This window comes from Labrus mixtus, chromosome 23, assembly GCF_963584025.1.
Source record: "Labrus mixtus chromosome 23, fLabMix1.1, whole genome shotgun sequence".
NCBI classification, from domain to species: domain Eukaryota; kingdom Metazoa; phylum Chordata; class Actinopteri; order Labriformes; family Labridae; genus Labrus; species Labrus mixtus.
The window spans coordinates 7,306,788-7,367,735 of NC_083634.1; the positions used below are offsets into that span (position 1 = coordinate 7,306,788).

Consider the following 60,948-nt stretch of genomic DNA (forward strand, 5'->3'; position numbering starts at 1 on the left):
GAACCTGTGGTCCACAGTGATGCAGGGCTCTCAGGTCCTGGAGAGACCGTCGTGGTGGAAAGAGTTCTGCTCAGACAAACCTGTCGTCGGCTCTCTGCGTCCCAAACTGTGAAGAAGAAACATCCAGAACCAGGTCCCCTGTCTGTGACGTCCTGTCCCCTGTCTGTGACGTCCTGCCCCCCGTCTGTGACGTCCTGTCCCCCGTCTGTGACATCCTGTTCCCCTTTAGAATCACTAACGAACAGGACTCTGCAGATACTTCAAGCTGTTTGTTTGTTTGTTTGTCTCTCCAGAAGGAGAAATCTGTGCCAATCAAATCCATTCATTGTGACCTGTATGAACAGACAGACTTGTAGCTGCTAACGCTAACATCTAGAGCGTGGCCTTAAGACAACACGAAGAAGAAGAGCACATCAGCTGTTCGTGTCATCGTCTTAAACTCTGCCTCTCTCCTTTCCACGCTCTGACCTCGAGGTGTCGCTTAGGAGTCAAACAGACAGCTGACTGAAATGCATTATGGGTTGTAATATCTGATTAACTGATGATGATCTGTTGTTGATGTACAGAGACATATGTGCCTTAAAGCTGCAGGCGCGCTCTAAAGTCATGAGAACGCACTGACTGATGATGTTTCCACACTCTGACATCATCGGGCTGCTCTCTGCTCGGACGTCTCTTTAATGACTCTGTGTCGTTTAGTGTGTGTGTGTCCTGGAGGCGCTCGGCTTTTATCAGAAACAATCATCAATTCACATTAAATGACTTTACTAATTTAAATTATTGTCGTTGAGTCTTTGTGTTTCACACCCAGGTGTGAGCTCACCTGGAGCTTCAGGAGCGTTTTTCTAAGATGGTTTGTTTTCCTGTCTTTAGGGGACGAGAGGATTGTGGGGAAAAAAAAGTACATTTTCAGAGTTCTTCTGAAGCAGCAACCTGTTAAAAAATGTAAAATCCTGCAGTTCTTCGAGTGTCCACTAGAGGCTGGCTGCAGAAGCACAGGAAGTCACATACACACCCATTCTAAAAAGCCTGTTTTTACAGCAGAGATTAACATGTTTACAGCCTGGTTCAAAAAACCAAATAGGTCTGATTAGCTCATGTCTTGAGGCGTCATCATCAGTTTTGATTTGATGAAGGATAAGAGTTATTCACAATAAGGCGTGTAGCTGACCTGATTGACAGGTGGGCGCGGTGTAACGGTTTGTCAGGAGGTTTAAAACCCGCCTCAGCTCCAGCTCTCAGCCTGTCGTTAGGTTGACTGAAAGTTAGACTGAGACAGCATTTCCAGCATGGAGACCGCCATCGATGGGACTCCAGCGCCCCCTGCAGCAACAGACGGGTGACCTCACTCAGACTTCAATCAAATTTACAGTCTGTGGTCTCTCTCTGTGCTGACTCATTATCTCACCTGCACAGGTAGTGAGAGCATCATTCTGCGTGCGTGTGTGCATGCGTGTGTGTGTGCACCTCTGAGGGTTTCTGCGTTGTCTTCGTGTTCAGGTTTGAGTCTGACGTTTGAATATGAGCAGAGTCAGCTGTTCTTTAAACACAAATATAAACGTGCAGCCCGTCATCATGAAGGAGCACCCATTCATTTCATGCTACGTGACATTCATAGGCTCAGAGTCCGCACACACACACACACATATATATATATATATATATTTATATATATATATTCAGTTTGACGTGACCACAGAGAGGCTGAGCTCTCTTACTGGTCCAATCGGACTCTTTAGACCCAAACCCGATCTTCTCTCTGTAATTACAGACGCTCTTCACAAAGTCTTTCACATCTGTTATTACTCTTTTTTCTTTAAACTCAACAGAACTTCTGGAAAGTCCTCTGCACAGATCGCTGCTCTCCTTCTTATTAATAATATCATTCTGACCTGTTCACCGAGTCATTGGATGACAAGGCCATCGATGGTATATTCGATTTCCATATTTTCCCGCCTTGTGTGTCAGCCCCACCCTCACCTGCGTCTCCTTATCTCCTGAGTATCCTCACCTGCGTCTCCTTATCCCCTGTGTCCTCACCTGCGTCTCCTTATTCCCTGTGTCCTCACCTGTGTCTCGTTATCCCCTGAGTGTCCTCACCTGCGTCTCGCTATCCCCTGTGTCCTCACCTGCGTCTCCTTATCCCCTGAGTGTCCTCACCTGCGTCTCCTTATCCCCTGAGTATCCTCACCTGCGTCCCTTATCCCCTGAGTGTCCTCACCTGTGTCTCGTTATCCCTTGAGTGTCCTCACCTGCGTCTCCTTACCCCCTGAGTGTCACTCGCGTTAAGTCTCTGTGTGTCCTCCCTCTTGTTGTCAGTTCGTTGTGTTCACTACAGTCGCTCCGTCCTCACGTTCTCACTGGTTTTCTGGTGTTTGACTCTGCCTGCCGTTGTCTTCTCCTTTTAGTGTATCAAACCCGGACTGTCAAACCTGCGCTTGTATCCCCATTGGGTTAGGGTTGGGGTTAGTCTGTCTTTGAATCCTACCCTATCAAATGAAGGTTTCTGACTTTCCAGAAGAGTCTTTTTAAATTCTCTTGTTTCCAGAGCTGTTTCTGAGCCTGATGGGTGAATGGTTATTAAATTCATGTAGAATAAAGAGGTGTGTTTGTTCATATCAGAGCAGGGATCTTTAACACACAGTTAACAGACTGAATCCATTTCTCAAAATGTTCTTGCTCTCTCTCTCTCTGGCTTTGTTCCTGTTTCCTCTTGACACTTTACGTTTCATTCATGTCGTGGTGATCTGTGTCTCAAGATGTTTTTACAGCCGAGTAGTCATGACAACAGAATCTTAACCTTCAGCGTGAAACTGGTTCAAATCAGCTGATATCAATATCTCTGTGTGGATACCATGGCATCAAACAAACAGAAGTCATAGGCACCCAATGTTGGATCAGTTCTGTTTTTAATTTTCTAAAATATCCGACACTCCGTCTAAATCGCACAAACACACAGGAAACATTTACCGTGTACCTTAACATTGCCCATATTTTTATGTGATCTACACGGTGTGCGGGAGTTTGTCTGCAGTGTTTGAAGTTATCATCGCTCTCCTACACACCTGTTTCATGAAATAGTTTTTAAAGCGTCAGTATTTTATGTTTCTATCAGTCATTAAAATAACAGACTGTCTCTTTAAATCACCAGGAATAAAAAATGTTTAAGTTAAAGTATACTTCAGACACAGAGGGAAAAAAGGGACAAAATTATGATGGAGTCAGTCCACCTGCTTGCTCCACTTATTCCAATCTTTATGCTAAGCTAGGCTAACTTTAGCTAAATACACATTCATGATTAAGATGTCACAGGTCAAACATGGTCACAGGGAGCGGGTTCACAGCTTTACTTTACCAAAGGTCGACCTACTCCTTTAAAGGAAAACCTTGAGGGTATGTAAATGTGAAGCCTAGCTTAGCACAAAGACAGGGAGACAGCTGACCTGTGAGATCACTGAGGTGTGTTCTGATACTTTTATCCACCTGATTCATTGAGCAGCTTTTGAACCTGAAAATGAATCATAAAGTCACTAAACACACCCAAAGGGTTAAATGTTCCTCTAACTGCGCTGTAGAGCAAACTGCGTCTCTGAGCGTCGCTGCTGTTTGTATTTCAATGATCCATTATTCAGTCATTGAGGAACAATCGTGTCTATCTCTGTAGATCGGCCTCATTGTAAAAAGAGTCTAACTCACCAACAGGGGGCGCTAACAGCCAGTTAGAGTGAAGAAATGAGCGTCTGCTGAGAGTTGGTGGAAACAGCGCTGCAGTATTTAGAAGAGTCTGCAGGTCGCTCGGTCTGCAGGTCGCTCGATCTGCAGATCACTCGGTCTGCAGGTCCCTGAGTCTGCAGGTCACTCGGTCTGCAGGTCGCTCGGTCTGCAGGTCCCTGAGTCTGCAGGTCCCTCGGACTGCAGGTCCCTGAGTCCGCAGGTCCCTCGGACTGCAGGTCCCTGAGTCCGCAGGTCCCTCGGACTGCAGGTCCCTGAGTTTGCAGGTTGCTCGGTCTTGATTGACTTGAAATTGTGAGCAGATTTCTTAGATCTGAGGTGATAACTAAATTTGTGGTGGAAACAGGTAAAGCAGCGTAGACAGACGTCTCTCTCTCCTCCGTCCAAACCAAGAACAGACGGTTTACATAATCCCTCTTTAGAGGTCTGGGTCTTCCTATTGGTCTCCTACCGGCTGGATGGGCCATAAAATCTCCAAAGACAGCTCCTTAGACACCCAAACTATCATGTAAGGCTTCAACAAAGTCAGAGCCAGACCCTGACCAGGTCTTCAGCCGAGGTCAGCTGATTATTTAAACAGACCTACCAACCCACCGGATGAGCTGGTTTAACATTAGCCTCTGATGCTAGTAACTAGCTCTAAAATCAAATGTTTATACGACTGAAAGCACAAATGAAGATTGGACCTTTAAAGACTGAAAGATCAGGAGGCCTCTGTCCTGCAGCGATAGTTATCTGAAGGGGTTTAAAACTCTTTAAGGTGTTTCTGTGCTCCTTTATAATTCAGTGATCTTTACATCGAAGGATCCAAAAACAAATGACCCTGACACTCCAATGTTTCCACGCCAACAGGACTTCAGACCCGTCACTGACCTGAGTCTGAACGGACCGTCGTTGCTCCGTTCTTTCTCTCGCTGCAGGGTTAAAAATAAAGAGCTGATTCTATCGCTTATTAAAAACAGAGATGATCTCGTTTTAAAACACGTGGTATCAGAGAGTATCAAAGTATGAGACATATTGACGACCTTATGTCAAAGGTGTTAGGTCATCTCTATCATGAGGAGCCACATGACTGAACTCTGATGATTATAACTCTTATTTTTCAGCCTGCATGGTGAGTATGTGTCACTGATTGGAGCCTGCTGCTGCCCCCTGCAGGACTGAGTCATCATGGGTTTGATCTGTCAGGTAGACGTCCAGGTGTAACTGTTCATCATGATGTTGTTCCTTCACTGATTGTTGCTGCAGCGTTGTTGTGGTTAAATCTGTGTATGTGAGTGATGTGATTTCCTGCTGACACACCTGAACACCTGTCAGTCCCAGGACCAGAGACTCTCCTGTTCTCACCTGTTAGGTTAACAGCATCAGGGCTAAGTGACGCCTCTCAGAGACGGGATTAGAAAGCAGGATGAAATATTCCAGTTGATCATTCGTTCATATTTAAAGTCTGAATTTACTGTGTGAACATGAAATAATAAAGATGTAAGAAAAGCTTTGGATTGTTGTCTTCACTAACTGAATGAATGTTTTTAACAAACGTCACACAGAAATCATTGACAGGACCAGTGGTGACCAGCAGTGTGCGATTCAATCCTTCCGTTTGTTAAGTTTTAAACCAACTCAGATTGTTTTGTTTTTAAACTGGTGGAGAAGTTTTTCACCATCTTCACCTTGACACCTCAGACACCTGAAGGCTCTGCAGACACTAACTGTGTTTCAGTAATCAGAGGCAGCGCTGTCACTTTAACCTGAACCGATCTCTGATTGGACGTGTTCCTCTCTCTCCTTTGATCAGTCATTCATTGTATCAAACTGTTTAAATATGATTTATTATTTATTCATTTTTTAAAATAAAAGTTCTCATGTTTTTATTTTGATGTCATGATGTTTGTTAAGAAGTTTTGTGGTAGGTTTGTGATATTCTATCTGATGTACTGGGTGTACCTGTGCCATGCTCTCCCGCTCTGCTGCTCCTGAATGATACAACCTCATTAAAATTAACATGTATAAATACACGTATTCTTTTAACAGGCATCACTACAGCCAAAAAGATGTTGGCTTTAAGCTGGAAAGCCCCACACGCAGTCACAAAAAACCAGTGGATTAACACATATATTGATATTATTGGTGTGGAGCTGTCAGTGGCAAGAGTGCATGGTGCTGCAGCTGTCAACATCTCGGCATGGGAATCGATGCTAAAAAGAATTAACAAACTGCTGTAAGCGCTATATTATTATTTTATTTTTTATCTATGTTCTGGAATCTGTTTCCCCTGCACACAGTATTTATTTATAATAGAGACCTATGGGGTGGGGAGGGAGGGAACGCCACAGGGTTTATGTTTCACTTTTTTGTCTTCTTACTTTTTGTCTGTATTTTTGTCTGTATTTTTATGATTGTTGTAACTCTGTCTGTTATAAAAGGAAATTAAAAAGTTGATCAAAAAAAAAAGAAGTTTATTTCCATGAAAATTTTAACTTTTATAAAGATGACTCAGACCGGAAGCTGCCCAGTCTTCACCCAGACCTTCAGAATAAAACCACCGTAGTGAACAATGTTTTTAAAAATTTAATTTCTGCTATATATCTGCACATATTATTGATTTCTACCGTAAAAAATAATATAGATATTCATTATATGTTATTTTATTTTACGACTTTGTTTTTTCCGAGGGTGAAAATCTGCCTGGAATTAGATTTATTTGGTGATGATGCTTTTATTCTGAAGGGTACGGACAGGAAGAATTGTTGTTGTTGTTGCAGATCCCGGAAGGAAAAAAAAACCTTTTGAAGGACTGAACAGAGGTCCGGAGGTCCACAGGGCCATGTAAAGCCCACTGCAGGACACCTGAGAGAGAGAGAGAGAGAAAGAGAGATGATACTTACCTGTCAGGTGAGATGACGTTGTTGTTCTTAATGAGAAACCTCTGAGGGTGAGAACTGTGTTCGTCCTGTTCAGGAGGGAACGTGACAATCATTTAATGATTCAATATTAAAGTTTAAGTTCTTCCTCCATGTGCAGAGGGATCAAAGAATCACAGTCATTACGTCATATACCACGGAGGAAACCTCAGATATACAAACAGTTTAAAATGTGAAATAGTCATCCATTATTTTATTAAAGTTAAATTGCAACAGCTTCATGTGAGCAGTGTAACTCTGTTTACTTTTTAGCCAAGTGCCAAAATCTGCAGTTCCTCCAGTGTCCAAGTAATATTAGTTTCCTTACTTAACAAGGATGTTGCCCCGAGTTATATATATATAAATATTAAAAGTAGATACGCTACATATTGGTGCCCCGTGTGAGGCCAAGTTAATGTAAAATAATTAATATTTACACAGACAAAATAGTTCACAATACCAATAAACCCTTCCCCTTTACCAGTTAATCCTATCTACCCCGCTATCCAATCTGCTATATTGATGTTCAATACTTCTATCTATCTGTTTATTCAAGCAATGTGGTTTTGTAAGTTTGCAAGTTGTGTGTGAGAGAAGAACTGTGAGCATTCATTTGCGCGTCGCCGTACGATGAATAATTAAGCAGCCATTCTCGCAACACCGCTGTATGTTGTTTATTGATATCACGTGTTCACGTATGGTTCATGCTTATGACCCGTACATCAGCTGTGACAATTCCTTACGTCACGGCACGCCGATCAGCTGAGCTGTGTAAACAAACAGCTGACCAGCTGAATTGCTCTCGCTGTCAGAAGTGAGTGTGTGAGTTTCTGTGAATGCCGCCGAGGCGCTCAGGAAACAGTTTGAATCCGTCTCCAACGGACATTATTTAACGCCGCCAAGGCGCTCAGGTAACAGTTTGAATCCGTCTCCAACGGACATTATTTAACGCCGCCGGGGCGCTCAGGTAACAGTTTGAATCGCCGCCGAGGCACTCAGGTAACAGTTTGAATCCGTCTCCAACGGACATTATTCAGCGCCGATTGATCGAGTAAAGGCCTAATCTAAACCACATTCTTTCGCGAGATTCAGAATTAAAGTCAGTTTAGCCGTGCAGGACAGAGATATCTACAAGCTTCTCGTATCTTCTCGAACCCACAGGACCCCATTATTAGTGAACGAATTAGCTACTTGTAAACTTTTAAACAGAACTTGTTGTGGGGGATTTTCACATTCTGCTATAAAGAGCAGAATCGCTGATGTTGAAACAGCTGTTTATTTATACCTCCTCCTCTGTCAAAGGAGAGAGACGATAGCATTTACCTTAGCAAGAAAGCTAAGCTAGTGTATTTTTAGCAACAAAGCTAAAGGTTCGAGGACACTTCAGGTGTTCTTCTTCGTGTAGCATTAGAGGTTGAAATTGAGCTACACCGCCCCTGGTGGCGGCTAAAGAGGGCGCCGACCCCTCAGCTGGGCCAGCTGATATGAGAGCTCCATCTCGTAGCTGTCTTAAGCAACTGAGCTTTAACACTAGGAACCCCCTGGTGGCTGTCTTTAGTAAATAGATTCTTGGGTGCCTTTGTCCCCATCGGGTGGTCGTTTGAGCAACTGAGCTTTAGCACCAGGCCTGCCCTGGTGACTGTCTTTAGTAAACAGATTGTTGGGCGTTTCTGTCTCCATCTATTGGTTGTTTTGGTTAACTGAGCTGATATTGTTTTTTTTATTTTTTTTTAATATATATATATATTTTGTGTTTGTTTTGGTTTACATCCTACAAATAACTGACACAGCTTCCTGATCACAGAAAGATTCCAGGATAAATTTCAGAGAGATTCGCTAAGTAAATTAGTCAGGCCTTTCTCCAAAATAGGATTGATTTATTTGAGGAACTCCTAACTTTAAACTTCAGGTAACACAAATAAGACTCATTTGAGTAAAATTCTATTCTCCTCAAACAGTTTCAATAAAACTTGAATTTAAACATTTAGTTTCCTTCAGATTAAAAACTAGTCATTGTCAACTAAAAGTTATCCTCACCCATTTTTCTCTGCTAACCATCACTACTGATAAGTGTTAACTTCTTATTTTTAATTTTGCTTTCTAGGACCCAAACTTTAATTCAAACACGTTTAGTTTTCAACTTTGATCTGAACTTTGATTTCCAGTTAAGATCCAAATCTTACCAGGTTAATGGTTAATTTAAATTTAATTTTGGATTTTGGATTTTAAATTTTGGATTTTAAATTTAAATTTAAATTTAAATTTTGATTTTGATATTAAGTTTAATTTTGATCTTAAATTTCAGTTTTAATTAATTCTAATTTTGATTTTGATTTTAATTTTGAACTTAATCTTAAATTTAATTTTGATCTTGATCTTAAATTTAATTTTGATCTTAAATTTTAATTTTGATTAATTTTAATCTTAAATTTTAAGTTTAATCTTAAATCCTAAATTTTAATTTTGATCTTGATTTTGAATTTGGATTTTTATTTTTCATTTTGATCTGAGTTTGATTTCAAGTTTAAATTTGACGTTGATTTGAAATTTTAGTTTAAACTTTGGGTTGTGGAACTTCAAAATTTTAATTGTGATTTTCAATTAAAAGAAAATAAACAAAAGAAAAGTGTTTTTATTTTTATTTTTATCATTAAACATTTTCTTTTTGTTTTCTCTTATTTTTCTTTTGTTCACCCTCATCTTTTGCTTAGTTTGCTCAGTCGTTAAGTGTTAGATATGGAGACCCCCGGTGGCGCTGGCCAGGTTGCCTTGGATGACCCCATGGAACACTTAGGGTCTGTTCTGGCGGATATGACTAAATCATTGATTCCTGGTTTTGTGGATGAAGTGGAAAACACTAACCCTTCTCTCCTTCGTGACATGATGTCAGAACTGGTTCTAACAAATCTAGTTAATCCTCTGAAAGATAAGGAATTAGCTAAGGTGCTAGCAAAGATGGCCGTAATTAGGACTGCCCAAGAAAGTTATGTCCACAAAATGCTAGATCGAATGGCAGATGGGCATACACATCTGCAACGAAACTATGACACTCTCCAGCTACAGCTTATAGAGAAAGATGAAGCCTTAAGCAAGGCCGAGAGAATCATCTCAGAACTACAGGATGCTGGCCCTCACTCACCTGAAGAAGAGGAGGACAGTGAGGAAGGGCACAATGAGCTCAAAACGGCTCTTGAGAGGAAAGAACACGAGTTAGAGACAATCAATGAACAACTCACAGCGACGGTCACACAACTCGACCGATCAGACGTCCTTCTCGAAAAGGCTCAGGAGAGAATCAAAGACTTGTCAACTCAGGTCAAGGCTCAAAACCGAGCTCTGGATACGGAGGTGCAGCAAGCACGCCACCTCCAAACCAGACTAAGCGACGCCTTGCATCAGGTAAGTCATGCTCAGCAACAGCAAAGGCTGAAGGATGATGAACTAGGGAGAATCCAAGGGCAACTCCAATTTGCGCTCGAGCTAGAGCAAAGTCGACGGCAACGAGGTGAGGAGTCACCCTCTGACAGGAAGAAAGACATCCTCCCTCCAAGGGATAGAACCCCTCCAACGGGCTTCATGACCGCAACAAATGATCCTCTTTGGACTCGATCAAACCTTGATCCCTCCGCACGCATCTTGAGAGGGGCCACTCCGGCCTCAAGGTCCCCTGTACCCGACCATCGTCACTCTTTATCACGTCCCTCCGATTGAGACTTGGACAAAATAGCTCGTAACATCACCCGTTTCGAGCCGGGTAATAGAGGCAGTCTTGACCCAAGTGTATATCTAAAAGACATTGAATACCACCTGCGAAGATTCCCAGGTGCAACGGTTGACGACAAAACCTACCTAATCAGGGTAACTTCCAACCGAGACATCAGCAGCTTCATCGAGCGCCAGCCCAATCATGTCAGGGATAATTATGACTTGCTTTCTCAAGCTATGATGGTTGAATTCTCTGATTACGATCATCCTACAGGGCTTGCCGCTGCCCTGGCAGTTAAACAGGAAAGGAATGAGTCCCCTCAACAGTACTATAACCGCCTACGACGAGCTTACTTCGGTTCTAAAAATGAACCAGGGATGGAGGAAGAGTTGGATTTCAAAGTTCTTTTCACTCAGAATCTCCATCCCACCACTAGCCATCATCTTGGCGTTTCTGCTTGCCCACGCACCCTCTCCAGTTGTCAACTACGAGAACTGGCTCTAAGAGGTTTCACAAAGCAAAAACAAATCTCTGCCAAAAAGGCAGAGCCCAACAACGTCCTGAGTATCGACACAAAGGACATGCCCCTCGAACTTGAAGGAGCTTCCAAGGGTGTTCACCAAAAGGAGTGGCCAGCCAAAGTCCACAAACCCTTTCAACCCACACCAACTGGTGAAAGTCGCAACTTTCAACCACCTTCCCGGTCTCATGGCTACCACCGTCAACCAGAGTCAAACCGAAACTTCCAAGACTATCGCCGAACCAGGTTTCCACCTCAACAGTGGTATGACCGGGACAATAGAGACAATAGAGACAATAGGGGATTTGGCATCAAAACTACCACTCCCGCCCAAGGGACCAACAGCTTCACCAAACTGCGCGACACGACTTCACCAACAATCTCCCTCGGGGAAGTGACAAGTCAAATCCTATGGATAGACGGGAGAAGACTGAGAATAAGTCAGACACTTTCCCTCTGTCAAAGGAAGAACTAGAAGCTATCAAGCAACTCCTTAAGGAACGCACGCTCTAAAGGTAACAAGAAAGCCGATCTCTTCACAGTCACCTCAGTAAACACAGACATATCTCCTCTAGACCAAACCAACATAGAGGATGAAGATTTTTACCGTGACACAACTGACAACCCGGGTCAAGAAGTTACTTCAAACAAGCTTCAAGCAATCCCAAGAACTTGAGAAACCTGCCAGTGCAGTGATGGTTGTCAGTGCTCACCCCACCATAGCATCTCACAACAAAGAGTGTGCCAACCACCCTCGAAAATGTGCTTGAACATGAAGCCCTCCTTGACACGGCAGCCGACATCACCTTGATGTCATCGAAACTTTTCAAAAAACTACGTAGGCTAGCTCATCAATCCAATAGGGATTTAAAGCTCCAACCATGTGCACTGGAGATCCAACCATACTCCAAATCAGGCACAACGATCAAACGGTTGGCATGGATACAACTTACCATTGGAACAATGACCGTTGTCCATCCTGTGTACGTGTCTCCCCTGAACTCCATACCTCTGCTTATGGGCAAGGATCTGCTCAACCGTGTCGAGCCCCTGATCGATTTCAAACGCTTGAATATCTGGGCTCAGGTTCGCAGTCCCTCACCCTTCTCTCTTCCGGGCACAAACACGACTCAGTGCTTCGTACTAGAAAATAAGGGCTTGTCGCTTGAAAAGCAACCAACACAGTCGACGACTGTGGAGACGGACGACGACCTTGGTGCAACATATATATATATAAGCCCTCCGGTTGGACTTGTCCATTGTACAGACAGACAATTAGACAATTAGCCTGATTAGCCAGACAACACACACACACACACACACACACACACACACACTTTGACCACAATGGGACTGAAACACAAGGCTATCCACGCGATGTTGGCGAACCCTCACCTGGCCCCGTTTGAATTAATCAACAGGCCGCCTCAGCAGCAGGACTGGACTCTGATAGATCATCTCATGGTGATCCACAGAGTCAAGGAAAGCGACTACGTCGAGGGCGATCCGCGGGCGTCCATAGCGAGCATGGCCAGAACACTCGCGCGTGTCTACGCCTCGGAGAACGCGGACAGCCGATGCGTAGTGCTCGTAAAGGATGGCGCGGGAGCTCAGAAGCCGGCCGTGAGGGACGTCAGACTGAGCCGCTCCCCTCCGCCTCACATAGAGTTTTGTAAGCGTAACCTGTGCGCCGTGGAGTACGCCACGATGAACATGCTGGCCGACATGGGCATGAAAAACAAGTTGTTTCTAGTGACCGGCGCCAAGGGAGACTCCTCGGAGGCCGAGCTCCTGGAGGGATCTTCGGTCGATAACCTGGTCTCGTTTCACCGCGAGTACCGGGAGTACGGGGACGAGAGCGGGCTCGCGGCCATGATCAAGATGTGAAACCTCGCAAGGGCGATCTGTCCCACGTGGATCCCGGTTACGTGGACGGCACGATAGACAGGCCCCCGGGACTCGAGGGCGTCTTCATCGCGACCTTCGCGGACCCTGACACTGCACCGCAAGCATCTACGTTGCGGGATGCATGTCTCCGGTGTATGAGCACGGAGTTCAACAAAGTCCGGTTCCGGTTCCCTCCACCAACGCCGCCTCCACCACCAACGCCAACGCCGCTGCGGCGAAACATTCCCGCCGCCGCCGCCTTCCCCCCTACCCCCTCTCCTACCCCTGCCATCTCTCCTCCTCCCCCTCCCTCCCTCACGCCAGCCAATCGGGGTGCGTCTCTCGCCATATCACAAAGGCGTTGTAGGCGGACACGTCGACGATGTTGTGGAACACGACCATGTGGCCGCGCGGTCATCCTCCTGCAGCTGTAGGTGCCGACCAGCTTGTCCAGGTTGTCGACGCCGCCCTTGGCGCGGTTGTAGTCCAGCACGATGGCCGGCTTCCTGTCCCGGCGATCAGCACGTTCCTGCGCCTCCTGGCCAGGTAGGACACCAGGACGGCGGCGGGCGTGAACGCGAACCTGGACAACAGCATGGCCCTGTCCTCGGTCTGGAGCAGCGCGGGCGGCAGCTCGGGCTTGTTCTTGCGCACCGTCCCCACCGCGGTGATGTTCCTGTCCTCAAGGAGCCGCAGCGCCAGGTCGTAGGAGGTGAAGAAATTGTCGAACGTCACAACGTGACCCCCGCTCAGTCCCTCCGTCACGTCGAACACGACCCGTGCGCCCTGGTTCTTCTCGGGGCCGCCTTCCGCCCGTTTTCCAGTGTACACTTGCATTTTCCAGGCGTAGCTGGATTTGCCGTCGCAGGCCACCCACGACTTGATCCCGTATTTGGCCGGTTTGTTAGGCATATACTGCCGGAAGGGACAACGGCCTTGTTTTTTTTTTTGTTTTTTTTTAAAGTTTTTTAAATGTTTTTTTTTTGTGCACACACATGCAAAAAGGTCCAGGGGGGCGGGGGGGGGAGAGAGTGGGGGAGAGCATTATTACACTAGAAACACATGAGTGGATACATCACGAGACATTAAAGGAGACGTGTAAAATAAAAAATAATTTTTTTTAAAAATTTACTCCACCTCTGAATGGATTTGGCCCGTGTGTTAGGCATGTACTGCCGGAAGGGATAACAGCCTTGTTTTTTTTTTCCAATATTTTGTTCATTTATTAGTTATGTATTTTTAAAGAACAAAAATGTTAAAAAATGTTTTTTAAATGTTTTTGGTGGGCTCTGTATTTCTCGGTGTTTGGAGAAATACACTTTAGTAATTTATTACCTTTCTTATATTTTTTTTATTGCTGTTTCGTATATTCTTATTCTTTCCTTTTTCACATCGCCGGACCGGCGGCGGGCCGGGAAGCGGAGGACAGCGGGAGGGTTAACCAACATAATCCATTTCTGTTATAATAGAATTTCGGTTCAATCCCCGAATCGGATATATGTATCCATGACATCAAGACTAACACTTTCATGCAAGTTAGATCCTGCTACGATCATCTATGACGAACTTAGATATTGAGAAACTAAATCACATTACCTGATGAATTCTACTTGAGTCTTACGTGGAGCACTACTGCCCCCTAGTGGCAAGAGCGCTGTACCGACCTGAGTTTTAGGACGGAGGAAGTACAATAGTTACTATGTGATTTCGTCCTAGTTATAAATTTTGTATTTTAAGATATGATGCTATACCCTTCATACTATATTAATGTTGTTTTTTTTAATGTTGAATGGTATAATGCTGACTCATTCCCATACAGGCAGAAATCGTCTAACTTTCTTCAGGTTTCATTGCATAATTGTCTGAAATGTTTACTGCCGGAAATAATCCTACATACGAATATTGACATGGTGATGTTCATATGATCAAAGTTCTTATTTATGCTCTTAATAAGTAAAGAACTCGGAGTGGATTCAAATTAAAAAGTAAACATCAGAGGTGGGTTAGATATTAGGCCCCGCCCCCTCGTAAAGTCATCCCCTGGATAAAGTAGCTCGCCTCTCTGGAGCGCACTTTTTTTCTCGTTTTTTTTTTGTAAATTTTCCTCGTAACTTCTTCCTCTAAACTCTCTTAGACGTCTCTTGTTAAATCCTTGTTCCAAACCACTTTGTTTCTTCAAGTTTTGCCAACACGAAACTCTTTGAATTTAAGTCCGGATTCGCAGGACCTGCAGAACTCGAATCCAACTTAAACCAACCCTGATTCTTCATGCCCGCATTCTAAGGTTTTTTCTTACAGCCTAAGATTGAGCGCCTCTGTCTTTTCCCCCTTTTTCCAAGTATTGATCATTCGTCTTCCAGAACATTATTTTTTTCTATCCTCACATTTCACTACAAGTGACCATTCAAGTCAAGTGAGGATCAACGAGCGTCAATCCTGACGAACGTTAATTGAGACTCTTTGAGCCGCTGAGAGAAGGACCCACGGACAACTGCTTGGACCGCTGTGTTTTTCTTCAAACCCATCTCATTGTCGACTCCGACCAGACCTGCTACGGCGGTTATTGTGGGCCACCGGCATTCCTGATCCGAAAGAACTCGACGGGAAGTCTTGGTACCATTCGGCGGAGTTCAGTTGAACACTACATCTCAGTAAGGAAGCGTTCTGATTATGAGATTGGGGTGTTGAGTCAAGCTTGTGGTATCCGAATCAAAGCCTCAGAGTCAACTTTCACCAAATTTATTAAGTTCCCTTTTTATTTTTATTTCTCAAAATCCCACTTCGTTAAATCCCTCAAACAATATAGTTAAACTCCAAACTTGACATAAGGATCTCACCATGGCAACTTAAACAATTCAATATTATTATTCAAGTTATATCACTGTCGTAATTATACTGATATTACTTATGCATTTCCTTTAAATTCTTTTGTTCATCATTTTTCTGTATTAAACTTTCATATAAACTTTCAATACTTTGTCTGTGTAATTTTATGGTTTTTACTGCTTGAGAATTCATCCCAATGATATGAGACCGATTTATAGATTCATTAATTATTACAAGTAATATTAGTTTCCTTACTTAACAAGGATGGTGCCCCGAGTTATATATATATATAAATATTAAAAGTAGATACGCTACACAGCTACATTGATCTCCACAGTGTCAGTTTAGTTTCTAGTGAGAACCTTTTAGTCTCCCCTGAGAACCTGTCAGTCTCTCCTGAGAACCTTTTAGTCACTCCTGAGAACCTTTTAGTCACTCCTGAGAACCTTTCAGTCTCTCCTGAGAACCTTTTAGTCACTCCTATGAACCTTTCAGTCTCTCCTGAGAACCTTTTAGTCTCCCCTGAGAACCTTTTAGTCTCCCCTGAGAACCTTTCAGTCTCTCCTGAGAACCTTTTAGTCACTCCTGAGAACCTTTCAGTCTCTCCTGAGAACCTTTTAGTCTCTCCTGAGAACCTTTCAGTCTATCCTAAGAACCATTTTCTCTCTCCTGAGAACCTTTCAATATCTACTGAGAACCTTTTAGTCCCCTGAGAACCTTTCAGTCTCTCCTGAGAACCTTTTAGTCACTCCTATGAACCTTTCAGTCTCTCCTGAGAACCTTTTAGTCTCCCCTGAGAACCTTTTAGTCTCCCCTGAGAACCTTTTAGTCTCTACTGAGAACCTTTCAGTCTCTCCTATGAACCTTTCAGTCTCTCCTGAGAACATTTTAGTCTCTCCTGAGAACCTTTCAGTCACTCCTGAGAACCTTTCAGTCACCCCTGAGAATCTTTCAGTCACTCCTGAGAACCTTTCAGTCATTCCTGAGAACCTTTCAGTCTCTCCTGAGAACCCTTTAGTCTCTCCTGAGAACCTTACAGTATCACCTGGGAACCCTTTTCTCTCTCCTGAGAACCTTTCAGTCTCTACTGAGAACCTTTTAGTCTCTACTGAGAACTTTTTAGTCTCTCCTGAAAACCTTACAATATCACCTGGGAACCATTTTCTCTCTCCTGAGAACCTTTCAATATCTACTGAGAACCTTTTAGTCCCCTGAGAACCTTTCAGTCTCTCCTGAGAACCTTTTAGTCTTTCCTGAGAACCTTTCAGTTTCATAAGAACATTCCTGTATTGATTGTTTGTGTTCTTGTTCGTCAGTGAGAACAGAAAAGATGGACTCTTTGGTTCCTGACCTCCCCAGCGGCCCACTGGACGTCTACAGGAAGAACGCTTCTTTTAACTGGAAGGAGATGCTGCTGTTCATCGAAGGAGAGGAGATCATCGCTTACAAGGTAAGAGAACCCGAACAAAATGCACAGAACCCTGGTTCTGTTTAATTCTTATCTCTGTCATCTTCTGCCTGTCTGTTGTCTCCACACATTCTCTGCATGTTCCACACATGTATGTTCTCCTCATGTTCTCGACATGTTCCACACATGTATGTTCTCCACATGTTCTCTACATGTTCTCTATATGCTCCACACATGTATGTTCTCCTCATGTTCTCTACATGTTCTCTACAAGTATGTTCTCCTCATGTTCTCTACATGTTCTCCACATGTTCTCCTCATGTTTTCCTCATGTTCTCTACATGTTCTCCTCATGTTCTCCTCATGTTCTCTATATGTTCTCCACATGTATGTTCTCCTCTTGTTCTCTACATGTTTTCCTCATGTTCTCCTCATGTTCTCCACATGTTCTCCACATGTATGTTCTCCTCATGTTCTCTACATGTTCTCCACATATTCTCCTCATGTTTTCCTCATGTTCTCTACATGTTCTCCTCATATTCTCCTCATGTTTTCTACATGTTCTCCACATGTATGTTCTCCTCATGTTCTCTACATGTTCTCCACATGTATGTTCTCCTCATGTTCTCTACATGTTCTCCTCATGTTCTCCTCATGTTCTCTACATGTTCTCCACATGTATGTTCTCCTCATGTTCTCTACATGTTCTCCTCATGTTCTCCTCATGTTCTCTACATGTTCTCCACATGTATGTTCTCCTCATGTTCTCTACATGTTCTCCTCATGTATGTTCTCCTCATTTTGTGTTGTTCTCTGCTCTACAGAAACTTGTGTTCCAGACTCTGGAGAACGACCCTCTGTTCGCCCGGCGGCCTGGTGAGGACATTCCTCTGGAGAAGATGAGAGAGCTCACCTTCCTCAGGTAACAACAGTACAGAGATTACTTCCTGTATCACCTGTCATTATTCTCTGATCTTTACTTCCTGTATCACCTGTCATTATTCTCTGATCTTTACTTCCTGTATCACCTGTCATTATTCTTTGATCTTTACTTCCTGTATTACCTGTCTTTAATCCTTCTCAGGGTGAAGAAGCTGTTCTCCTATGACTTCCTACCAGATGAAGAAGTTATGGCTAATCCCTGGAAGGTCTCTGTCCTCAGTAACTGTCTGGGCATGTACGACTGGTCCTGTAATGCTAAATACATCCTCAACAGACTGGTGAGTGTGTGTGTGTGTGTGTGTGTGTGTGTGTGTGTGTGTGCGCGCATGTGTGTGTGTGTGTGTGTCTCTCTGTGTGTGTGACAGTGAAAGATTGATGTCAACCATCAATAAAAGTACAGCACAGCTGCAGTTACAGTTTATCACCACTGGAGACATCGAAGAGAACACACTGACAGACTTCGCTATTCTTTTATTTCCTGTGTAAAGATTCTCACTTCCTGTCGTGTCTCGTGGTGTGTGTTTCAGATGTTTGGAGTGACTGTGGCGAGCTCTGGCTCAGCGAGGCACAGTGAATTTGTTAAAAACATCAAAGCCATGAAGGTAAGACTTGAACTCACCTGCAGCCTGCAGACACAAACTAATGGTTCTCAGCTGCTGACATGTCCTCTAACTCCGGACGCTCCTGCATGGACCCCCTGCATAAACCCATTTAACATGTCTAATATGTTGACTCTGCCGTTTCAATTGAACTGCTGCCTATGACTCTGTCCATCACATGATCCTGTGGTCACGTTTCAATGATGGTGTCTGACAGAGTAGAGAGACTATTCCTCTGAGGTGGCTGTACTTACATGTGGCGTCCCACAAGGCTCTGTCTCGGGCCCCATCCTGGTCTCTACATGTATTTTGCTCCAGGGGTCTACTTAAAAACTATCACGTCAATTCACTGTTTGCAGACCATGTGCATTTTATTTATATTATTTATAACTGATATGCCCCTGAAATCAGTGTGAATCTCGTCAACGAAATAAATGACGAAACAATTTGTTGACAAAGGTCTTTTTAAATTAGTCAACTATGACGATGACGAGATGAAACTCCACTATTTGACGATTTGATAAATAATATTTCTTCATCATCTAATTGACGAAAATGTGACGAAACGAAAATTACATTACAAGTGACTATTATCACGTCCCCCCTCAGCTGTTCTAAAATCTTTGTAAACCAGGTGTGCGTGTGTGGTGAGTGCAACAATGTGCAGCCTGGAGCCTCTCGCCTGTAGGTCTGTGAAGCCCCGCCCCCTGGAGCTTCTGATAATAAAAGTAAAAGCTCGCGTCTGATTTTGTTGACTTCTATTTTTGTCAACTAAAATGATTATTATTAAAATGATAATTTTAGTCAGTGACTAATTGACTAAATTAAATCAATAACAAATGACTAATATTTGACTAAATATAAAGGACATTTTCGTCTGACTAAATTCGAAAATTGTGTGAAGATTAACACTGCCTGAAATGAAGGTAATAGTGTGTGTGTGTGTGTGTGTGTAGATTTTTGGATGCTTTGCTCTCACTGAGCTGAGTCACGGCAGCAACACCAGAGCCATGAGGACGACAGCGACCTATGACCCCAAGACACAGGTAAACAACACGACACACACGCACAGACACAGACACACACACACACACAGACACACATACACAGACACACAGACACACAGACATACACAGACACACATACACACACACACACACATACACACACATACACAGACACACAGACACACATACACAGACACACATACACAGACACAGACACTGACACACACACACGCAGACACACACACACACTGACACACACACATGCAGACACACACACACACACACACACACACAGACACACACACACTTTTTTCATCATCACAAACTCCGTCTCCTCCCCTTCAGGAGTTTGTCATCAACTCTCCGGACTTCGAGGCGGCGAAGTTCTGGGTGGGGAATCTGGGGAAGAACGCCACTCATGCCGTGGTGTTTGCTCAGCTCTACACATCTGACCAGGTGTGCCACGGCCTGCACTCCTTCATCGTCCCGGTGAGAGACGGCGAGCAGACGAGGAGACATGGTTTAAAATGTGCAGAATCACGTTTGACAACAAACAGTTCAGATCCGACCGTGTGCAGGAGATTAGCTGCACGTTACGCTCATTATGGAGCGTGGAGAACGTGTGCGTGTTGTCGTGGTAACCAACAGGTGTTAATAGAGGCTGAGGAGCACTGAACACCTTCAGAGTAACCTAGATGAAGTTCATTTAGTCCCACCTGAATGTCCCTGTTGTCCTCCAGGTGAGAGACCCTCACACGCTGCTCGCTCTGCCCGGCGTCCTGGTGGGAGACATGGGGAAGAAGCTGGGTCACAACGGCCTCGATAACGGGTACGTTAAGTTTTTATCAGACAAAGATCAATGCACAGGGGTTGATGCACTTTGAAGTTTTGCCCACTAGGGGGAGCTGCAGTTCTTATTCTTAGTGCAAAACACTTTATGGCGTGGTCTCTCTCTTCAGGTTCGCTCTGTTTCACAACGTGAGGATCCCTCGAGAGAATCTGCTGAATAAGACAGGAGACGTGACGCCTGACGGACACTATGTCACCCCGTTTAAAGTCAGTAAGATGTCTGCCTGTCTGTCTGTCTTACGTCCTCTCGTCTGTCTGTCTGTCTTTCTGTCTGTCTGTCTGTCTTCCTGTCTGCCTGTCTTACGTCCTCTCGTCTGTCTGTCTGTCTGTCTTACGTCCTCTCGTCTGTCTGTCTGTCTGTCTTCCTGCCTGTCTGTCTATCTTCCTGTCTTCCTGTCTGCCTGTCTTACGTCCTCTCGTCTGTCTGTCTGTCTGTCTGTCTGTCTGTCTTTCTGTCTGTCTGTCTTCCTGTCTGCCTGTCTCAAGTCTTCTCGTCTGTCTGTCTTCCAGGACTCTAAGAAGCGTTTCGGGGCGTCCTTGGGCGCGCTGTCGCCGGGCCGGATGTCCATCAGCAGGGTGGCTCTGACCAACCTGAAGCTGGCTCTGACCGTGGCGGTCAGGTACTCGGCCACCAGGAGGCAGTTTGGCCCCCTTGACGCCGAGGAGATCCCCGTCCTGGAGTACCAGCTGCAGGTCTCTGAAGATACCGCCCCCTTTATGTTCCTCATGGTCACGTCTCCATTTGACTCCTAACATCAAATATTCTTTATAGCAATGGCGTCTGATCCCCTACCTGGCCGCAGCGTACGCTCTGGAATATTTCACCAAAACAATCTTCATGAACTACGTGGAGTTTCAGATGGGACAGGTGATGGGCAACAAGAGCGACCACCAGGTGAGTCAGAGCAAGCACCATGTGAGTCAGAGCGGGCGCCAGGTGAGTCAGAGTGAGCGCCATGTGAGTCAGAGTGAGCGCCAAGCGAGTCAGAGAGCGAGCAGCATGTGAGTCAGAGAGCGAGCGCTATGCAAGTCAGAGCGAGCGCCATGCAGGTCAGAGCGAGCGCCATGCAGGTCAGAGCGAGCGCCATGTGAGTCAGAGCGAGCGCCATGCAGGTCAGAGCGAGCGCCATGTGAGTCAGAGCGAGCCAATGTGAAAAAACAAAGAGAACCCAATTTCAGGACCGAACTGAAAACTGAGAGATGTTTCTGCAGTGAACTTCAAACGTTTTCTCCAAATGTAGCGACACACACGTCTGTTTACTACAAGAACAACTTCTACCATCACAGGTGCTGCAGAAATACCTTCATCTGTGTGTGTGTGTGTGTGTCTATGTGTGTATTTGTGTGTGTGTGTGTGTGTGTGTGTGTGTGTGTGTGTGTGTGTGTGTGTGTGTGTGTGTGTGTGTGTGTGTGTAGGCGGACCTGGGCAGAGAGATCCATGCCATCTCCTGCTCCAGTAAATCTCTGGGCTCGTGGATGGCTCAGCGTGGGATACAGGAGTGCAGAGAGGCGTGCGGGGGGCATGGATACCTGGCCAGTCAGTCTCACACACACACGCACACACACACACACACACACACACACACACACACACCTGATTCCTCTCTCTCTCTCCGTAGTGAACCGTCTGGGTGAACTGAGGGACAACAACGATCCAAACTGCACTTATGAAGGAGACAACAACGTGTTGCTGCAACAAACCAGTAACTACCTGCTCAGCCTGCTGCACGCCAAGCAACACGGTGAGTCTGCACACACACACACACACACACACACACACACACACACACACACACACACACACACACACACACACACACACACTAAATGAATCTCTGCTCTCATCTCTCAGACGGAGTAAAGATCGAGTCTCCTCTTCACTCCGTCGACTTCCTGGACGGGTACCAAACCATCCTTCAGAATAAATTCACAGCAACGACCCTGGAGGAGTGCATGGAGCCTGCAGGTAAGCATCACGTCAGCTCACCTGGATGAATCAGTCAGAGTGATGAGTTAATGTCTGTTCTATACAGGAAGTCTTTTATTCTCTAAACTCTGCTCGCTCCTTTAACAGCGTCTACAGCTCTTTATTATAAACCAAACAGATGACATCATCTTTTATTTTCAAGGTCCTCTGCACAGGAAGTTTAAGATCTGTAAAAATGAGACACCGTCTGTGTGTGTGAATGAAGCTGATTCTGTTTGTCAGAGCTTTGTGACCCGCTGACCACCGATTGTTGTCCTTGTGTTGTGTCCTGTCCTGTGTCCTGTGTCCTTTGTCCTGTCCTGTCCTGTGTCCTGTGTCCTGTGTCCTGTCCTGTCCTGTCCTGTGTCCTGTGTCCTTTGTCCTGTGTCCTGTGTCCTGTGTCCTGTGTCCTGTGTCCTTTGTCCTGTCCTGTCCTGTGTCCTGTGTCCTGTGTCCTGTGTCCTGTGTCCTGTGTCCTGTTGTGTGTCATGCTGTCCTGTGTCAGTGTGTGTGTCTGCGTTTCAGTGGTTGGTGTGTTTCCTGTTGGAGGAGAGTCAGAGGAGGCTGCAGCAGCAGAGAGACGCAGGACTGGAAGACTTCGAGGCTCGAAACAACAGCCAGGTGAGTGATATCTGAAAAAACACGGGGAACACACGTTCAGAGGGAGGTCATGGACAGGGTCAGAGGGCGGTCATGGACAGGTTCAGAGGGAGGTCATGGACAGGGTCAGAGGGAGGTCATGGACAGGGTCAGAGGGAGGTCATGGACAGGGTCAGAGGGCGGTCATGGACAGGGTCAGAGGGAGGTCATGGACAGGGTCAGAGGGAGGTTCTTTATTCCAGATTAGTTTGAGTGTGAAACTGCTGAGTCATCCTCCGTCACCCCGTCCGACTTGGAGCTGTGTTTGGATTAGAGACGATCATGAGCTGAGGTTCTTCTTGTGATGATAATCCTTCATCCTGTTTTTGGACTTCAGATGAGAAACAAACTGGAACAGTGTTATCAGATCACACACGCGTCCTGCGTCATGTTTGTAACATCAGATCAGCTGGTTAGAAACATAAACACATGATGTTTGTTTCCCTGACGGCTGATCTGTCATCTGCTTTGTGTTACATACTGACGGGTGGGTGTGTGCTGTAGTTCTGGGAAACCTGTGTGTCACTGAGCCTGTTTTTGAGTGTGTCTATGATGTCATCATGTTTAAATCTCTGCAGAGACTCAAACATTCAGTGAGTTTGTCTGAGAGTCTGCACATGTGCAGTGTGACGTTTCAATGTAGGAGGAGCTAAAGCTTTATAGCGGCGGATTGTGGTTTGATAAACACGCATTGTGTGTGTGTGTGTGTGTGTGTGTTTGTGTGTTTGCAGGTGTATTTCTGCCGCTCTCTGGCGATCGCCTACATTGACCAGAACTGTCTGAAGAGGTTTTATGATGTGACCTTTGACCCTGACACTCCGGCTGCTCTAAGACCTGTTCTGAAGAAACTCTGCGCTCTGTATGGACTATGGAGCCTTAGCAACCACACGGCAACGCTGTACCAGGGTCAGTATTTCACACCTGTACCCACACCTGTACACACATCTGTACTCACACCTGTACACACACCTGTACTACACACCTATACACACACCTGTACACACACCTGTACGCACATCTGTACTCACACCTGTACACACACCTGTACTACACACCTGTACACACATCTGTACTCACACCTGTACACACACCTGTACACACATCTGTACTCACACCTGTACACACACCTGTACTACACATCTGTACTCACACTTGGACACACACCTGTACACACATCTGTACTCACACCTGTACACACACCTGTACTACACACCTGTACACACACCTGTACTACACATCTGTTCTCACACCTGGACACACACCTGTACACACATCTGTCCACACACCTGTACTACACACCTATACACAAACCTGTACACACACCTGTACTACACACCTATACACACACCTGTACACACACCTGTACATACATCTGTACACACACCTGTACATACATCTGTACTCACACCTGTACACACACCTCTACTACACACCTGTACACACACCTGTACACACATCTGTACTCACACCTGTACACACACCTGTACACACATCTGTACTCACACCTGTACACACCTGTACTACACACCTGTACTACACACCTGTACTACACACCTGTACACACACCTGTACACACACCTGTACTACACACCTGTACACACACCTGTACACACATCTGTACTCACACCTGTACACACACCTGTGCTACACACCTGTACTACACACCTGTACACACATTTGTACTCACACCTGTACACACCTGTACTACACACCTGTACACACACCTGTACACACATCTGTACTCACACCTGTACTACACACCTGTACACACACCTGTACTCACACCTGTACACACACCTGTACACACATCTGTACTACACACCTGTTTGACTCTGTGCAGGTAACTACCTGAGTGGAGGGAAACCTGCAGAACTGATCCAGATGAGCATCCTCACTCTCTGCTCACAGGTACACACACACCTTTCCTTCTACCTGTTTGACTACCTGTCTGTCTACCTGTCTGACTACCTGTCTGTCTACCTGTCTGTGTACCTGTCTGTGTACCTGTCTGTGTACCTGTCTGACTACCTGTCTGTGTACCTGTCTGACTACCTGTCTGTAGCCTTCAAAGACCCTGGGGATGTTGGTCGTCGTTTTAATAACTGGGAGATAAATGAGACTCCAGTCGTCCTGTCGCTCATTGATTACCAACAGACACTGTAACATAAAGAGATCCTGTAATTCCTCACTCTGACATTCTTTATCGTTTCTAATATCTGACAGGAGACTTCGACTGGGGGAAGACCCTGACCCCCCTAACCCAGCTGACCCCCTGACTCCCCCCAACCCCCTTTAATTCACCCTACCCTCTTTATTTATGCTCCTGCCGCCCTCGCCCTGTGTCTAATCTCAAATCTGTGTGTGTGTGCAGCTGAAGGATGATGCTGTAGCGTTGGTCGATGTTTTGGCTCCTCCTGATTTCATACTGAACTCACCCGCAGGAAACGCTGACGGACAGGTAAACACACACACACACACTTTAAACATTAATAAAAAGATTTAACAAGAAAATAATCAGACAGCTTGACAGTTCATGAATGTTCTCAATAACTTCTTAAAAAAAAAAAAAAACTTAATCAACACCCGTGTGTGTGTGTGTGTGTGTGTGTGTGTGTGTGTGTGTGTGTGTGTCTCTCAGCTGTACAAGAACCTGTGGTCCACAGTGATGCAGGGCTCTCAGGTCCTGGAGAGACCGTCGTGGTGGAAAGAGTTCTGCTCAGACAAACCTGTCGTCGGCTCTCTGCGTCCCAAACTGTGAAGAAGAAACATCCAGAACCAGGTCACCCGTCTGTGACGTCCTGTCCCCTGTCTGTGACGTCCTGCCCCCCATCTGTGACGTCCTGTCCCCCGTCTGTGACATCCTGTTCCCCTTTAGAATCACTAACGAACAGGACTCTGCAGATACTTCAAGCTGTTTGTTTGTTTGTTTGTCTCTCCAGAAGGAGAAATCTGTGCCAATCAAATCCATTCATTGTGACCTGTATGAACAGACAGACTTGTAGCTGCTAACGCTAACATCTAGAGCGTGGCCTTAAGACAGCACGAAGAAGAAGAGCACATCAGCTGTTCATGGTATCGTCTTAAACTCTGCCTCTCTCCTTTTCACGCTCTGACTGTGGATTAACATTACTTTTACCAAGGAACAAAGGAACTGATCAATGGCTTAAGTCTCCCTCTCAGACAGGATATTATGAACTTTTACAACACCTTGAATAAACAACCGAGCAGAGACAGAACACTCTGCTATCTACGAATTGACCCCAAAGACATGAACTGTGACTGAAACCAGTCTCTGCAAAGTCATAAAATTGACCATCTGTTGAAGGACTGCTGAAGAAGTGAATTAAACCACAGCTTTCAATTCTGCATCAAATGAACATTTATGTCTTTCTTCATCTAGATATTTGTAATTGTCACATTGAATGTTTTATAATCATCTTTTTAAACTCTGAATCTGATCTTCAGAATAGGAATAAGAGTTATATTATGTTTAATAGGAATTTGACGTGGAGCGCTATTGCCATCTAGTGTTAGAATATCCATGAATATGTAACCTTCATAATTATACATTTAGACGTGTTATAAAGCATACTCTTTGATATTAGCTATAGAAGGTGTTATTTAAAGACACCAATTTCTTTTCCTACTTTATTAATATGTCTTATTAAGAATGTTGACTGTATAACATGTTTTTGTTCACCTACAGACTGGGATTAACTGAGGATGTTCCCAGATGGTGTGATTTTCATCTCAACATGAATCTGATAGAAATGTTTGTCTAAATATATGACGTGAACGTACATCAACGTGGATCTGATAGAAATAATATTGAAATGAATGTATGGTGACGTATATATGTTTAGATTCTTATTCTTAATCTTATTGAGTAAACTCGGTTTAGTTTAAACAATTGTCCTCCAGTCAGAATGGGAGTCACCCGTGGGCGGCACCCCTCTTTGCCTGCAGACCCCCCTCCTCTCATCCAGGTGATAAGACCTCACACTGAGCTCAGATTTTTGGTTCTTCTTAGTTTTGGTTTCTTGAAGTTTAGAGCTTCAGCTCTTGCTCTCTTCTCTTCGGACTTCGGTCCGAATCACTTCTTTTAAGTTTGTGCCGTAGAGACGATTCTCTGCCGAAATTTATTTTCACGCACAATTTTTGGAACATCAATTCTTTCTGGCTCAAGCAAGGTTTTTGAACTTTCTTCTCCAAAGTCTTTGCTCTTCAATTTTGAACGCCAATTACTTAGTTTGGATTCATTAAGATGGCCATCAGGTTAATCTGAATTGGAAATCGACGTATCAAAAGACTCTTTAATACTTTTCCTGTTGGATCCTCTTAGAGCTTCTGAGACGACGGCTGAACCGACGTACAATCTCCATCCCAGCTGCATACTCCGACCAAGGTGTCAAGGCATCTAATCTGGCCCGTGGACCTCTCTGGGCCTGAAAAGAACCGCTTGCCAGAGACTGAAACGTGGGACCAGCCGGCGGAGTTCAATTGAACACATCTCACAGTAAGACTGCTGGTGGCAAGGGGTGTTGGAAGATTGAGTCTTGAGTCGTGTCTATTCAGAGCCCTCCTTTAAATCCAAATAGAATCCCAAAATTCCTTTATCAACTTTTTCTTTTTGACCATTTTCTGATCAAGTCATTCAAACAATACCGCGTCTTATCTCATTACTAAATATATAATGTCACCATACATTATAATTGCATTATCCTAATCATAATAATCATATTCTTTATCTGTTTCATCTATACATTATTGTTTACCCCTTTTTATATTAAATTTTACACATAAAATTCAGGACTTTGTCTGTGTGTTTTCTTGTTTAACATTTCCAGAACTTACTTCTTTCAAGATATGAAACTGACTGATTAATTAATTAACTTATACCATTAAAGTTATTTTCTTCCATTAACAGGAAGTGGTGCCCCTTCTTAAATATGAGGTTAAATAAAGATATAACATCTTAATAATTTAATTACGCTACAACATCAATTCACATTAAATGACTTTACTAATTTAAATTATTGTCGTTGAGTCTTTGTGTTTCACACCCAGGTGTGAGCTCACCTGGAGCTTCAGGAGCATTTTTATAAGATGGTTTGTTTTCCTGTCTTTAGGGGACGAGAGGATTGTGGGTAAAAAAAATACATTTTCACAGTTTGTCTGAAGCAGCAACCTGTTAAAAAATGTAAAATCCTGCAGTTCTTCGAGTGTCCACTAGAGGCTGGCTGCAGAAGCACAGGAAGTCACATACACACCCATTCAGAAAGCCTGTTTGTACAGCAGAGATTAACATGTTTACAGCCTGGTTCAAAAAAACAAATAGGTCTGATTAGCTCATGTCTCGATCGACACACACTGTACGGGGGGTGAATGTTTTGATGACTCACCAGTTTTGATTTGATGAAGGATAAGAGTTATTCACAATAAGGCGTGTAGCTGACCTGATTGACAGGCGGGCGCGGTGTAACGGTTTGTCAGGAGGTTTAAAACCGGCCTCACCCGCCTCAGACTTCAATCAAATTTACAGTCTGTGGTCTCTCTCTGTGCTGACTCATTATCTCACCTGCACAGGTAGTGAGAGCATCATTATGCGTGCGTGTGTGCATGCGTGTGTGTGTGCACCTCTGAGGGTTTCTGCGTTGGCTTCGTGTTCAGGTTTGAGTCTGACGTTTGAATATGAGCGGAGTCAGCTGTTCTTTAAACACAAATATAAACGTGCAGCCTGTCATCATGAAGGAGCACCCATTCATTTCATGCTACGTGACATTCATAGGCTCAGAGTCCGCACACACACATATATATATATATATTTATATATATATATACAGTTTGACGTGACCACAGAGAGGCTGAGCTCTCTTACTGGTCCAATCGGACTCTTTAGACCCAAACCCGATCTTCTCTCTGTAATTACAGACGCTCTTCACGGAGTCTTTCACATCTGTTATTACTCTTTTTTCTTTAAACTCAACAGAACTTCTGGAAAGTCCTCTGCACAGATCGCTGCTCTCCTTCTTATTAATAATATCATTCTGACCTGTTCACCGATTCATTGGATGACAAGGCCATCGATGGTATATTCGATTTCCATATTTTCCCGCCTTGTGTGTCAGCCCCACCCTCACCTGTGTCTCCTTATCCCCTGTGTCCTCACCTGTGTCTCGTTATCCCCTGAGTGTCCTCACCTGCGTCTCGTTATCCCCTGTGTCCTCACCTGCGTCTCCTTATCCCTTGAGTATCCTCACCTGTGTCTCCTTATCCCCTGAGTATCCTGACCTGCGTCTCATTATCCCCTGCGTCCTCACCTGCGTCTCGTTATCCCCTGAGTGTCCTCACCTGCGTCTCGTTATCCCCTGTGTCCTCACCTGCGTCTCCTTATCCCTTGAGTATCCTCACCTGTGTCTCCTTATTCCCTGAGTGTCCACACCTGCGTCTCGTTATCCCTTGAGTATCCTCACCTGCGTCTCCTTATCCCTTGTGTCCTCACCTGTGTCTCGTTATCCCGAGTGTCCTCACCTGCGTCTCCTTATCCCGTGTCCTCACCTGCGTCTCCTTATCCCTTGTGTCCTCACCTGTGTCTCGTTATCCCCTGAGTGTCCTCACCTGCGTCTCCTTATCCCGTGTCCTCACCTGCGTCTCCTTATCCCCTGTGTCCTCACCTGCGTCTCCTTATCCCTTGAGTATCCTCACCTGTGTCTCCTTATCCCCTGAGTATCCTGACCTGCGTCTCATTATCCCCTGCGTCCTCACCTGCGTCTCGTTATCCCCTGAGTGTCCTCACCTGCGTCTCGTTATCCCCTGTGTCCTCACCTGCGTCTCCTTATCCCTTGAGTATCCTCACCTGTGTCTCCTTATTCCCTGAGTGTCCACACCTGCGTCTCGTTATCCCTTGAGTATCCTCACCTGCGTCTCCTTATCCCTTGTGTCCTCACCTGTGTCTCGTTATCCCGAGTGTCCTCACCTGCGTCTCCTTATCCCGTGTCCTCACCTGCGTCTCCTTATCCCTTGTGTCCTCACCTGTGTCTCGTTATCCCCTGAGTGTCCTCACCTGCGTCTCGTTATCCCGTGTCCTCACCTGCGTCTCCTTATCCCCTGAGTGTCCTCACCTGCGTCTCCTTATCCCGAGTGTCCTCACCTGCGTCTCGTTACCCCCTGTGTCCTCACCTGCGTCTCATTATCCCGAGTGTCCTCACCTGCGTCTCGTTACCCCGAGTGTCCTCACCTGCGTCTCCTTATCCCGAGTGTCCTCACCTGCGTCTCGTTACCCTGAGTGTCCTCACCTGCGTCTCCTTATCCCCTGAGTGTCCTCACCTGCGTCTCGTTACCCCCTGTGTCCTCACCTGCGTCTCATTATCCCCTGAGTGTCCTCACCTGCGTCTCGTTACCCCCTGTGTCCTCACCTGCGTCTCATTATCCCGAGTGTCCTCACCTGCGTCTCCTTATCCCGAGTGTCCTCACCTGTGTCTCGTTACCCTGAGTGTCCTCACCTGCGTCTCCTTACCCCCTGAGTGTCACTCGCGTTAAGTCTCTGTGTGTCCTCCCTCTTGTTGTCAGTTCGTTGTGTTCACTACAGTCGCTCCGTCCTCACGTTCTCACTGGTTTTCTGGTGTTTGACTCTGCCTGCTGTCGTCTTCTCCTTTCAGTGTATCAAACCCGGACTGTCAAACCTGCGCTTGTATCCCCATTGGGTTAGGGTTGGGGTTAGTCTGTCTTTGAATCCTACCCTATCGAATGAAGGTTTCTGACTTTCCAGAAGAGTCTTTTTGAATTCTCTTGTTTCCAGAGCTGTTTCTGAGCCTGATGGGTGAATGGTTATTAAATTCATGTAGAATAAAGAGGTGTGTTTGTTCATATCAGAGCAGGGATCTTTAACACACAGTTAACAGACTGAATCCATTTCTCAAAATGTTCCTGCTCTCTCTCTCTCTGGCTTTGTTCCTGTTTCCTCCATGAGTCTGTGCAGAATATAGGTCAGTCATAAATCTGTGTGTGTGTGTGTGTGTGTGTGTGTGTGTGTGTGTGTGTGTGTGTGTGTGTGTGTGTGTGTGTGTGTGTGTGTGTATCAGTGTGAACACAAACGCCCAAAAAGAAAAAAAACACAACAATGAATAATTTTGTCATCAGGACAAAGCTAACGGGCTACAGGTGAGAGAACAAACCTGAAGAGAAGACGAGCCAGTGAGAGTCCAGAGTCGTTCTGAGCAGGATCAAATTATAAGATTACAGACAGCTGTTTCTTGTAAAAAGTAGTTTTTTGGACTGTTTGTTGAATAAGTGAATTTTATTTTCTGCACGTGGGTCCTTGTGATGGTTTTTCACTAACATGATCCTGGGTGTAGATTTATAAACAGTGTGAGAACCACAGAGAATATTTCTGTTTCAGACTAAACAGTGAAAGCTTTCAAATAAACTGTTGACCTGTGAAGAGCTGAAGGAAAGAAAGCGTCAGCGTCTGTCTGCGGCCACTTTCTCACTGAACCTCAAACTGTTTCCTGTGTGTGTGTGTGTGTGTATGCGTGTGTGTGTGTGTGTGTGTGTGTGTGTGTGTGTGTGTGTGTGTGTGTGTGTGTGTGTGTGTGTGTGTGTGTGTGTGTGTGTGTGTGTGTGTGTGTGTGTTTCCCTCCACATTCCTGCTCGGAGACTTGTTTCCACTCAGGACTGTTTATGAGGAGAGCTGGCCCAGTTTCCACACTCTCAGGTATTATTCTGCTGTTTCCCATGAGCCTTTGCCTGTGACCTACATTTAAAGGGGAGCGAATGTGGCACATCGGTGAATCCTTTTATTCCAGAACAGCTGCAATCAATCAAAGTTTATTTGGTGTAAAAGGTTTTTGTCCACAGGCTGCTGCAGAGGTGCTTCCATGTAAACAAGTCTGTTCACTTTAAAGCTCCAACAGTTAGAAAGCAAAGCAGCAGGAAAAACACTCTTACAGCACACATGTGGTTCACGATGAGTTCTAGAAAAACATCTTGTAACACTAAAGAGTCACATTGAGCATTAACCACAGACAGCAGGAGGATGAGCAGGACATTACAAAGATCCTCCTTAGAGTCAGTAACAGAGAACAGACATGAAGAAACAAACTCAGTCATTATCAGTTTTTATGACGACAGATCGTCCAATGAGAGCAGAGAGAGCTTGTAATGAAAAACAGCAAACTTATCTCTGTGTGTATTATAATGTTCACTGAGTCCAAGAGCCAATCAGTGTCCACAAATCAGCAATCATGAACAAATACAGCATGACATGTGGATAATACACACAGAAAAATATCAAGAGCTTCATATAAATATGAACCTACAACAAGTTCACACATGCTGGACATGTCCCTCCACATCATGATGTAAAACCACGGAGCAGACTCAAGCTGTGGACATGAAGGACCATCCATCAGTCCGTCTCTGACAGGCTGGACATCGCTCACACGGTGAGTCAGTATTAACTCATCCATTCACACACTGATGGTAGAGGCTGCTGAGTAAAGAGTCCATCAGTATTAACTCATCCATTCATACACATTCACACACTGATGGTAGAGGCTGCTGTGTAAAGAGTCCATCAGTATTAATTCATCCATTCATACACATTCACACACTGATGGTAGAGGCTGCTGTGTAAAGAGTCCATCAGTATTAACTCATCCACAGTTATACACATTCACACACTGATGGCTGCATCAGCTGGGGATCGAATCCCCGATATTCTGGTTGAGAAACGACCAACTCTACCACTGAGTCACAACTGTCCCTCAAAGGGAATTTATCATCGCCATGTGTAATAAAAAGGCGTCATATTCAGATCATGAACGTGTTTAGTGAACGTGTCTACAGGAGAAAAATATATTTCAAGTCAAACAGTCACTGACAGGCTTTGGATTCAAGGTGAGGTCCATGTGAGGGATTGTTCCAGCGTTGACCTGGTCAGAGACATATACAGGTAACAGCCAGGTGCACGGTGTCTGGAGCTGTGTGCACTGTTCGAACACTACTTCACACCAGTGTAATGTTTCCACTCTGTGACGTGTTTAAATAGTGTTTAGTGGTTTAGGAACAGTCTGGGACGTTCTCCGTGCCCTGCAGGTGAACCGCCATCTTTACTGCATTATGACGTCAGGCTCTATGTTAAATAGGAGATCATCGTTGCCCCTCCTGACCTCCAGCAGCAGGGCAGACTCCTCCTGCAGCGCCCCCTGCAGGTCGGCTGTGGTCATCATAGGTTTGCCGTTCAGTTTCACAATGATGTCACTGTCTTTGATTCCACCTCTGGGGACAAAGAGAGAGGGTCTGATATGGGAACATGATAGTCTTTATTTAAAAAGACAGTGACAGAACTGTATTTGGCTGTTTGTGAAGGAATGAATGAAGCTTACTTGTCTGCAGGTGAGTGAGGAACAACTTCATGGACGTAGATCCCGCTGGTCACATTAGGAAAGTCTGAGTTCTGCTGTTTGAGCTCCTCAATTAACCTGTAAAATACAAAGTAATTTCTTTGTTTTCAGTGAATGCCTCGCACCTCAGCACCTGTCCTCTTTGATCTGGACCTGAATGTTTCTTCATTGCTGTATAGCTTTCTTAAAGCTTTCTTAAAACATAAAAACTTTTGGAAATTTTCCCAAAAGTTTGAGATGTGAGAGCAAGCGGAAAGACGCCCTAGGCATCAATATTTTCTCAAAATGTCAACTTATTTCTAAGCTGGTCGATACTACCAGAGACTGTAGCTGTTTTTTTCTGGTGATGAAGGGTTACTCTGTATCTCAGGGGAACTGGGTAGTTTTATTTGTATGGATGCATGTCTAATTAAGGCTTTCATTCAGGAAAAATAAATTAATGTTTGGTGCCGACACAATGTGAAAAGAAGAGGATCCAACATAGATCCCTGTGGGACTCCTCTTACACCTTAAATAGCCTTTAAACAGGATACATGGTTTAAATAAACTCTGAAGAGCTTGTTCAATACTTAAAACAGCTTATTATAAAATAACAGACGTCAGATTAATCATTCTCTATTTTCTACCAAACACGAGTTCAGACTTACGCTGGTGTGATGGTCAGCATCCGGATTCCAACGAAGCGCTTCTTTACCGACCTCACATCTGAAACAGAGTTCAAGGTTCGTCACAGATGTGATGTTACAGATGTGAAGTCACAGATGTGATGTTACAGATGTGATGTTACAGATGTGATGTTACAGTCAGACTCACCTTTGTTGGGTTTGTCCACTGATTCGTTGAGGAAACGGGTGATCCTGTCTGAGGGGATGGCAAAAGAGATCCCTGCTGCCACCTTCAGGGTGTTGATGCCGATCACCTCCCCATCCTCAAACACAGACGGGGTTAGGGAGAAGGGTTAACAACACCAGCAGAAAGAGATAGTTTACAGAAGTCACAGAAACTACAGCGCAGGGAAATAAAAGTTCTTACCAAGTTGACGAGAGGTCCTCCTGAGTTCCCGTACTGCAAAGAACACAAAGATACAAACACTCATTCGTTTGATGTCCTCACAGTTTAAACTGAGTAAAACCTATTTCTCTGGTTGTTTCAACTCGACATAAAGCTTCATTCTCACATTGATGATGGCGTCGGTCTGGATGTAGTCCATATCCGAGTCCCTGAGGCCCAGCTCCTTCCCGTCCCTCTGAGCCGTGCTGACGATGCCTGTGGTGACGGTGTTCTGCAGGGCGAATGGGCTGCCAATGGCAACCACGAACTCCCCCGGCCTCAGGTCTGCACTGTGACCCAGGAGCAGGACAGGCAGCTTGTTCTGAGGAGGACAAGAGGACAGAACGTTGGAGGAGGATGTTTGAGAAACCATTAAGGCTGGAAAGCTTCTATTCGACTACTTCCTGTTTACACTACAGCATCAGTGACTTGCTCATCTTTGAGCATTTAAAGCCAAAGTGAAGAAATATTAGCAGTTAAAACAATGGTTTCATTTCTGTGCAGCTGTTGCTACGCCCGAGTATCTGACCCACACCCAAAGTGAAGTAAGCCAGAGGTTCAGACGTTTACAAAGTGCTCTAAATAACAGTGACCTCTGCAGAAACGGTTTCATCCATGAGCTCAGTGTGTGACACACAAAAGCCATCAAAGTGCTACAAAGAGGCGTATGAGTGGAGCAAAGAGAGGGATTCAAAACCTCTTCCTTCAACACAAAGAACCCAGCAGGATGATAGTGATGTCAACCACTGCAGAACAAACAAACCAAATATTAGGATCCAGCAACAGCTTCCAAAACTACAGAGAGAGAGAGAGAGAGAGAGCGAGAGAGAGAGAGTCCACACAGTCGGACTGAGGGAGTTTAGGAGGGGCTGAGCAGAAACACATGTTGATGGACTGATGGGGTGACGCTGACACCAGGAATGAGCTCAAAATGCTGTGTTCACGTTTTCTTTAAGGAGGAGTGATCTGGATCTGCTCTCTCTCCTCCCTGTCCTGGTCCTGGTCCTGGTCCAGCTGTGATGTGGAGACGTCAGCCTGCGGTCACTCTGAGCTCCAGCTCGTATTATTACTTTAACATGTTATTAAAGGATCCGCCCTGTGCCGTCCTTATCTCTACAAAAACACCAGTCTGTTTCCACAGAAAGTCCCCAGGTCGGCCTCTCGGGCGACATTAGAAGAAATATAAGAAAATGCACGAGAGGCCGGAATATTCCGTCTAATGAAATCATCAAATAAACCCGACTCTGTAACACAGCCTCCAGTACAGACGAGGAGTGTCACTGACGGCCTCAGTGCAGACACAGGTACACAAACAGGAACACCTGGAGGAGGAACACCTGGAACACCTGGAGGAGGAACACCTGGAACATCTGGAGGAGGAACACCGGGAGGAGGAACACCCGAACACCTTAACCAGTAAGGCCTGGTTAACAGACTGGGTCCAGTACCAGTCAGTAAGTCAACAGGCCGTCAGAGCAGCACATGAGTAATTGTCCTCTGGACCCTGAGAGGGGGTCGGCTGTGGACCAATGAGGAAGTATTTGGTGTTCCCCCCCGGGGGGGTTTGGACTCCCTCACACTGGGAGCACATCAGTGAACCATCAGTTCCTGCACGTTGTCTAACTTGTACAAATATGTTGTCAACATTTGTGTACTGAAAGTTAACCCTCATCAGACCAACATGTTTCACACACATGGACGAGCAGCACGTTAGCTATGCACACTGTTAGCATGAAGCACACACACCATGAAGAGGAGCACGCCATCCCCCGGGGAGCGGTTCAAAGATGGACGCTTTAACAGCAGAACCATGAATATGAGGTCAATGACCTCCATGAGCCTCGAACTCTTGTGACAGGAACGCAGCGAGGTGTGGAAAAACTAAAAGATGATTCACAACATAAACATTAGGATGTGAGTCTGAGCCTGCCTCGGCTCACTGGGACAACAAAGACCTGGTTTTGGGGTTTCACTGTACAGTACTGTTTGGTTTCTCACACCAGATGTTGGTCTCATGCACATCTGTTCTAGGTTTGCAGCTGCATGCCATGAAACAGTTCTCCCTCTCTGTTTGTTTACTTTCACATCGCCTGTGGATGGACGAGCGAGAACTTATCTGACCCGTCACACCAAGACCGAGTCCACACCGCCATGTTTTCACTTTCAACAGTGCTAAAGCCCCAGAGTTTGATACTGGACAGGGTTCAAGACCAGAGATTTATCCTGGACAGGGTTCAAGACCAGAGTTTCATCCTGGACAGGGTTCAAGACCAGAGTTTGATACTGGACAGGGTTCAATACCAGAGTTTCACCCTGGACCGGGTAAACTATGCAGAACATGAAGAATAAAATGTCTGTGGGACGAGATCATACTCTTTGTAATTTACTGAGACCAACCTGAATCCCCCCTGAGACAGAACTTCAGGCAGACTCCACATGTACTCACATGTTCTACGGTCCTCTGCAGGACTGCAGAGGTTCTCATGTTCTACCGTCCTCTGCAGGACTGAACAGGTTCTCACATGTTCTACGGCCCTCTACAGGACTACACATGTACTCACATGTTCTACGGTCCTCTACAGGACTACACATGTACTCACATGTTCTACGGCCCTCTACAGGACTACACATGTACTCACATGTTCTACGGTCCTCTACAGGACTACACAGGTTCTCACATGTTCTACGGTCCTCTACAGGACTACACATGTACTCACATGTTCTACGGTCCTCTACAGGACTGCACAGGTTCTCACATGTTCTAAGGTCCTCTGCAGGACTACACATGTACTCACATGTTCTACGGTCCTCTACAGGACTACACATGTACTCACATGTTCTACGGTCCTCTGCAGGACTACACATGTACTCACATGTTCTACGGTCCTCTACAGGACTGCACAGGTTCTCACATGTTCTACGGTCCTCTACAGGACTGCACAGGTTCTCACATGTTCTACGGTCCTCTACAGGACTACACATGTACTCACATGTTCTACGGCCCTCTACAGGACTACACAGGTTCTCACATGTTCTACGGTCCTCTGCAGGACTACACATGTACTCACATGTTCTACGGTCCTCTACAGGACTGCACATGTACTCACATGTTCTACGGTCCTCTGCAGGACTACACATGTACTCACATGTTCTACGGTCCTCTGCAGGACTGCACATGTACTCACATGTTCAGGTGACCTGGACAGACCTGAGGACTCACCTGAGAGTTGACCTTGATTGTAGCGATGTCTGACTTTTTGTCGATGTCTTTGATGTTGGCTTCGTATACGTCTCCGTTGTGCATCTGGACCTTCAGTTCAGAGATGGATCAAAGATGAGAGGATGATACAACATTTAATTTGAATATTAAAAAGTAAAGGACTAACGGTGAGTGTACCTTCAGGTGCTGCTGACCGGACACAGGTGATGTGCTGGAGACGACGTGAGCATTGGTCACGATCAGTCCGTTCTCCGACATCACAAAGCCTGAACCGCTGGACAGAGGGATGGTCCTCCCAAAGAGAGGGTGTCTGAAAACATCAAGAGAGGAATGACGATCACAGGCAGCACACACACACACACACACACACAGACACACTAACACACACACACACACACACACACACACACACAGACACACAGACACACACACACACACACACACACACACACACACACACACACACACACACACACACACACACACTCTGTGTACCTGAGGAAGAGTTCGATGTGGACCACAGCAGGAGCGATTTTTTCCACCACGTCTGCGATGAAGTTGAACTTGTATCTTGGACTGGAAGAGTGTGGAGGACCTGGAACAGATAACACGAGTCTGGTGTTCGATCTGAAGGATTCACCTTCACTCATTAAAACATTTACAGATGATTTATTACTGATCAAGTCATTTCAACCATCTTTCTCTGTGAATCAGCCTCATTGTAAAACGAGTCTAACTCACAGACAGGGGGCGCTAACAGCCACGCACAGTTAGAGTGAAGAAACAAGTGTCTGCTGAGAGTTGGCGGTAACTGCGACGCATGATTTATGAGAGATGTGACGCTCAAACTTTCCAGTGATCAGGAAAACACTTCCACCTCTGTGGGCCTTCAAAATAAAAGCTCTGTAAATAAAGTCTGTAAATATGACTCTGACATGATTATTATTAATATAACCAGGGGTTAAATCAGTCTGTCGGCTTGAGAGTGCAGCTCCATCAGTGTGAGAATGCAGCTCCATCAGTGTGAGAGTGCAGCTCTGTCAGTGTGAGAGTACAGCTCTGTCAGTGTGAGAGTGCAGCTCTGTCAGTGTGAGAGTGCAGCTCCGTCAGTGTGAGAGTGCAGCTCTGTGCAGAGTAAAGCTGCAGATAGCTTCTCTCCACATTCACACACTAAACAAGAGCTAACTGTGTTTGTGTCTGAAGATCATCAGAGCTTTGAGAGTTAGACTCAGAGACGAGCAGAAAGAGGGAGAACAGGATGGAGATATGAACTTATTCTAATTACTGAACTTTTTTCTTTGAGTGTACTTTTCCTGGAAAACTCTAAACTCTAATTTTTCAGTCCAAACCTTCAGAGGTGGACGATGACCTTTAACAGATGATGGAGTTTAAACTTTCTGCTCAGTCAGCCGTTTATCTATAACTGAGACCACGCCTGTGAGGATGTTTGCTCCACTGACCAAGTGTGTGTGTGTGTGTGTGTGTGTGTGTGTGTGTGTGTGTGTTTGTGTACACCCAGACTAAATAATGGGTTAAAGATCAAAGGAGATGTAAATAGTGTGTGGTGTTGTAGGGACTTCCTGTTTCCTCTCTAGAGATCTGTCTTAGGGATGTGTGTGTGTCTGTGCGTGTGTCTGTGCGTGTGTGTGTCTGTCTGTGTGTATATTAAGATACTTTTTATTTATTCATGTTTAGCTCAAATATAACTTGTAACAGAAAGATTCAGAGGATGAACTGAGCATGTGCAGAGCTGAATGAACACCTGATACAGCACATCTGCAGCTCAGCATGAAGGTTAGTAACATAAATAATCTGACAGCTTCTCTCTCTCTCTCACACACACACACACACACACACACATACACAGAGGCTGAACCTGCTTTTACATCTGGAACCTTCATGCTTCATAAAATCCTCTTAATTGCTTTACACTCGAGTCAACCTGAGATCTGCAGGAAACACACACACACAGACACACACACACACACACACACACACACACTGATTCAAATGTTTATATTTCAGTCTGATGATTATTAAAGTTCAGGTTCATGTAACTATTATTATTGTTGTGAACTGACAAAGACTGTGACTGACATGATCCAGTTTCAGGTTCTGACCACAGACCCTGTCAGCTGTGACGTCATGCATCTGTCAATAAAAATAAATAAATACACACACGTCTCATATTCTTACTGTGTGAACCTTCCACACATGTTTTATGACCTTCCTGAGACTCCATAGACCAGACCAGGTATCCTGCTCACCTTGTTTACAAAGAAATAAACCTGTGTGTGATCATACCTGTGCTGCTCTCACATGGACCCTTGTGGCTCTGGGAGACCCCGTGCAGACCCTGCTGCTGGTTCTTCCTGCTGGTGGCCTTCAGATGACACACGTTCCTGTAAGTGATGCCGTCACTGCCGCACACCTGGCTGCTGTACCTGCACTGACAGAAGCCTTTCCCGATCCGTTTCCCCGCCGGGTGTTTGCACTCCAGACCGTCCCCGCACGGCAGTTCCTCCTTGCGGCCGCACGGCTCGCCCTCCGCCCGCGCGCACACCACGCAACAGTTACACCTGTCCGGCACGTAGCCGCTGGGGCAGCTGGGACTCGGACAGGTGCTGACGTCACAGCGGGTCGGACATTTGGGTTTGGGCTCAGCGCGTGCGGATTGTGTGAGGAAGAGGAGCGCGGAGGTGAAGAGGAGGATGAGGAGCTGCATGTTCACAGGAAGCGAGAAGCTCAGATCATTTCATGGGAATCCTCCTGATCAACGGGGTTTGCTGGCTGCACGTCACACACACCTGTGATACACGTCAGGTGAGACACGTCAGTGAGACAGGCAGGTGAGACAGGCAGGTGAGACAGGACTGTCCTTCATCACACAAAGAAGACGAAAAAAGATCCAAACGTCCGAACACGAACAGAGAACCTCTCAGCTCAGAGTCTGAGAATCACTGAATAAAGAGGAGGAGAGAGAGAAGAGAAAGGGTAAGAGGAAGGGAGGGGGTAGGAGAGAGAGAGAGTGAGGGAGAAAGAGAGAGGGAAGGAGGAGGAAGAGAGGGGAGGAGAGAGAGAGGGTGAGAAGACAGAGAGGGAAGGAGGAGGGATGAGGGGGAGGGGGGGTCTGATGCTGACTGTGACCTCAGCTCCTCCTGCAGGTGATCTGAGGACAGTTCAGTCTCGTAATTTAAACCTTATCTTATTTATTTATATTAGTTTAAACTTCATTCTTCATGTTTCTGTTGTCTGTGTTTTTGATGTTCTGTTATACTTCAAACACTTCTCCCTCTTTATAAACTTCATATGTTCGTTCATTTAACCTACTGTGGCGCCACCCAGTGGTTATAACAGGAACCACAGGGTAGAAGACAACAACACTGTCAGCTCTAATCTCATGTTCCTGAATCTCCACCTTTGATGAAACTCCTCCCACAAGAACCAGGAACTACAATCCTAAATATACTGAACACACTCAAACACGGCGTGTGTGCTGATGTTTCAGTGTGTCGCGTTTTAATAATCAGATAAAGTCTCCGAGCAAAGTGTTTAAATCAAATTTATACTCTGATTCAACAAACACTCTGAGGGCACCATGAGACCAGGACCAATAAGACAACAGGACCAATATGACACCAGGACAGACATGAGACCAGGACCGACATTAGACCAGGACCAACATGAGACCAGGACCAACAAGACACCGGGACCAACATGAGACCAGGACCAACATTAGACCAGGACCAACAAGACACCAGGACCAACATGAGACCAGGGCCAACATTAGACCAGGACCAACATGAGACCAAGACCAACATAAGACCATCATCATGTTATCTGAAGACATCATTGTGTTATCTGATGACATCATCGTGTGATCTGATGACGTCATTGTTATCCGATGACATCATCGTGTTTACGGGGTGTTTACATCCTTCCTTCCTGCTGTGCCTTCAACACGTCACAAGAAGACGACTTCTGACCATTAAACTCCCCACGTCTAAACTTCCTCTAATGATGGTTACAGATGACTGAGTCTGGAGTCGTATGATGTAAGAGATACAGAACATTAAATTAATTAAATCTTTTTATTGGTTAGAGTCACAGAACTGTTGCAGAGCGTCAGCTGAAGTACCTGAACACAGAAGATAAAGCTTTACGCAGACGACACCCCGATGTTCATTCATAAACCTGCTCAGTGTTTAAACTGGACACGCCTCCTGCATGGTGTGCTTCATAATAACACGAGTATAAACGTGGTCACATGATCAGGACATTCTTATATTTAAAACATTAACATGAACATGAACTTTCTTCAAGGTTTATTTTCTCAAACATACGGAAGCCTTCATTTTAGTTTACTCAAATTCACCCTCGCCCTAACCCGAGTACATTTCAGAAATCTTCCCTCGATCTCGACTTGTTGGTTTCGTTATCTTCTCTCGATCTCGACTTGTTGGTCTTGTTATCTTCTTTCGATCTCGACCTGTTGGTCTCGTTATCTTCTCTCGATCATCAGGATCTTCAGTAAAGAAATGTACTCGTAGTTTGTCCTCTGAGGGCTCCAGTATTATAATATTCAGTGAATGTGTTTGTGATCTCCAGAGGTCAGAGTGAACATTGATTTAAATGTTTAACGATTATCAGTGAAAAAGACGACATGATGAGACGGGTGGGATGAAATGAAACTGAATCATAGATTCCATACATCGTTATCATTTATAGAACAGAGGATGCTGATTCTTCTCTCTCTGAGTTTGGTTCTCATTGTGCGGCGGAGCTGCTGCCCTGCTGCTGATCGGGAGAGATGTTCACCCTCCTGACGTTCAGCTCTGCAGCGAACGCTCGCGCCTTCTGGTAGAAGAAGAGCGAGAGCTCGCGGTCGATCAGGAAGTTGTGGTAGATGGTGGCGAGGCGTGTGCACAGCTGCAGCTGAGCGCGTTTGTTTCCCAGGTCCATGGCTGCAGCCAGAGCCAGGTGGTAATAACCTGCAGCGTCAAACGGGTCCTGCAGAGACCACATAAAGAAGGATTTTAGATCATAGTGTGACACACAGGGATTATCATCGTTTAGATCTTCCTTCCGAGGCAGATATGAACTCCACATTCTCGTCGGTATTATCTCTCTCACCTTGAGGTCATAGAAGATGATGTCTCCCAGCGTCTGGTAGACCCTCACATAGTACAGGGTTTCCTCATCAAACAGCAGGGGCGTGGTACACAGGGTCAGGGTCTTCAAGTAGTGGTGTTCTGCCAGTTCGTATTGGTCCAGCCTGTGGTAGAGGGAGGCGAGACGGTGGTACGCCACGCGCTGGTTCAGACAGTCACCTGTACGTCCAGAGACAAAGACCGCTAGGGTTAGCGTTAGCATGGCGTCACACTGTCACGATGTCTGTCATGTGTTCATCTCCACATGTCTTTAGATTTACTCTGTGAGCTTTCTCTTTGGCCCTGACGGCAGGGACACTTCTTGACATCTCCTAATATCTCCTGTAATGCACAAATTTCCTCCACGGGGGATCAATAAAGTTTATCTTTATCTTTATCTTTAATGAACCCGAGGACTCATTAAAGGAGTAAATGTGAATAACTGTGCATGTAGGAGGGGCTTATGATTAGTCAGTAAATGATCCACAGGAGAAGCCGGTCAGCTGGGAGCCTTAAAGGGGAGAGCGGCTGGATTATCAGCACTGAAGCTGTCATTTGTAGCATGATGCTAACTCATGCTAATAACACAGAGCTGGAAAACAACAATGTGAGTGAACGCCATATTTAAAAGTGTTTCAGCGCTCCTTCAGCACCACCTACAGACGGTCTGTGTGTGGAGGTGTGTGTACCCAGAGTGATGCTGATGTCGAGGGCAGTCTGAGCGAACTCCACGCCTTCTTCAAACATCTGCAGACTGAGCATCAGCTCAGACAGCTTGTTACACAGACGCAGCCTGCAGGACACACTGCTGCTCCTCACGGCGATGGGCAGAGCTCGGTCCTGCACACACACACACACACACACACACACACACACACACACACACACACACACACACACACACACACACACACACACACACACACACACACACACACACACACACACAGGTGAGTACAGGAATGAGAGAAGTGAAGGTTTGTGTGTTACACTGAGTGTGTACCCTGTAGAAGGGGATGGCCTTGTCTCTGTCCCGGCTGCTGTTGAAGAAAATGTCGCCTGCAGCTTCAAGAAGTTTCAGGATGAACACGGTGTCTCCTGAACTCAGGGCGACATCCTGAGCGACCTGAACACACAGACACAAGCTGTCCTGATTACACTGCCCACCTGACGCCCAACAACAATGCTCATACAGGTGTGTGTGTGTGTGTGTGTGTGTGTGTGTGTTTGTCTGCTGTCTCACCTGCACGTACACCTCCACCAGCTCCGTCTGCTCCAGCAGGTGGTAGATGTTTCCGGCCTGCAGCCAGCCCAACGCCTCCTTCTCCCTGCAGCCCAGGTCGATGAAAATACCCAGACTGGTCTTTGTGTGGTCCAGAGCGGCCCGGTATGCCCTGAAACATCCAAAACACGGATGACCTGCTAATCCTCCAGCTCAGAACTTTGTTTGTTCCTGGTTCTGAATAACTGCAGCTCAGTAAACTGATGGAACAGGAACAGATGAGCTACGTGTGCAACGTCTGAAACATGTCGTCATAATGCAGGTCCACAGGTTCCTGTTTGTGCAGACTGTAATTCAAGTCTATGTGGGGTAGTGCTAATCTTTGAATGACAGAGATCAAAGAAAATGTGCTGGGCTATCGTGAAAAGAGGATCATTTTGTAAAAACAGTTTTATTTTATTTTTTAGGCCAGTGTTTATTTGTATTTCCTCATCTGGGATTAATGAAGTCCATTTGAAATAAGAATATTGTGTGTATATATCCCTTTATATAATGTGATTAGTTTGTTCTTAGCGCTCTCTCAACAAAACCACTAAACAGACTTATTTACAGCTATAGTACGACGTCAGTTGAGCAGCCACAGAATGTGACAGTCGATGATAGGACCCAACGCTCTCTGAGATGAGTCACAACATGAAGACCTTGAGGTTATTGGTTCCTTTTTGATATCAGGTTTATAAAGGACTCCACGCTCTAAAGGGTCAAAGTTTGATGGAGAATGGAGGTTGTGTCACCTGTCTGTTCCCAGGCTCAGGTAGAGTCTGCTCACAGCCTCCAGAGCGCCCCCTTCCTCTCCTCTGTCCCCGCTGCGTCTCAGCAGGTGGACCTGGTGCTGGCTGTAGATCAGACACTGGACCTGGTCTTGACTCTCAGAGCAGTACAGACGGATCAGGTGTGTGGTGGCAGTCAGCTGACCTGGTGATCACAGGTATTAGATCACAATAATGAATAGAACTAGACAATTCCTGCAGAAATTGTGAGGGTGGTTGCTCTCAATGCACCTCAGACTGTGTGCTGAACAGAGAGAATGGTGTCTGTGCTATGAAAAGAGGTATCCTTCCATTTAAACCTGGTGTATTAATCACAATATAAAATCTGATATTGTGTAAAATGTTTTACTCCTCCAAAGGCATTGTTTACAGTTAGATATAAAGGTAAAGAAGTAGTAATACAGTGTGTGTGTGTGTGTGTGTGTGTGTGTGTGTGTGTGTGTGTGTGTGTGAGCTAGGTGTGTACCTACAGGCTAACAGGTTAGCCTTGATAGCTAGCAGCAGAGCCCACTCGTAGCACCCTTTCCCATAATCCATCTGCTGCTGCCTCACATAGAGCTGTCCGAGCTCCAGCAGCACACTGATGAAGTTCTCCTCATGACCTTCATCATCAAGCTCCGAGAAGAGCTGCACGGCCTCCACCAGGTGTGACTGAGCGAGCCGCTTAGCTCCGCCTTTCAGACTCAGCAGCCCTGCAGGAGGATGGACCACGGGTATCTGTTAGCATGAATCAGCTATTGCACCCTTTTACTACAAATAAATCATTTATCACCTCACCCAGGTTAGCCTGAGCCACGGCCCAGTTAGCCATGTCCTCATACTCCTGGCAAATGTCCACAGCAGCCTCATAGCTCTCTGCTGCCCTCCGGAGGTCCCCCATGCATCTCAGTGCAACACCTCTCAGGTTCAGGACCACACCTGTATGTAACGTCAGACACTGATGTTAACAGTAATGTAACTGCCTTATGTTTGGCGGGATTATTCCCTGACAAGGACTGGCTGATCAACTGCAAACACAAAGGCCAAAAGAAAAGAAAAAACAACCCCAAACACCTCCTCCAGACGGGCTACCAGGGTTCCGACCTGATGCTTCTTTCCCGCATGTCGTTCCCCACTCTCTCTCTACCTGATTTCTGACACTGTCCACTCTCCTACAATAAAGGCAAAAAACAAACAAACATGCATGTACCTTCCTGAGGGGTCGTGCAGTGCTCTGGCATGGAGTCTAGCAGCAGCTCCAGGATTTCCAAGGCCACCTGTGGCTGGTTGTTGTTGATGTGGAGCCATGCAAGCCGGATGAGGGTGCTGTTTCTCTCTGGGGCTGAGGATGGGAGCTGCCTGTTGTTAATGAGGGTGTGCATGTGGTGGATGGCGTGTCCGACCATCCTGTGCTTGCAGAAGTGCTGACAGAGACAGACAGTGAGCTGATGGATGAGGACATAGTGCTGCTCATTTCCTGGTTGTAGGACTCTGGTGGAGGTGAGTGCTTGGTGTAAATATGGAGCCACCTGAGTGGGGATGGATGTTTCCTGTTCTGTGCTGTCACACAGTCTGTTGATGTTGTCTAACGCCAGCAGCATGCTGCTCAGACAGTCTGTGAGCGTCGCAGAGGGCTGCACAGACGCTATCCTGGCTGAACTGATGGCGAGGTGGGGGAGTCTGAGCCGGCTGTAGAGCCTCCCCAGGGTCAGGTATCTATGACTGGGAGAGATGCTCCATGTTCCCTGAGCCTGAGCCTCAGCACCAAGAACTAGAAGTCTCTCCAGGTAAGGAACCACCTGAACTCCCTCAGATTGAGTCCAGTGGTGCCTTGCCAAAAGATGACATGCCCGAGCCTCTGCCTTTGTGTTGTGCGAGAGAACAGCTTTCTTCAACATGTACTTCAGAGCAGAGTCGTCTTCTAAGCTCTCCAAACAGTCTGACACTCCCAACAGCAGAGCCACCAGTCTCTCGGTCACAGCGAAGAAGCTCTGCGAGTTGTTCTGTAGGAGGTAAATGGCTGCCAGGTTGGAATAAATGCTTGCCAGCAGCCTGAGGTCTGTGAAGCCTTCTCGCGGCACACCTACAGCTTCCTCGAAGTAAACCCGGGCTTGGCTGAACTTTGACCTCCCAGCACAGAGCTTACCCAACAGGAAACACAAACGAGTCTGTGACCAAAACAGTCGCTTCTTCCTGGCTGTTTCTCTCGCAGCGCCGAGGAAAGCCATCAGCTCTGCCTCGCCAGAGTGACCTGAGAAGGCGGAAGAGACGATGGCCTCAGAACTCAGTCCGTACAGGACGCCAAACTCTGCTCTGTAGTCCTGGCTCTCCAGACAAGAGAAGAGGGGAACGAAGCTCTCCGTGTTGTTGTTCCCTTCTACCACCGGGGGAGCTGTGAAACAGGGGAGAGTTGGCTTTTTAACCTCTGAAGAAACAACTGGGTCCTCCAGAGTACCGTTCATGGTCACAGCGCTACACTCTGGTGACGAATCTTTCTCCTGTTCAAGAATCCTTCGAATGTTTCTCTTCAGGTCTGTCTGATCTGGATCAACGCAGCGAGAAGAGCCGACTATAAAAGAAAGACAGGTTTTTTAAATACGGAGAATAAGAGATACAGAGATATAAAACATCAAGTGACTATAAGATGGATATACTTACTCGATGATTTCTTCTCTGAGTCTTTGGGATCAATCGTGTCTGAAAATAAATACAAAGGTCACAAAAACACTCGGATAGCTCAACAATGAACAAAAAGGCCGTGAAACACAACAATGTTAACATGTGCAGCTCCACCACACTGATCCAAGTCAACAACACGTTCTACACTCTGTACGAGTCAGTGTGAGCAGAAGCACACTCTCAGTCTCACCCAGTTTGTAGTTGAGTCCAGTGTCATGATGAGACCTCTTCTTCAGGAAGGTCGATGCCTCCTCTATGACTCTGTCCTCGCTCAGACTGAAAAACGGCCCGTCCTCTCCGGTTAATAAAATATCTGTTGACCTGCAACAGAAACACTTTACTGTAAAATGACTCCATGTGTGTTAAAATGGTTCACAAAGTGGGTTCACTCACTCATAGATGTCGTCTGAAGGTTTCACCACACTCGTCTTAACCAGGCCTACTTCTCCTGTGACCTCCTTCCTCCCAGTGAACCAATCAAAACACGACACCAGGAGTCCCACGATGATGATGCGATCACCAGGCACCAAGCTTAGCTCGTCCGGACCCTCAGCATCGTACTCCTCTGTGGCCTCACAAGTTCCCCCGGCTGAACAGAGGAAAGAGATCTGATTAATTAGGGGCGTGGTCTCTCTGACTGACAGGTGGGCTTGTTGTGTGTTTGTCAGAAGTCTTAAGCCCTGCCCTGCCTCCGCTCCACGTCTTTGTCTGTTTCTAGATTAAAGTTAGAGTCCATATTTCCAACATGGCGACCGCTGTTGATGGGCTTCATAACTCCATAACTTCACAAACTAATGATGACGTCACTTAGACTACGTTTATGTTTCATACAATCCGTGATATCGACTTATAACTGGATCTTGAACTAAACTCTGATTCTAAAGTTTTTATTTATGACATTTATGTTCTCACCAAACTGCAGGGGGAAGTCACAGCCAGGTTTCCCATCACCCACCAGGATGTTCTCTGCAGCTGACTTCAGGAACCACCTGAGGACAGATTGACGGACCAGGTGACCACAGAGTATCACACCTCCTGTACGCTCACAGAACCTTTAACCCTAATTTAACCCAAGACTCACTGGTGGAACGGGCTGACCGGCTCCAGAGCAGGCCTGGGGGCGGTCCCTCTGGATCCGTCAGACAGGCAGAGGACGGTCCAGCCTGAGCCTAAGAACGGGGGCTCAAACTGGGCTATGTCCCCCTGCTCCAGGTACAGGTCCCCTCCAGAGGTGGAGCTGTCAAACATCTGGTTGGTGCTGCAGCTGGCAAACAGAGAACCTGAGGACAGAGAGAGACGTAAAAGAAAGAATGCACAATCATTTAATTATGGTTTTACTACGTGTGATGTTTTATTCCATTTTTAACATCATATACGTGAGAAACAGAAGTTAGGATTGAAACGCCTCTTTATAATAACGTGGTTGGTGTTTTAAGGACACTGATCGTTTGGTTTTAAGTTGGTATTACTGTAAGCACAAGATGATCAGCAGTTACCAAACACATAAATCACAGCTTTAATTTGAGGTGCAGAGACTCTGCACTGCCTGAAGGTGGCGTACCCTCCTGCATGAGGATCCCTCTGTACATCAGGTTCAGAGTTTCCTCCTCAACAGAAACCTCGACTGAGACGTCGTCCTCCAGAGAACGGAGCCAGAACTTCTGCTCCAACAGCAGGTTCTCCAGACAGAGAGCCAGGAAGCCTGCAGGAGACGACAACAAACAGAACAGACACGAGACGGTATGGTTAACCATCAGAACAGATACGTGACGGTATGGTTAACCATCAGAACAGACACAAGACGGTATGGTTAACCATCAGAACAGATACGTGACGGTATGGTTAACCATCAGAACAGATACGTGACGGTATGGTTAACCATCAGAACAGACTCGTGACGGTATGGTTGACCATCAGAACAGACTTGTGACGGTATGGTTAACCATCAGAACAGACACGTGACGGTATGGTATGGTTAACCATCAGAACAGACACGTGACGCTATGGTATGGTTAACCATCGAAACAGACTCGTGACGGTATGGTTAACCATCGAAACAGACTCGTGACGGTATGGTTAACCATCAGAACAGACTCGTGACGGTATGGTTAACCATCGGAACACGTGACAGGGGGGGCCACACCTACCTATGGTGTAATACGTGGTGAACTTCCATATTTCCTCGAATGTTTTGAAGGTGAGTAAAAAGATGTTTTCTTCGCTGTCGATGGTGATGAGATGAGCGGAGAGCTCCTGCAAACAGAAATCCAGTTTAATAAGAGAAACATGTTTTTATGACATCATGAATCAGACGTTGGTCTGTAGAGGTTCTGTGTGGACAAACTGCGGCTAGGGGTCGCTCAAACGGGATAAAGACAAAGAGCGCTGTTGCGACTGTTTTATGTTCACAGACTCGTTTGTGTTTCCTGTTGGGTCACTCTGTGGGTGAGGTCAAACTTCAGCCAGGCCTGAGTTTACACAGGAAGCGCTCAGTGTGCTTAAAGAGAGGCCTCCCCCCCCCCCTCCCACACATACACACACGATAATAATCACTTTGATCTTTATCATCATGCAGAGCGTCAGTGTTCATGAAGATCTGAGTCCAGACATAAATGAACAAAAAAGATAAACGTGTGAAAGCTGCTGAGCTGCATCCTGCTGCTCCGGCCTGTCGATTTGGTCGATGTGACATTTGGTCTCCATGACGTCGTCGATATCAGAGCTCACGCCGACCAGAAGCAAACAAACGATCACAGATCTCATTAAACATCAAACTGTGGACCAGAGAACAGGCAGCTTTAACCCCACTTTACAGAGGAAGTGTGTGTGTGTGTGTGTGTGTGTGTGTGTGTGTGTGTGTGTGTGTGTGTGTGTGTTTGTGTTTGACTGTGTGGTGTGTGTGTGTGTGTACCATGAACAGAGCAGTGACCTCGCTGCTGTCAGTCTGCAGGATCCTCAGTTTTCCTCTCAGCTCTTCCTGAAAACAGTCGTCTGCAGGAAGTCGCTCCGAACCCCGAACACACTCCAGGAGGACAGGCAGAGCTACACACACACACACACACACACACACACACACACACACACACACACACACACACACACAGTGGTTAGCAGCAGTATTCAGCCAGGCTCTGACTGGCTCAGTGTTTAATGAGTGACCACAGAGGAGCTGCAGGTTCAAGGTATAAACGTCCACTCAGTTCACGCTCGGTCTCATGACTCTGTTAAACTTTTCTCATTGAGTTTAACAAGAATCATAAAGACGTTTAAAACTCTGGTCAGGTGACAGCTCCACACTGTGGTCCATTCAGGGGGCGGAGTCTGTACATGTTCCTCACGGCTAATCTCCAATCAAATACGAACAGTTTCCACTTTAACACTCTAATCAAGAGTCTCAGCAGAGTCCTCTATACAACGCTATAAGGAGAATATTTGTCTTTCTATCAATGCTACGTGTAGTTGAACAGAATCTCAATGTGAACTACAGAGTGGAGAAGAACATACTGGAGAACAGGAAACATAATGCAGCAGGTTCATTAGAGCACGGAGATGGTAGAGGTGGCGTGCAGACAGTCTATGGTCGTGCAGCGATCACAGGGAATAAACGTCACCACCCCCTCCCACTCGCTCCAGGTGAATTCTCCTGATTATATCCTGCTGCGTTCTCACATCAGCTCACTCTGACTTTAGTGTTTAATCGTTGTTTGAATCAGCTGAGAGCGTTTGATCCAATAACTTAAAGAACATTTGTAATCATAATTTTTCACCTTTGACAAAACGGTATTTATTTCTCTCTATGGACAGGAAGTGGAGAGATTTGAGTGGAGATCAGTATAAAGAAAGGACCTGTGAGAAGAAGAAGAAGCACACCTGGCTGGTCTCACCTGTTGGAAAGGCGTCATCACACGTGGATAGAGATCTCTTCAGACTGGCAGCGTCTCTGCAGGAACTACGCACTGTGAAACACACGAAGAAGAAGAGGTGATGAGCCATCCCTCCGATTGCCCACTTCCTGACGTGCATCAAAGGGCCAAGGACAGATTCAAAACCATGGCTGCTGTGACGAGGACCAAGTCCTCTGTACATCGAGGACCATGACCTCCGTACATCGAGAACCAGGACCTCCGTACATCGAGGACCACGACCTCCGTACATAGAGGACCAGAACCTCCGTACATTGAGAACGAGGACCTCCGTACATAGAGGACCAGAACCTCCGTACATAGAGGACCAGAACCTCCGTACATCGAGGAACAGGACCTCCGTACATCGAGGACCACGACCTCCGCACATCGAGGACCACGACCTCCGTACATCGAGGACCATGACCTCCGTACATCGAGGACCAGGACCTCTGAGTCAAACATTGCGTCTTGATGTTTAGAAAAAGTTTGAAACATCACGAAGGATTTCCTCTGATTTTATTTTGTTGTATATTTATTTAAAACATCCGGTTTTATTTTCAAGGAGATAATTTAAGTATTTTTATAAAAACTTTAAATTAATCAATAATCAAACAGACTGTTTGTTTGTTGGACTCTTATCAGTTTATAAAAACAGACTCTGACACATCAGCAGAAACAAATTTAACTGAATAACCTTTATAATGAATTATCTGATTAATCATCTTTTTAACTCAATAACCTTTATAGCTTTATTTATCTTCATATTTATCTTTATAACTTTCTAATTATCTTGATATAATAATCTTGAATCTATAATCGGAGCAGATATAGTCAATATAAACTTTCTCTTACCCCCCCTGGAGCTCCGGGATCTCCCCGGAGCCTCCCGGAGCTGCTGCCCGCCTGCAGAGCCTCTTCTCCGGGACCAGCCGCCGCGGGAGTCTCGGTCCGGTCCGGTCGACATGTCCGGTAAGACCGTGAAGTTTCCCCGGCGATCACAGAGCACCGTCACGCGCCTCTCTCCACTGCTCCTGTATGCGCGTGCAGGAGAGGGGAGGAGCTAACTTCCCGCGGACCTTTCCAAAATAAAGGTCTCCTTGACAAAATGTGTTCCTGTAAGTTTGAATCATTCAACCCGTTTTTCATCTCATTATTCTTCAGAAGGAGATGGTGTTAGTTAATTTTATTATATAATTAGGCTATATGATATTTGTTGTGAATGTATTCACACACTCTGATCCTTTCAATATTTCACTTTTATGTCATGAAGACTTTTATTGGGAAGTATTTTTGTGATGTCATAATATTTAAACATCTCAATGTTTTAAATTGTTTCATTATTATAATAATTATAATAATTCATTTAGAGGGAGGCATGCTTTGACTTTAACTGATCTATGTCTATCAATCTAATATAATACATATATTTTATATAAAAACGATAGATAGATGTTTCAAAAGCACCAGAACTAAGATAAACCAACATGGGTCATTTCTTCTTTTTACTCTACATAAACACTCGCTGTGACGTCGTGTCTCAGAGCTGTGACGTCGTGTCTCACAGCTGTGACGTCGTGTCTCAGAGCTGTGACGTCATGTCTCACAGCTGTGACGTCCTGTCTCACAGCTGTGACGTCGTGTCTCAGAGCTGTGGCGTCGTGTCTCAGAGCTGTGACGTCGTGTCTCAGAGATGTGACGTCATGTCTCACAGCTGTGACGTCCTGTCTCACAGCTGTGACGTCGTGTCTCAGAGCTGTGGCGTCGTGTCTCAGAGATGTGACGTCGTGTCTCAGAGATGTGACGTCGTGTCTCAGAGATGTGACGTCATGTCTCAGAGCTGTGACGTCGTGTCTCAGAGATATGACGTCATGTCTCACAGCTGTGACGTCATGTCTCAGAGCTGTGACATCGTGTCTCAGAGATGTGACATCATGTCTCAGAGATGTGACGTCATGTCTCACAGCTGTGGTGTCATGTCTAAGAGCTGTGACATCATGTCTCAGAGATGTGGCGTCGTGTCTCACAGCTGTGACGTCGTGTCTCAAATCTGTGACGTCATGTCTCACAGATGTGACGTCGTGTCTCAAATCTGTGATGTCGTGTCTCACAGCTGTGACGTCATGTCTCAAATCTGTGATGTCGTGTCTCACAGCTGTGACGTCATGTCTCAAATCTGTGACGTCATGTCTCACAGATGTGACGTCGTGTCTCAAATCTGTGGTGTCGTGTCTCAGAGCTGTGACGTCATGTCTCAAATCTGTGACGTCATGTCTCACAGATGTGACGTCGTGTCTCAGATCTGTGACGTCGTGTCTCAGAGCTGTGACGTCATGTCTCAAATCTGTGACGTCATGTCTCACAGATGTGACGTCGTGTCTCAGATCTGTGACGTCGTGTCTCAGAGCTGTGACGTCATGTCTCAAATCTGTGACGTCATGTCTCACAGATGTGACGTCGTGTCTCAGAGCTGTGACGTCGTGTCTCAAATCTGTGGTGTCGTGTCTCAGAGCTGTGACGTCGTATCTCACAGATGTGACGTCGTGTCTCAAATCTGTGACGTCATGTCTCACAGCTGTGGTGTCGTGTCTCAGAGCTGTGACGTCGTATCTCACAGATGTGACGTCGTGTCTCAAATCTGTGATGTCGTGTCTCACAGCTGTGATGTCGTGTCTCAGAGCTGTGACGTCGTATCTCACAGATGTGACGTCGTGTCTCACAGCTGTGACGTCATGTCTCAGAGCTGTGATGTCGTGTCTCACAGCTGTGATGTCGTGTCTCACAGCTGTGACGTCGTGTCTCACAGCTGTGTCATCATACAGTCAGAACTCTGACTGAAGATAGTTTGATGTAGATTTATTTAAAGCTCTTCTGGATCATTATCTGCAGTGTTTTAAAGGCGTGCTGTAGAAAAGTCTGACACTCTGAACGTGGTTTAACATGAGTCACTGTGAGCTGCAGCCTGTCTGTTTGCAGTTTATTCCTGACAAGCACATGACACACACACACACACACACACACACACACACAGCTGATGTTTATTGCACACCGTAAAAAACAACCCAATAATAAATTAAGCTGGCAGATAAATCTGAAGCCGCCAGTACATGTAGAAAATGTTTCTTATGAAGAGGATGAGTCTGTATAGTGTTGTGATTTTTACATATTTTGTAAAAAAACAAATTTCAAATATTTATTTTTGGGCGTTTTGTGCCTTTATTGTAGAGATAGGATAGTGGATAGAGTTGGCAATCAGGGAGCAAGAGCGGGGTATGACATGCAGGAAAGGAGCCACAGGTCGGATTTGAACCTGGGCCGCGCGCACGAACCACTGCCCCACCATTACCCCATTTCTACAGATTTTTTAATCCTATCACTTTTTGTATGTTCTCAGTTAAAATCCGGACAGTTCCCCTTTGTGACTGAAGAAGGCGCTGCTTGTTTACATGCACTTCAACTTTGCTGACTTCAGCCCTTACTCTTCTTCTGTGGTGTTTTATGTCACGGCATGAAAATACAACACACTCTTCCGGTCATTGCTTTCTAAATAAGACTCTAACGCTGCTGTTTAACATGAGACAGCTTTTGATTGGAAGAAAAACCGGAAGTATCTGCTCCTGCTAACGATGCTAGCCTGACTGTTAGCTTCACACAAACATTAGCTGATAGCTGTGATCCGGACTCTTCAGCAGATCCGGACCCGGTGCACCATGAGCCGCAGACGGACTCAGAGTCTGTCTCCAGACTTGATCCCGGAGCTGAACCCGGTCTTCATGGAGCCTCCCGGGACATCAAGCCGGACTGATGCGGACTTTCTGGACCAGGATCAGGACGAAGAGCTGCTGGTGTCGGTGAGCCACATCACGGAGCACTTGGGCCGGAAGCTGACCGTGGTTCTGGACTCGGCTCTCAACGACATCCGCGATATGGTCAGCGTCCGGATCCGGGTCCTGAAGACCGAACTGCGGGAGAAGACCGAGGAGATCCGGGTCCTGAAGGCACGGCTGGACCCGGATCAGAGGGACCCGTTCTCTGCAGGAACCACACTGGATCCTGGTCTGAAGAAGCTGGACTCTAACAAAGCCGGTCCCGTTGACCCACGCAGGACCAGGATCCTGCAGTCCGGGGTGAAGAAGGAGAACATCGACGCGATCTGCGACCACTTGATGAAGACCTCCAGGGGGGGGCAAGACCCGGACCAGGACCAGAACCCGGACCCGCAGTCACTCCACCTGTGGGCCGGACCCGGATCTGGGCCCGGAGACTCGGAGTCAACCTCAGAGGACCTGTTCAGTCTGCTCCCCCCTGGAAGTAAGAGGGACTACGACTATGACTGGACCCCCCCAACGGAACTCTCCGCACACCTGACAGGTACGACCAGGTCTGAGGGGGCGGGGTCACAGAGCAGGTCTGTTCATTACCATGGTAACAACATTAGAAGTCCTAGACATCCAGCATGCGATCATTTATTGACTTCAGTTGCCTAAATGTGTCTCAAATGTTGCCAATCTATTACTGCAACTAAGTCAGTGTGCAGGAGGGGGCGTGGCTTCTGTTGCCGTGGTAGACGCTAAACTCTCAATGTGTTGTGATTTGTGAAGATGTCCTGACAAAATGTTTACACCAGTTCTATCATGGACTCAGAGTCACCTGTTCAGGTATAAACTTCAGGTAAAGGTGTTAGTGTGGAGAGTTACAACAGTTCTATCATGGACTCAGAGTCACCTGTTTAGGTATAAACTTCAGGTAAAGGTGTTAGTGTGGAGAGTTACAACAGTTCTACATGGACTCAGAGTCACCTGTTCAGGTATAAACGTCAGGAAAAGGTGTGTTAGTGTGGAGAGAGTTACAACAGTTCTATCATGGACTCAGAGTCACCTGTTCAGGTATAAACGTCAGGTAAAGGTGTGTTAGTGTGGAGAGAGTTACAACAGTTCTATCATGGACTCAGAGTCACCTGTTCAGGTATAAACTTCAGGTAAAGGTGTGAGTGTGGAGAGAGTTACAACAGTTCTATCATGGACTCAGAGTCACCTGTTCAGGTATAAACTTCAGGTAAAGGTGTGTTAGTGTGGAGAGAGTTACAACAGTTCTATCATGGACTCAGAGTCACCTGTTCAGGTATAAACTTCAGGTAAAGGTGTGTTAGTTTGGAGAGAGTTACAACAGTTCTAACATGGACTCAGAGTCACCTGTTCAGGTATAAACTTCAGGTAAAGGTGTGTTAGTGTGGAGAGAGTTACAACAGTTCTAACATGGACTCAGAGTCACCTGTTCAGGTATAAACTTCAGGTAAAGGTGTGTTAGTGTGGAGAGAGTTACAACAGTTCTATCATGGACTCAGAGTCACCTGTTCAGGTATAAACTTCAGGTAAAGGTGTGTTAGTGTGGAGAGAGTTACAACAGTTCTATCATGGACTCAGTCACCTGTTCAGGTATAAACATCAGGTAAAGGTGTGTTAGTGTGGAGATAGTTACAACAGTTCTATCATGGACTCAGTCACCTGTTCAGGTATAAACATCAGGTAAAGGTGTGTTAGTGTGGAGATAGTTACAACAGTTCTATCATGGACTCAGTCACCTGTTCAGGTATAAACATCAGGTAAAGGTGTGTTAGTGTGGAGATAGTTACAACAGTTCTATCATGGACTCAGTCACCTGTTCAGGTATAAACATCAGGTAAAGGTGTGTTAGTGTGGAGAGAGTTACAACAGTTCTAACATGGACTCAGAGTCACCTGTTCAGGTATAAACTTCAGGTAAAGGTGTGTCTGTCTTTGAGGTAGAAAACAACAAAAGACGCTTAAACTTGTTTTCAAACAGCTGTTGATCAGAACAACATGAACAGAGTTTTTTCACATTGAATTAAACTTTATTGACATTGCTCACAGAACAGCAGTTTGACCTGTAACCAGCACAGGGAGCCAAAGGACTGTTTGTGTCTTTTGACAGGCCTGAAGGAGTCAGACTGTGAGAACCCCCCCCTCACAGAGACAGAGGAAGAGGAGGAGGAGGAGGAGGAGTCGACCAGAGGGGAGGATCAGGACCCCCTGTCACAGGTCCAGGCCTCAGAGTTCTCCATGGAGGAGCACGGAGATCCTGGGGAGGGGGGGAGTCCTGAGGAGGGGGGAGAGCGAGCTGCAGGAGGTGAGTCACAGTGAGGATGAAGATTAACAAACACACCGAGTTTACAGAATACATTTATATAATGCATATATTTACATATGATGCATTAGAATATTTATGTTTATGAATGTTTACTGCTCGTCTGAAGAAGTAAACGTGTAAACATCAAGTCCAAGGATACTCAGAGACTCACATGGTTTCATAGGGAGTGTTATTCACTGTAACCTGCTGTAGTTTAAAGTCAGGATGAGTGGGGGGTGTCAAAATGAAACTGAAGCGTATGTGTGTCTTTGTGTGTCACAGGTCAGTTCCCTTCTCTCTCCTTCTTCTGCTCTCTGTGTGGAACCTTCTGTCCAGACTCCGTGTACCTGGAGGAGCACATCAAACTGATACACCTTGACTCTGCTGACGCTATGCAGGCATTGCAGGCCACAGGCCCCGCCCCCCCTTCCACAGAGAGCGGAGCTGAGCTCAGGAAGGGCCGGGGGGTACAGGACGAGGCCATAGCAGGGGAAGTGGCTCGGGGAGGGGCGGGGCCGGTTAAGAGAGAAGTGAAAACGGATGGGGGTTACGAGTGTGCAGACTGTGGGCGGCGCTTTAACTACCTGGGGAACCTGCGGCAGCACCAGAGGATCCACACTGGGGAGAAGCCCTTCATGTGCCCGGATTGCGGGGAGCGCTTCAGACATGCCGCACGCCTCAAGAGCCATCGCCTGGTGCACAGCGGAGCCCAAAGCCCCTTCCCCTGCCCCCAGTGCGGGAAGGGATTCTCTGTGCTGTCCGGACTGAAAAGACACCAGAGGGTCCACACTGGGGAGAGTCCATATGCCTGCCCCCAGTGTGGACGCCGCTTCAAGGAGCTGGGAAATCTGTACACCCACCAGAGGATCCACAGTGGGGCAACGCCATACTGCTGCCACACCTGTGGGCGGAGCTTCAGACACCTGGGGACCTACAAGAGCCACCGCTGCACCCCAAACCAGTGACCACCCCGACCAGTGAACAGCCTAAAACCAGGGACTGACGCCAACCAGTGACCAGCCAGAAACCAGTGACCAACTCCAACCAGTAACTAGCCCAAAACCAGTGACCGACCCCAACCAGTGACCAGCCTGAAATCTGCCCCCCCCCCCCCAACCATTCACAACCCCAAACCAGTGACCTTCCTGAAACCAGTGATCACCAAAACCAGTGACCAATCAAACCAATCACTACCCTAAACCAGTGACCTTGTCTTACTGGTTTCTACATATGATCCTGAGTTCAAACTAACGTGTGAAGAATCTTTTTAAAAACATTCATGTCTTTAACAAACTGACAGAACACGCTGACTTCTGCCTTCTTCTTTGAGTTTGCCATAAAAAAAAAAAACAAGTTCTAACATGTGGCCAACAACTCCCATGATCCCGCACTACTTGACCTCATGACATCATCAGACTGCTTTGTTGTTGTTATAACGGTGATGCCCCTAGTGGTAGAAAACCCACAGTGCTTTTAATGAATAATTGTGTGTGAGGTTTAAGAACATGAGCTGAAGTTTGATCTCTCTGCGACTGGAGACACTCACGTGTGAGAATCAAGCTTCCTCCCTGTGATCACGGACCTTTTACAGAGCAGTGGGACACAGCGCCCTCATGTGGACAGACTGTGTAACTACACCAGTGCTCACTGTGCTGCCTGTGTGCTACAGAACAGAAGAGTTTTTCTTTCTAACCTTGTTACGCAATGTTACAGATATATGTTGTTATTTTATACGTCTCTGTACTCTAAGCTGTCGTCAGTCGTGATCAGAGCTGCTCTCACTGACAATCTGCTGTCTAATAAACAGACCTCACATCATCACTCAGTGTGTTTTAGACTCACCGGGAATATAACTGTGTATGAACCTCCATGTAAGTACGGGTAAGGCTGGAGCTGGAGCTGGATACACTGCTTCTGTTCATCCACACCAGTCAACAGTCATACTGGTTCTTCCTCTGGGGAACCTGCTTTAGTGGAGTTTGACTGTTACAGTCATAGAGCTCAACTGTTACAGTCAGAGCTCACACTGTTACAGTCATAGAGCTCACACTGTTACAGTCAGAGCTCACACTGTTACAGTCATAGAGCACACACTATTACAGTCATAGAGCACACACTGTTACAGTCAGAGCTCACACTGTTACAGTCAGAGCTCACACTGTTACAGTCAGAGCACACACTGTTACAGTCAGAGCTCACACTGTTACAGTCATAGAGCACACACGGTTACATTCAGAGCTCACACTGTTACAGTCATAGAGCACACACTGTTAGAGTCAGAGCTCATACTGTTACAGTCATAGAGCATACACTGTTACAGTCATAGAGCTCAACTGTTACAGTCATAGAGCACACACTGTTACAGTCATAGAGCATACACTGTTACAGTCATAGAGCTCAACTATTACAGTTAGAGCTCACACTGTTACAGTCATAGAGCTCAACTGTTACAGTCAGAGCACACTGTTACAGTCAGAGCTCACACTGCTACAGTCATAGAGCTCACACTGTTACAGTCATAGAGCTCACACTGCTACAGTCATAGAGCTCACACTGTTACAGTCATAGAGCTCACACTGCTACAGTCATAGAGCTCACACTGCTACAGTCATAGAGCTCACACTGTTACAGTCATAGAGCTCACACTGCTACAGTCATAGAGCTCAACTGTTACAGTCATAGAGCTCAACTGTTACAGTCAGAGCTCACACTGTTACAGTCATAGAGCTCACACTGTTATAGTCACAGCCATAGTCATCTCAGCCAGACCCTCTATGCAACTACAGATCAATATCCAGCTTGGTACAACCAAACTCATACCCACAAAGTCTGCCAGGAACCTGGGTGTCATGATTAATGACCAGCTAACATTTAAGGTTCAAGTAGCCTCGATTGCCCAGTCATGTTGATTTGCCCTGTACAACATCAGGAAGATCAGACCTTACCTGTCAGAACAAGCTACACAGCTGCTGTTACAGGCTCTTTTTAACTTACGAAAAAATTAGCTGGAGCTGGAGCTGGATACACTGCTTCTGTTCATCCACACCAGTCAACAGTCATACTGGTTCTTCCTCTGGGGAACCTGCTTTAGTGGAGTTTGACTGTTACAGTCATAGAGCTCAACTGTTACAGTCAGAGCTCACACTGTTACAGTCATAGAGCTCACACTGTTACAGTCAGAGCTCACACTGTTACAGTCATAGAGCACACACTATTACAGTCATAGAGCACACACTGTTACAGTCAGAGCTCACACTGTTACAGTCAGAGCTCACACTGTTACAGTCATAGAGCTCACACTGTTACAGTCATAGAGCTCACACTGTTACAGTCATAGAGCACACACTGTTACAGTCAGAGCTCACACTGTTACAGTCAGAGCTCAC

At 46.0% G+C, this 60,948-nt stretch overlaps 7 protein-coding genes across 12 annotated transcripts in view; 4 read left to right on the plus strand and 3 right to left on the minus strand.

Annotated features, from left to right (window-relative positions):
- The window catches only part of LOC132959001 (peroxisomal acyl-coenzyme A oxidase 3-like), a 112,749-nt gene extending 111,972 nt beyond the window's left edge, over positions 1 to 777 (plus strand). For all 5 annotated transcript variants that reach the window (XM_061032093.1, XM_061032094.1, XM_061032096.1 and 2 more), the window contains one exon: positions 134 to 777. The gene's annotated coding sequence lies outside the window, so the exon portion shown is untranslated. The remainder of the gene's footprint in view (positions 1 to 133) is intronic.
- LOC132959002 (peroxisomal acyl-coenzyme A oxidase 3-like) overlaps positions 1 to 777 on the plus strand; it is a 25,691-nt gene extending 24,914 nt beyond the window's left edge. For both annotated transcript variants that reach the window (XM_061032098.1, XM_061032099.1), the window contains one exon: positions 1 to 777. This exon is cut by the window's left edge and continues 8 nt beyond it. In XM_061032098.1, coding sequence (XP_060888081.1) covers positions 1 to 112 — 112 coding nt within the window. In that variant the 3' untranslated portion in view covers positions 113 to 777.
- Positions 1 to 6,709, minus strand: part of LOC132958912 (uncharacterized) — a 52,463-nt gene extending 45,754 nt beyond the window's left edge. Inside the window, exons 1-2 of the mRNA XM_061031994.1 lie at positions 6,618 to 6,709; positions 3,781 to 3,832 (exon numbers count right to left, since the gene is read on the minus strand). Of these exons, the coding sequence (XP_060887977.1) occupies positions 3,781 to 3,832; positions 6,618 to 6,709 (144 nt within the window). The remainder of the gene's footprint in view (positions 1 to 3,780; positions 3,833 to 6,617) is intronic.
- Positions 6,489 to 25,858, plus strand: LOC132959004 (peroxisomal acyl-coenzyme A oxidase 3-like). The gene is made up of 19 exons (XM_061032100.1): positions 6,489 to 6,624; positions 16,888 to 17,021; positions 17,804 to 17,901; positions 18,064 to 18,199; positions 18,449 to 18,523; positions 19,477 to 19,566; positions 19,873 to 20,016; positions 20,268 to 20,356; positions 20,487 to 20,583; positions 20,887 to 21,069; positions 21,149 to 21,271; positions 21,793 to 21,913; positions 21,996 to 22,118; positions 22,229 to 22,342; positions 22,848 to 22,963; positions 23,713 to 23,887; positions 24,822 to 24,889; positions 25,353 to 25,439; positions 25,620 to 25,858. The coding sequence occupies exons 2-19, from the start codon at positions 16,902 to 16,904 to the stop codon at positions 25,737 to 25,739; spliced, it is 2,079 nt and encodes a 692-aa protein (XP_060888083.1). The 5' UTR covers positions 6,489 to 6,624; positions 16,888 to 16,901; the 3' UTR covers positions 25,740 to 25,858.
- Positions 25,859 to 31,756: 5,898 nt separating this feature from the next.
- htra3b (HtrA serine peptidase 3b) lies at positions 31,757 to 40,615 on the minus strand. The gene is made up of 10 exons (XM_061031281.1): positions 39,959 to 40,615; positions 38,150 to 38,249; positions 37,832 to 37,964; positions 37,655 to 37,744; positions 34,562 to 34,756; positions 34,417 to 34,449; positions 34,198 to 34,312; positions 34,032 to 34,089; positions 33,367 to 33,462; positions 31,757 to 33,259 (listed from the first exon to the last, which is right to left on the minus strand). Exons 1-10 carry the CDS (start codon positions 40,377 to 40,379, stop codon positions 33,091 to 33,093), a joined length of 1,410 nt encoding a protein of 469 aa, XP_060887264.1. The 5' UTR covers positions 40,380 to 40,615; the 3' UTR covers positions 31,757 to 33,090.
- A 1,116-nt stretch (positions 40,616 to 41,731) lies between these two features.
- On the minus strand, positions 41,732 to 53,010 carry LOC132958318 (SH3 domain and tetratricopeptide repeat-containing protein 1). Its single transcript, XM_061031067.1, has 19 exons — positions 52,272 to 53,010; positions 51,399 to 51,470; positions 50,426 to 50,556; positions 49,662 to 49,767; positions 49,076 to 49,216; positions 48,596 to 48,794; positions 48,427 to 48,503; positions 47,908 to 48,103; positions 47,705 to 47,835; positions 47,494 to 47,532; positions 46,046 to 47,404; positions 45,634 to 45,774; positions 45,327 to 45,548; positions 44,821 to 45,001; positions 44,048 to 44,198; positions 43,808 to 43,930; positions 43,494 to 43,644; positions 42,788 to 42,984; positions 41,732 to 42,664 (listed from the first exon to the last, which is right to left on the minus strand). Exons 1-19 carry the CDS (start codon positions 52,381 to 52,383, stop codon positions 42,422 to 42,424), a joined length of 3,972 nt encoding a protein of 1,323 aa, XP_060887050.1. The 5' UTR covers positions 52,384 to 53,010; the 3' UTR covers positions 41,732 to 42,421.
- A 1,888-nt stretch (positions 53,011 to 54,898) lies between these two features.
- Positions 54,899 to 59,383, plus strand: znf16l (zinc finger protein 16 like). The gene is made up of 3 exons (XM_061031290.1): positions 54,899 to 55,787; positions 57,368 to 57,562; positions 57,845 to 59,383. The coding sequence occupies exons 1-3, from the start codon at positions 55,127 to 55,129 to the stop codon at positions 58,525 to 58,527; spliced, it is 1,539 nt and encodes a 512-aa protein (XP_060887273.1). The 5' UTR covers positions 54,899 to 55,126; the 3' UTR covers positions 58,528 to 59,383.
- The last annotated feature ends 1,565 nt before the right edge of the window (positions 59,384 to 60,948 follow it).

Coding starts and splice junctions, on each gene's coding strand:
- LOC132959004 (XM_061032100.1), top strand. CDS start 16,902: ATGGACTCTTTGGTTCCTGACCTCCCCAGCGGCCCACTGGACGTCTAC. Junction 20,584..20,886: donor ACTATGTCACCCCGTTTAAA/GTCAGTAAGATG, acceptor TCTGTCTTCCAG/GACTCTAAGAAGCGTTTCGG. Junction 22,964..23,712: donor AGGCTCGAAACAACAGCCAG/GTGAGTGATATC, acceptor GTGTGTTTGCAG/GTGTATTTCTGCCGCTCTCT.
- htra3b (XM_061031281.1), bottom strand. CDS start 40,379: ATGCAGCTCCTCATCCTCCTCTTCACCTCCGCGCTCCTCTTCCTCACA. Junction 37,745..37,831: donor CCGGTCAGCAGCACCTGAAG/GTACACTCACCG, acceptor TCTGAACTGAAG/GTCCAGATGCACAACGGAGA. Junction 34,313..34,416: donor GAGGACCTCTCGTCAACTTG/GTAAGAACTTTT, acceptor TCTGTGTTTGAG/GATGGGGAGGTGATCGGCAT.
- LOC132958318 (XM_061031067.1), bottom strand. CDS start 52,383: ATGTCGACCGGACCGGACCGAGACTCCCGCGGCGGCTGGTCCCGGAGA. Junction 50,557..51,398: donor TGATGACGCCTTTCCAACAG/GTGAGACCAGCC, acceptor GTGTGTGTGTAG/CTCTGCCTGTCCTCCTGGAG. Junction 49,768..50,425: donor AGGTCACTGCTCTGTTCATG/GTACACACACAC, acceptor TTCTGTTTGCAG/GAGCTCTCCGCTCATCTCAT.
- znf16l (XM_061031290.1), top strand. CDS start 55,127: ATGAGCCGCAGACGGACTCAGAGTCTGTCTCCAGACTTGATCCCGGAG. Junction 55,788..57,367: donor ACTCTCCGCACACCTGACAG/GTACGACCAGGT, acceptor GTCTTTTGACAG/GCCTGAAGGAGTCAGACTGT. Junction 57,563..57,844: donor GGGAGAGCGAGCTGCAGGAG/GTGAGTCACAGT, acceptor TGTGTGTCACAG/GTCAGTTCCCTTCTCTCTCC.